The sequence below is a fragment of the Lathyrus oleraceus genome, chromosome 7 (genome assembly GCF_024323335.1).
Source record: "Lathyrus oleraceus cultivar Zhongwan6 chromosome 7, CAAS_Psat_ZW6_1.0, whole genome shotgun sequence".
Taxonomy (NCBI): Eukaryota; Viridiplantae; Streptophyta; class Magnoliopsida; order Fabales; family Fabaceae; genus Lathyrus; species Lathyrus oleraceus.
Genome location: NC_066585.1, coordinates 536,086,366 through 536,158,454, shown reverse-complemented (window position 1 = coordinate 536,158,454; position 72,089 = coordinate 536,086,366). Strand labels below are relative to the sequence as shown.

At 34.2% G+C, this 72,089-nt stretch overlaps 6 protein-coding genes across 6 annotated transcripts in view; 3 read left to right on the top strand and 3 right to left on the bottom strand.

The window, feature by feature from the left end:
* Positions 1-1,862: 1,862 nt before the first annotated feature.
* LOC127107728 (40S ribosomal protein S4) lies at positions 1,863-4,584 on the bottom strand. The gene is made up of 5 exons (XM_051045053.1): positions 4,413-4,584; positions 3,525-3,602; positions 3,241-3,421; positions 2,931-3,028; positions 1,863-2,465 (listed from the first exon to the last, which is right to left on the bottom strand). The coding sequence occupies exons 1-5, from the start codon at positions 4,413-4,415 to the stop codon at positions 2,031-2,033; spliced, it is 795 nt and encodes a 264-aa protein (XP_050901010.1). The 5' UTR covers positions 4,416-4,584; the 3' UTR covers positions 1,863-2,030.
* Positions 4,585-33,846: 29,262 nt separating this feature from the next.
* On the bottom strand, positions 33,847-39,718 carry LOC127107727 (protein TIC 56, chloroplastic). Its single transcript, XM_051045052.1, has 5 exons — positions 38,875-39,718; positions 35,902-36,099; positions 34,853-35,135; positions 34,455-34,617; positions 33,847-34,291 (listed from the first exon to the last, which is right to left on the bottom strand). The coding sequence occupies exons 1-5, from the start codon at positions 39,575-39,577 to the stop codon at positions 34,097-34,099; spliced, it is 1,542 nt and encodes a 513-aa protein (XP_050901009.1). The 5' UTR covers positions 39,578-39,718; the 3' UTR covers positions 33,847-34,096.
* Positions 39,719-50,062: 10,344 nt separating this feature from the next.
* Positions 50,063-52,174, top strand: LOC127107726 (gamma-interferon-responsive lysosomal thiol protein). Its single transcript, XM_051045051.1, has 5 exons — positions 50,063-50,496; positions 51,030-51,095; positions 51,176-51,313; positions 51,702-51,794; positions 51,910-52,174. Exons 1-5 carry the CDS (start codon positions 50,176-50,178, stop codon positions 52,099-52,101), a joined length of 810 nt encoding a protein of 269 aa, XP_050901008.1. The 5' UTR covers positions 50,063-50,175; the 3' UTR covers positions 52,102-52,174.
* Positions 52,175-58,651: 6,477 nt separating this feature from the next.
* Positions 58,652-60,048, top strand: LOC127107725 (gamma-interferon-responsive lysosomal thiol protein). Its single transcript, XM_051045050.1, has 5 exons — positions 58,652-58,999; positions 59,103-59,168; positions 59,390-59,530; positions 59,611-59,703; positions 59,819-60,048. Exons 1-5 carry the CDS (start codon positions 58,724-58,726, stop codon positions 59,894-59,896), a joined length of 654 nt encoding a protein of 217 aa, XP_050901007.1. The 5' UTR covers positions 58,652-58,723; the 3' UTR covers positions 59,897-60,048.
* A 9,323-nt stretch (positions 60,049-69,371) lies between these two features.
* On the top strand, positions 69,372-71,235 carry LOC127107724 (gamma-interferon-responsive lysosomal thiol protein). The gene is made up of 5 exons (XM_051045049.1): positions 69,372-69,697; positions 70,388-70,450; positions 70,581-70,724; positions 70,897-70,992; positions 71,081-71,235. The coding sequence occupies exons 1-5, from the start codon at positions 69,410-69,412 to the stop codon at positions 71,147-71,149; spliced, it is 660 nt and encodes a 219-aa protein (XP_050901006.1). The 5' UTR covers positions 69,372-69,409; the 3' UTR covers positions 71,150-71,235.
* A 97-nt stretch (positions 71,236-71,332) lies between these two features.
* The window catches only part of LOC127107723 (uncharacterized), a 1,634-nt gene continuing 877 nt past the window's right edge, over positions 71,333-72,089 (bottom strand). The window contains exon 1 of the mRNA XM_051045048.1: positions 71,333-72,089. This exon is cut by the window's right edge and continues 877 nt beyond it. Within this exon, the coding sequence (XP_050901005.1) occupies positions 71,599-72,089 (491 nt within the window). The 3' untranslated portion in view covers positions 71,333-71,598.

Below are 72,089 nucleotides of genomic sequence, written 5' to 3'. Positions count from 1 at the left end.
TTCGTGTCCATAAAAATCACAGTGTCAACCAAATATAGCAAGTATGCATTCATAGCATGCGCTCTGTGGAGTCCCACATGTTCGTCATCACTCGTAGCCTGATGTGCTCTTTGGAGCTCCTTTGTATATACCTTTTTCAGCTATTCAAATCTAGCATGAGCCCCTCTGGTCCTATCCAACTCCTCATTCGCCTCCCCTGGGTTTGTCCCTAGATAGTCTAGCATCATCTCGGCTGTCTCGTCTTTGGTAATCCTCTCTTGATCTAGAAGTCTACCTTTGATCGGAAGATGTAGCAAACACGAGACACCGTCAAGTGTGATAGACATCTTACCAAGTCGGAGATGAAATGACGAGGTCTCCGAGTACCATCTCCCCACGAATGCATTAAGCATCATGTGGTGGCAGTAATATAACATGTCATGCACAAGTCCTTCAGGACAGATAAGCACAAAATTGCCTGAAACCAATCTTCATTCGGTTGAAGCAAGCCAGTAACCTTTCGTTTGTTGTTAATAAAATTATGCGGATTACGCTCCTGATAAAAAATAAAAACCAATGTCAGACATTTGTCAATTAAAATTAACGTAAATAAAAAAGAATGAATCCAACTAATGCTACTTCTTTGTCCCAGGTATGTCTAACAATATGGTTTGGGTACAAAGGCAGTAATGACAAATCTACAGGACATCCTCCAAATGTCTTTGCCTCGGCATCCGCAACAGTCTCACCCTCCAGAGGTGACATTGGATCAATAACATCAACAGTAGGAGGTGGCACGGACTCAGAAGCATCTACAGTAGAAGATGGCACTCGTGAATCGGATACCTCAGGCGCCTGAATAGGGGAAACCTGACGTCTGCGGTAGGATGGAGAGAATGATGCGTTAGTAGGTGAATCTTGTGTCCTACAGAAAGAAGAAGATGGAGAAGCACGAGGATAAACATGGGTCTCAGAAATAGATGGCTTTGCATGACCAGAGGGACCAGGAGCCTATGAAACTTGTTGACTCTTCTCTTGCCATATTAATGTGTGTTATGTAACCCTCTTATATATATATGTAAGTTAAAGTAAAGTAGACAATTAGTGCATGCAAACAACCCCACAAGCAAGAGAAATATTCCGAAGATGGATCTCTGAAATTTTCTACGACCCACAACCAACGTCAATGGATCATTCTTTTCGACCAACAAACATGTAATACATTATGTCTAAACTATCATATATGCAATATCTACTCATTCCTAACTTTAATCAACAATTTCTACTCATTAACACAAAAACTTATGAAAAACTCACAAAACTTATAAATTTCAACCTTACTTCAGTTGGATGATGCTTGATGTTTTGTAGATTGAAATTCACAGCTTTATTGATTGATTTTTATACTAGTGATGAAAAAAATTGAGAAATTTTAAATTTGTTTTGAGCAAAACAAGAAATAAGGAAGAAAAAGGGTCTATCACGATTTAACTTCCAAAATATTAAGATATATCTCTTGAATATTTTAACATTAACCAATCCTTGAATGCTTCAGAAGATGCATCTCCAAAATCCAAAAACAATTATGTATTTTTGCATCATGACTAAAAAACCACATAGGATAGATTCAAAAATCCCCTATATCATTTATCTGCTAACATGAAAAATTGTAAGACCATGTAATGCATGTGCAAAGAAATAAATTTGGTGACCTCAATCCAATATGGTGATGCTCTCAACAAAAACTTCATCTTTTAAATCGGGTGGAACCAGAAACCCATTAAAACCAATAGAGATTCATTTTATCAGTCAATGACATAGTTTATGCAAGGATGAACCAAGTTAACATCACAACAACACACATTCAAAACTAAAAGAATATCTAACCATAACATTCATAAGGTAATTAAATTAAACTGAAATAACATGAAGACAGTACAGAAATTCACTAGTACAATGAAAACCAAAACTCTGCTCAGTCACTTCAACAAAAAAACCGCGCTCATTTATAAATAACTAAAATTTGCTAGCAATATAATTTAATCAAAAATTTAAGCAGCAGTTGCATTTTGGGCGGCCTGCCTCTTTCTAGCCTCTTCGATAACTGTCAACTTGATACCTTTGCCTTTGGGAAGAGACACCCAAGGCTTTGTTCCTTTGCCAATTGTGAAGACATTGCCCAACCGAGTGGCAAACTCATGACCACTTGCATCCTGGACATGGATAGTCTCAAATGTTCCTTTGTGCTTTTCCCTGTTCTTGATGACCCCAACACGGCCTCTGTTTCTTCCTCCGGTAACCATGACAACATTCCCCACATCAAACTTGATAAAATCAGTGATCTTGTTGTTTTCAAGGTCAAGTTTGATGGTGTCATTGGCCTTGATTAGTGGATCCGGATAGCGGATGGTTCGACCATCATAGGTGTTAAGATAGGGAATACCCTTCTGTCCGAATTGAACAGATCGAACCTTGCAGAGCTTAAACTGCAAAAAGAAATAATATAAGAATTCCAGAGAGAAAAAACAATTGAAACAGTTATAATAAGGGCCAGCTAGCATCTCAATAGACTTGTTGAGCAAATAATATTTCCTGCATGCATCTGCCATTATACCCTATCAACCCTAAAATCCACCCCTCATGACGTATACCCTATGAAGCACAGACACACATCAGGATAATCATTTGGGAAATACCGATGCGTGTCAATTTTCAAACACCTCTTCAACCAAAGTGTTGGTGCTACATTTTTATATCAAAACAAGTTTTTAATTTGCAGATATAATAAGTCAATAATCAGTACATTCTTATGCAGTGAGTGAGTGATTATATGCATTGGTAAGTGTGGTTGTGATATATAGTAGATAAAACACAAATTCTACTGCAAAAATAGATGGGGCAATTTCATTATAAGAGTTGAAATTAAAGAGATTATAAAGGACAAGACAAACCTTAGCTTCATCGTCCCTCACAGAGTGGAGACGGAAACGACCCTTGGTGTCATACAGAAGACGGAAATTTTCATTTGTTTTGGGAATAGAAACAACATCTGGTCATAGAAAGAGATCAGAAAAACTTAATCAGCAAGGAAAATGCAAAATCAAAAGCTGTTTTTACTGAATGGTATTATCGTATGACACTCAATCACAACTGTTGCAAGTTATAATACAGGAAAACTAACAATACTGTCCAAATGCTAAAAACAATAATGACACGGAACTTTAACAATGATGCATGAATCAAGTTTGAAAATCCACATACCCATGAAACCAGCAGGATATGTCTTGTCTGTCCTAACCTTGCCATCAACGAGAACATGGCGCTGCATCAAAATGGCAATAACTTCTCTGTATGTTAGAGCATATTTTAGTCTGTTTCGCAGAATGAGAATCAAAGGCAGGCACTCCCTTGATTTGTGGGGTCCAGATGATGGCTTTGGTGCCTGCACATAAAAGCTAATTGAGCTCAAAATTCAAATGGAACATGCAAATAAAAATCACATCAAAAAATGTAACCAACTAATGAAATGCGAATAATATACATACAAAAGCTCCACCAAGCTTGTCAAGCATCCAATGTTTTGGAGCATTGAGTCTCTTCAAGTGTTTCTTCAATCCTCTCGCCTGAAATATACCAGAAAAAGTTACAACTTAGAATATTGAAATGAGCTTATATTGAAGGTGTTCTAAATTCCTAACAATTAGACAGAACCAATGAAACATTATAACAGAACAAAATGCATGGAGATAGAGAGATCAATATAGAACATTAAAAACAAAACTGAGGATAACAAGGCATGCATGAGATTGAAATCAACCAAACTGACACAACTATGACTAAATTTATGATGGACCTAATTCTCATCAACAGCAATCAGAATTCATAAAATCGGGTGAAAAGAAGCAAAGAACAACTAAGTGACAGAGTCGCATCCCTACACTACACCCCATACATTAATTCTAATGTAACAACAGAAGCAAACCAAAGCTGAATCAAGGATATGTTCAAGAGTGACTGGAACCAATTCCATGACAAGAACAAGTAACTTTATCACATCACTTGATACATGTAGAAGACCACAACTAGTAGAATAAATAAGCTATACATTCGGAACATCAACAATTGAATTTATTTATGAATCCATTTCCATTAACAGTTGAAATATGATCCACATACATCCATATTCAGATTCATATATCATAACGTCACAAACTTAAAAACCAATTTTCTTCAAATCAATCACATCAAATATCGTTTTAACCATTCAAGCCATCATCAAAATCAAGAACACATACAAATAAACCCTATGACAATAAATCAGACACAAAACAAAATTGAAGTGCGATAACAGAGACGAGGGAAGCTAACAAAGTTGAAGAAAAACGAAGTATGAAAATGAGTGGATTGAGTTTGAATAGGAAAAGGTAGCTAACCATGTTGGATGATTCTGTAGAATGGGTTCCTCGGAGATGAAGTTCCTCCTAGGGATGAAGGTGAAGAGTGAAAATTACGTGAGGCAAAACCCTAGTCTGGTATTTTGTATATAACGGAGCTCCGTAACCGTTTCGAATCGGATCTTTTTTTTTTGGTAAATTTGGTTTGGGGTTTTTTTATGGAACGCTCTAGGATTGGCATTTTGGCCCACATTAATTTAGAGAGAAGATTTTTTTTTCTCCACAAATAAGGTAGGGTATTACTATGAGAAAAGGGGTGATGCAATGACATTATAAAATATTTGTATCCTATCAATCAATGATGATCATATATCTCGCCACATCATATTTATATTTTAAAATTCTTTTAATGACATGGCTGACTGTATTGTTGAATGAAAGTGTAAAAAATATTTTACACTGTCAGAGTATATCTATTAAACCCTTATTTTATCCATCTTATGGGGTGTCAGTTCACCACAGTGAAAAGTCACAAAAATCTATAGATTTCAGAGATAAATCTTCGTATGCATCTAAGTTACACACCCTTAATGCTTTAGTGGGTGAGTCATCCCAATTTTCCTAAAAAATGTGTCTAGATGATGTGCGTCTTCGTAATCACCCTTAATTCAAAACACTAAGTTTTACACTCAATGGGTTTTACCGAGAAGCCCCTTCGAATACAGGGGTTATAATTCATATACCTTATGCCTGAACCTTCCTTTTTCCTTCTTTATTTGTTACATTCTCACAAACCCTTCAAAAAGCTCTGAATAAAATTCAAGTGTGTCATTTTTCAAGGTTCAACACTATTTCAACTGCGTTGCAATCAATCCCATTAGATTTCATTCAATTCATTCAAGCTTTCACACAATAACTCTCAATCGGCATGTTTCATATTTTCTTTCTATTTTTGAGTTGTGGTGCATGTATTTAGTACACGGGTTCAAAGGTCTGAGGTAATAGATGAATCTAATTGCTTTCCAAAATAGGGTTCTCATCGGGTATGATCTAGGGTTTTCACAAAGGACCTCAAAGTCACGGATTCACAAGAATGTTTGACGCTTACGGAAAATGTTTGTAGGTCATCAACTACATCAAGGGAATTTATTTTGGGTGAGGTTCTCGTACCGATCCTTACAAGGTATCCACCTCGGGAGTCCGCACTATACAACCATTGAATTCGGTTCTAGACAGGATACTTAGAGTCATGGATTCACAAGACTATTTGTCGCTTACGGAAAATGCTTGTCGGGCGTCAACTCCATTAAGAGAATCTATTCTGAGTGAGATTTTCGTATTGATCCTTACAAGGTATTCACCTCGAGAATCCATATTACACAACCATCATTCCTAGTGGGCCAAAGGTTCAATGTTCTAAAAGGTCCTTAGAGTCATGGACCCCTTTGAAACATTGAAGCTTGCGAGGTATTCACCTCGGGCGACAACATTTTCAAAAGGATCTACTCTAAGTGAGGTTCTCGTACCGACCCTTATGAGGTATTCACCTCGGGAGTCTGTACTACTTAACCACCGTCTTATCTTATATTTTCACTCTAGACTTAGGTAGAGAGTGTAGCACCTCAAATTTGCACCTATCATTGTACATACATTCTCATATTAGGTCATAGCATTAACATGGTCCACTGCATAGCATTGCATTGTCCCTTTGCCTCAGGTGCAAGCCATTCAGAAGAATTAGGTCAAACTGATCAGGAGATCAGTCAACCAAGCAAGCAAGTACAATTCTCATTGAGCCAAGGCCCTAGGGTTGGTCCAACATGTTCACATGACCTGGGGGTCCATTTGAAGTGTTCAGGTCAAAGATTGGATGCCCAGAGATCATCAGTCCATGCACAATCAGTCAGAAACCCTAAAAAGTCAAACTTGGTCAACTGTGGTTGATTTTATGGTTTTGATGGATGGATTTGGTTTGAGAGGGCTTATTCATGTCCAAATAGGCCTCATATATCATGGCAAACAACATCATTGAAGAATTTGAAGCCAAATCAGAAATTTCCAAAAATAGAAACTGGACCTGTAATTTTAACTGCCAAAAATGGAAACTTCTTGAGCCTAAACTTACATCATGATACAAGCTTCAAATGAATTTTTGCCCAACATGAAAGTTGAAGATCTTGTTCTCCCATTTCCAAAAAGTCCAAGAACTCTCAATTCCCATGTATGGCTTGCAAGATATGATCAATTCATTTTCAAAAATTCTTGAACTTCAAAAGGTCATATCTCTCAAACCATTTGGCCAAATTTGGTGAGGTTTTTTCCAACAAGTCATATTTAACCTCCTCTTTCCAAAAATGTAACCTTCATGCACCAAAACCTCATGGATCAAAATGGCATTTTTTGACTTACTTGAATTATTTTTAAGTGAAGTGGAATTTTGACCTTTTGATTTAATCATTTTTAAACACTTTTGCCATTCAAAACTGATCTGAAACATCATTTGGGACTTGTGGAAGGCCCAAATTTCGTGCACTAACCAATACACCTCACCATAAGAACCAAAATGGTCATTTAGCAATTTGATTCATTAAATCAAATTGTGATTAGCATACATTAAACCAACCTTAAACAGAAGTACATAAGGACATTTTTCTGCTCATGGTGAAGCCCTAGCAGCCTCTTGAATACACAGAAAAACTCTTTGCTCTCAAAAAACCATTTTCTTCATCTTTCAAAATTCTTCAAAAATCACAAAAGAGCTTGCACACTTCTTGTTGGTATCATCACATACTTATCATTTGAAGTTGATTTCAAGCCTAAAGCACCAACTGGAAGGCCATTTCGTGGACTGTTTTTGCTAAGCTCCATCAATGGCAAAGTGTGACTGAAGCCATTTCAAGCTATCTCGAGCCAAGCCAACTTCATCATTCAACTTTGGGGAGCTGGAGGGGCATCTGTTTCACTTTAACATGGCCAAATAACAACTGTATCGACACTGCCCTTCCAATTGGTAAAATTTCGACCTCCTTGTTTTATCAAACTATTACATGCTTTAGAGAGTCCTTTGCATGCTGAGCTCCATGGTAGTCTTAGTTTTGAAAATGGTTGGATGATGTTTGAGTTGTGCTGTTTTAAAGTTTGATGTTGCATATGGTTTTTTGTTCGATTCATGATTTTTGGTGTGTTTTAATGTAAATGAGTGATGGATTCATGCTGCTGGAAGCTTGCTGATCATTTTGGTGTGCTTAATTTCATTTTCTGAAAAAAAAATTGGTCGAATCAAATTGGGGAAGATGAAGGTCGTGTACTGTTCCCAGAAACCCTAGGTTGTTCTTGCATTGCCCAGAATTTCTCCCTTTCGCGTGTGCATGGCCACTGTAGCCCATGCTGGCCAATAGGATTATTTCCTTTCCGTGTGCAAAACGGCCGCGTTTCAGTTAGTAACCCTGGGAATTACAAGTTTGCCATTCGTGGCACATGACACATTGAATTATGTTGTTTTTTTCATTTTTAATTTCATTTTTGATCACAAACTTTGAAAAATCATAACTCCACCATGCTTGATCCAATTTGAATGGGATTTTTTGCATTGTCTTCATCATGATCTCTACTTAATTGTAATATTTTTTCCAGATTTTTGTGATGAATGGATTTTATCTGGCATATTGGTTTGTAACATGTATCCACATTTTGCACATTCCACCAAACCTTTGTGAAATAGTGACACTTTATCCTATGGCTTTGAAAATTTTTGTGCACAAACTAGACACATCCCTGGTGATTTTGATGTAGAGATCATGAATTTATCTTATCTGGTTTGTGAGTTATGAATTTTTGAAGTAGGGTGTGACAATTTGTGTCACACCATTGATGTGCAACTTGTTGATTTTCATAGCCATGCCTATTGACCTCAAAATGGATTGAATTTTTGCATGATTGAGCTTGAATATGTCTAGTTTGTATGTGAATTTTTGTGGATTTGTTTATGGCATTTTCCATTTGATTGAGATTTTTGTCCCCTGTTTGGTCTTATGTTGACTTTTTGTGACACTTGTTCCCATTTAATTTGTGAAATCCTCATACTTTATTAGATGGACATGAAATTTGATATGTGATTACTAGACATCTTAAGCTATGCCATGGTTTTAGTCCCATTCATTTATCATATGCCATCCCTGATTTATGAATTTTTCAAGTTGATGCATGTTTGGTTGACTTCTTTGAGCATGTTCAAAATTGCCTTGCCTTTCTGATTTTCATTGACTGCCTTCCACTTGTCCAAATGAGATGAAATTTTACATGCTTACCATGCTGTGGGTTGTGATTGATCATGATTTATTTGGTAATTTTTGGAAATGTTTGAGATTGATTTTGATTCAAGTCTTGCTGTTGACTTCTATGAGCTTCTAAATGCCATGCTTTGACCTAACTTGTTCATGAAATGATGATGATGATTGATATGAATGTAAAACCAATTGGTATTGTTTCTTGATTGTTTGAACATGATTTTGGATACTTGACCTTTGCTGTTTTGATCTTTTCATCCCATTTTGACCCTAGGCTTGTCCTAGTGGTCCTGTTACTCACATTTGAGCTCATGTTTTCAGGTTGACCAACAATTGTCCAATGAGACCAACATAAATTAGTTTTGTTTGCTTGTTTATCATGACTAACATGTTTTGTTTTGTAGGTTGCTTGGCTCACATGCCTTGAGCTTTGTGCCTTGCACATTCACTTGCTTATGATTGACTGTTGATCTGTTTCCTTTTGCTTTAATCTTGAAGTTGTATACTAATGTCTGCTTGACTATTTCAGGTGCTTTTAGTTGCTCAGTTCCTTGTGAACTTTTGCTTTGCTTTGCTTGTATAAGCAATTTGCATTGAGGTATATTTCTAATCTTCATGTAGTCTGGAAGACCTGGCCTGTTACTTGGCCAGGCAACTGTCTGAAGTCCTCCTTAAGAGGCAATGCTTGTGTATGTTTACAATTTGTCCTTGTACATATTCAAAGACCTCCTAAGTGAAGAGGCAATTGGCAGAACCCAAGGGATATGCAATCTATCCCCTGCTATTCTGTGTGTCATCTGCTTTGCTCACACCACTGTGTTGATGCATTACAGATACAAACCCAAGATCTTGTACAATTGTACAGTTAAGTCAGTATCAAATGTGTAGAAGGGTTCCCACTTTCTGAACCCACACATTCTTGTCTTAAGCTCTCCCAGGCCAGGGGTAAGAGCTGTGAAGTCTCATCTTCACTCACCTTTCATCAGCTTCACCTTAGCCCCTCAATGGCAAGGTTAAGAGCTAACACTACCCAGTTCCAGTGGTTTGTTTGTTGAGGTTGATATGACCCCTCGACTAAAACCTAGCCTTGATATTTGAGCCCCTTGTTGGTGTGTTTATTTCATGCTGTATGTGCTTGTGTGGTGTGATTGTATCCCCTAGGTTTGCTAGACTCCGCGTAGTCTCGTTTGCATGTCAATTAAGGTAGCACGGTTCCTTCGTATAGGACTTCCTTTCTTGCTTGCGCTTTCCTAAAACACAAACAAACATTATCCCCTCTTAAGGATACGTTAACTCCTTCTACTACAGGTGAGTAAGTCTCCAAAGGTCGAGCATCAGGTAGATTGCGCAGTGACGTTGTCCACTTAAAAAACACAAACCAACGGGAATAGTTTAGCCGAACTACGGCAACTCTGATTCTCATGTCCAGATGAGATACGTAGGCACGAGATGCGATGTCTTGTCGAGTTTGACTAACAACTAACACTATTTCTTTTCTCTCGCCCTCTTTGCGATTGAGACCTCCCCTTTCTCTTGCCCTAGTTGCAATCGAGACCCTTCTTCTTCCTGTGCAAGTCACGTTTAGGATAGGCTTGCTTCCTGTGCAAGTTAGCTAGAAACCTTAACTTAGGGATGATTTTGCATGACAACATCTAGGCTCGAGTCGTAGTCTCCCTAGTGTTGTGTCTCCCTCTGTTATCTGGTTAGGCTAGTCCTTTTTCCCTGCGTAGGGGAACTACGTCGCCCTGATCCTCATACCAGATGAGGTACGTAGGCAGGAGATGAGCTGATCTCTCCGGGCGCCCTTTTCCTTTTTCGCCCTTTTTCTTTTTCGCCCTTTTTGTTTTGTTTGCGTGAGTCGTTTCTCATTTTCTGGTTGGAGTCCGACGTAAGTCCAACGATTGGCAGTTGGTTTCCTGTGTGTGTTTGTTGGTTCGGATGCTGATGTAAGTCCAGCGATTGGCATTCAGGCTCCCCGTTTGCCTTTGCCTGTGTTTGTTTGTGTGCGTGTTAGCCGAGCTACGAATGCTCTGATTCTCCTTCGTCCGAGGAGATACGTATGCATAGGATGCGACATCCTAGCGAGCATGTGTCGTTTCCCCAGTCCGAACTACTTCGACTCTGATGTCTATGCCTGATAGACTAAGTAGGCCCGGGATGCGGTATCCTGCCGAGTCAGTTCTTGTTTGTTTTCTTGTGTCTCTTTCAGCCAGTGTGTGTGTGTGTGTGAGCAGTGTTTAGCAACCATTTCCCTTCCTATTGTGCGTGGATCCCGTCGAGTACGACGGATGCGTAGGGGTGCTAATACCTTCCCTTCGCATAACCGACTCCCGATCCCATTCTCTTTGGTCGCGAGACCACGTCTTTTCCTAGGTTTACTCTGAGCGTTTCCTTTCCCTCTTTTGGGATAAATAACGCACGGTGGCGGCTCTGTTGTTCTCGTTTCCCGCCGGTTTTTCGCGTAATGCGACAGAGAGTATTTCTAACAAGATTTGCAATCAGAGTATCCAAGTACCAACAACATAATAGAACCAATACAACATATAATATCAATATAACAATAAAGATAACAAAAGCAATAAAGAAAAGCCACACAAGTAAACAAACAAAGGCACATAGATGACCTAACTAGGCTTGACTCACTTAGGGAACCAGATTCCCCAGCAGAGTCGCCATCTGTCGCACCTCGAAAAAATGAGAACACGACTTAGCGAAGCGCAATCGCAGGCTTACATGATGGATTTAACAGAGTCGTCACCGAACTTTATTTATTCTTAAAAAGGAAAGGGGAAATATAGATAAAACCCAAGAAATAATGACAATGATATTGGTCATCGCAACCAAACTAGGGTACGGGAGTCGATTACACAAGGGAAAGGTAATAACACCTCTCACGTTTGTTGTACTCAACGAGAACCATTAGGTTAGTTGTGCGCGTTAGTGTTAGCTTTGAAATGTTAGGCTTCTCGAGTTATTAAGAGGCAAAGAAGAATAGGATCAAAAGAAAAGAGAAAATGTTTTTAGGATTTTTACAATGAAGGGGACTAAACCTACGTTTTTTATTAATGGATCTGACAAGATTTACAAATCTTGCTCCTACGTATCTCCGGGTGCAATAGAGAACTCAAGGCTTGCGTAGTTCTAGATATAAAATATTTGTTTGTTGGTCGATTTTAGTGAAAGATACTTTGTGTCAATTGATGAAAACATTGTTGGCAATCCAAAATAAGTGGAAAAGGGAAATTTTGCATCACGACCAAATGGATTTATAAATCAACATTCGTGGGCAACGTTGTAAGCTTACTCACATGTTCAAGTGGACGAAACATTGTTTTTGCGTCGTCTCAAGATAAAGTACCTTTCGTTTGAGAAAGGGGTTTGAGAATCAATCGCACGGCGGTGATAAGAGAGTTTGATTGGTTTGATGTGTTTTGAGTAATGGTGAGAACTTGGATATGCGAGATATCCATCTCGAATCCTAGCCTCTGGAGTGTGTGGTATACACTGTATTCTGTTTCCATCTTATTTGCAAAAAAAGGTTTGATATTTTTAGGTGTTTTGAAGTTTGATTGAGAAAAGGTTTGAAGAACCGCATTAACAATTTTGAATGATGGCAAGAGCTAGGATGGGCGGGATATCCATCTTGAATCTTAGTCTCAGGAGCTCGTGGTATCCATCCCGTTCTGTTTCCATATTTATTGAAAAGTGTTTGATGGATATTAAGTATTTTTTTTTAGTTTTATTGTGAAAATGGCTTGACATTGGATCAAGCATTTGATGAGCGATTGAAAAAGAATTTGAGTGTAATGGTTTGAAAGAATTGGAATGGATTCAAAGATGCATATAATGGTTTGAAATGGTTGAATTGGTTATTGAGAAAATACTCGACGTTGGATCGAGTTTTTATTTTTGTTCTTTTTGAAAAGATTTTGATTTTATTCTTGTATTAGAACTAGCTAAATAAGCAAGCAAACAAAGAAATAAAGCGGTAAAAATTATTACACGTCATGGGAATGGGGGTACATCTTATCGAATGAGGATACGAGATAATGAAATAATTAAATCAACCCTAATCAACAAACATAAGTAAATGAGTGTAAGTGGACAAGAGAATGTTCTTATTATAAGAAGACCCAAGAGTAAGACATGTGAAGGAAGATAATCACACACAAGTTATATGTATAATACGCATTCATAATAATTAAATTGAAAGAAGTAAAATTGAAATATGCACAGATTAAAACTGTGATGCGAGGATGTGAATGGATGTCACATAACGCAAGGACGTGCAAGGCAAAATGGAATTGAGAAGCGCAAGCAAAACCCTAAGTAATATGCTCAAAGTTGGTTTATGCATATTTACAACAAAGGTAACGTCGTATCCAAATGGTCAAAATACAGCGAAATACAATCAATGTATCGATAAAATAATCATGGTATAATGACATGGGAAATGTCGAATCCACATATTAAAATCGGATGTTTAGCCATGAAAAGATTTAAAGGAAAGTGGAACAAAAATCCACGATGATCACATTGTATTAATCAATAACATGGCGTATTTATAATGAACGTAATCGAAATAAAATAAAATGAAAAAAATAGATACCAAAATAAAATTGAAAATGTAATGTCAAAAAAAATAAAGGCAAGCTAAAAAATTAAAAAGAAAAACAATTTGGATGGTTAAAAAATGCAAAAAGAAAATAAAAACAAAGGTTGAAAAATGGAAGAAAAAAACAAGCAAAGAAGTGAGAAAAATGCCAGTAAGGTGTTGAACCTAGGACATGAGGGTTGAGATGTGTGAGCCTCCATCACACCCCCATGGTCCTTTATCTACTAAGTAAATGCAATCATAAATATATATAAAATAAAACCTTGAAGAATGGAAAAGAAAGAATAAATTACGAAAATAGCAAACACGGGGCCTCACAAGGAATGAACCTATGTCTCAACCACTCCTCCATGACCATATTTTTGTCATTGCATGGCATTACATTAGACATAAGGGAAGGAAACAAAAATAAATGGGAAACAAATAAAATGAAAACAAACTCAGACCAATCATATGTTAATTCTATAATCCAAGTATACTTCTCTTTCATTCAATTAACACATTAACTCGTCCTTAAAACCACATCAAAATGAAATAAAAGAGGGAAAAATACTACCTTCTAGTAGGAGATCATTATGACATACTCTCGATAGAGTTTAGCAAGCACAATGCTACCTTAATGTTGATAGTTCCAGCAGGCACTGTTCCTATTAACTGAACAAAAACCATTGACCCTGGACGAATTTTCATGTAGATATGCAAGTCTTGTTGCAGATTCATCGTTGGTTATCAATTTCCATGTAAATGGAATTCCAACGTATGAGTAAAATCATAAACAAATGGCCTTTGAAACCCGATGTTGCAATATCCAACAAAAGAAACAAAACATTTATGATGAACACACACGGCTAGCAATTTCTGCTTCAGCTTGAAATTCATGTTCTCCTTATTCACTTCCAGCTTTTAGTCGCATTACAACAACTTTTTACCACTAGGGAGAATCCCTCCATGAACATATCCAAATCCACATTATCCAAGGAGGTTAACATCAGAGAAGTTATATGTTGCGTGTCGACTTCACATATGTAAACGTGCTCTTCACAATTCTAAAAGTAAGGTCTGGATAAAAAGGTGGAAGTAGTCCACTGGTGTCGATTGAGGTCACGATTAGTGGAAGTTTGTTATGGTGGTTGAAGGAACTCAAGTGCGGAGTTTTTTTAAGGTGAGGTGCGGTTGTTCGTGGTTACAATGCTTATGAGATTGGTTTATGACGCAAAAATGGAAGGGAGGAAGAAAATGAATTGGTGGTGAGTGGAAGATTATCGTCGGCGATGGTATGAGTGAGGGAGAGTTGTTTTGTGGTGTTAGAGGCTTGTACGATGAGGTAAGTTTGGTTGTCGGAAATAGTGATGGTAGGGTTGTTACGCGGAGGTGTTTGGGTGTGAAACAAAGGTAGACTCGCGACTGGTGAGAGTGGTTTTGGTGATTGTAGCAGTGCATTTGTATGTGTTTGACAGTGAGTATGAAGAACAAGTAGGGAGGGTGATTAATAGTGTGTGAGTGTTATTTATGCAATGTCGGAAAGTTGAAGAGGGGTAACTCGTGATGGAGGTGGTATTGAAATGGGATTGAGGGAAAATGAGTTTTTCTCCAAAATGAGAGTGAGTTTTGTACTGAGTCTCAGTCTTCTCCTATATTTTGCAGGAAAAAAGTCTTTTAACATGAGGGAGAGGTCTCTTTGATGCTCAGTAAAGGGTGTGTTGTCATCATATTAATGGAAAGCTTTTTTTCTTTTCTCTTTCCCCCAAAAACCAATCAGCGTGAGAGAGAAAATGATTCATGAGTTGTCCGCATGATGGCGCGTATGGATCATGGTCTTTTAGCCAAGACTGTTTTTACCCCCCCCCCCCCTCCCTCTAGTGGGACACGTGTCAACTTCTTATTGGAGAAAGGGGCATATTTCTTATTGGTGAGTGGTCCATTAGTGAGTGGTCCATTAGTGAGTGGAAACATTTAACCAATGTTAGCTTTTTGTTTTTATCTCCACCGAGAAAAGTTCGCTCATGAAATGGGAGAGAAATTTTGAATGGTTTCTTGTAAGGACACAAGGCACAAAGTTATTGGAAGGAGAAAGATATTTTCCTATTTTCTTGATTTTCTTCTTTACAAATTTTAATTACTAAGCAAAATTTCAAAAATAAATTAAAAATAAATGACATAACCAAAATTCAAACTAAAAACATGATTAATTCTAAATAATCATCCCGATTATTTTAACTAGAAAACGGAAATAAAAGGACAAAAAATGAATAAAAATCGGGCTAAAAATACTCGAAAAAATAAAATGAATGCACCACAATTATCAATGCGAAATAAACTTCTCGAAAACATATAGGTTTTTGTCGAATTTTAAAATAAAAAAATACTCGGTTAAAATGCTCAGGCGAATCAAAATGTGACCGAAGAAGTAGTCAAAAAAACAAATCGAGCACACCAAATTAAACTTTACAAAATATAGATTAATAAAACTGATGTCTAAGAGCTCGATTTTGAATTTTTTTCGTCCGCTAATTTAACACACATTGAAAATTAATTCTACCGATTTGCCTGTAGATCCGAAAATTTATTTTGACTGATATTTTAGGTATTATGTGGTATGAAATGCATGTTATGTTATGCAGAGATGCAACAACTATGATGAATATGTTGAATCGATAATTCATGGTCAAAATTGGGGTGTGACAACGTAAGCGTCTTTGCCTCATATAGATGGAGTCAAACCATAAAGCCCTTTCGAGTGTTTATTGATTGCACTGTAGTAGATGACATATGTTTCTATGTGTACACAGTCACTATCATATGTGTCCCTTAAACAACATAACCTTATACTCTGAATGGTTGGCTTGTGGGTCGTGCCTGATTTATCCATGTATTCTTGAGCGGGTCATGCACCAATTTGAGTTTATTTAGATTAATCCAATACTGCCCTCTATGTTTGCTCCTCCGATAGTTCTTTACAAAGATCTTGATGCCATACTCGATGATTTCTGCAATCATCTGGTGCCATCTGATGCATGGAGTGTGCCATCTCCTGATCCATGGTCTTATGCACAGGGCTACATCCAATGGTTTTATTGAGTGTGACATCCTTACATGACATTGGATGTCGCAGAAGCACTACCTAGACCAGCTATTCAAGATATACTGAATAGTAGCAGGCTTGGGATGACCACACTACGAACCTGTTGCAAGTTTGTCAGTATATTGTGATGATTGCGAGAGATGCCATAGAGAGAGGAGACATTGTGGAAGACAATCATGGTATGGCCATCTTAGATACCATTTTAATCTATGCACATAACGCCTTGGGGTACAAGCGTAAAAGGAGGAGTAAGTGTATTAGAGATACACAATATGCCATTTTTATTTTTATTTTGGTATTTTTGAACAAATTATGTGTGGACTCGTGGTAACATTTTGGATTTGAATTTATATATGACATGTTTGAATTACATTAGTATAATTATCATGGTGTTAGTATATCCTTGGTGTAAATGGCCTAAAAAATATCAGTTTGGGACACTTGCTACTAAATGTTAATAACTCTCAAATGCTTTTAGAAGTTATTCCAGAAATGCATCTATGGAATCACCCCTGAAAATTTATGGAGATGCATCTCCTGTCCATTTTTTGATAAATTTGGGGTGGATGCTGGTTCACTTGTGAAGCACAATGTGCTTTCAATGGTTAATTCAGAGATGTATATCTGTAATTTTTATGGGGTGATTTTGTAGATGCGTCTCTAGATAATTTTTTTTTATAAATATGGTATGAGTGTCTCACTTATGAATTGTTGTGTGTATTTTAGGTGTGTTCGGAGATGCATTTCTAAAATATGAAAGGAAAATTTCAGATTTCCAGTTTTATCACCCTCACCCTATGGGGTGGATAAAGTAATGCACATATTTTTTCAAAAAAATATTTTTTTAAAAAAATTGTTGATTTATATGCATTACTAGTTGATAAAGACAAATGTAGTGTTTGCTATTAATGGATAAAATAAAATAGAATGGAGGAAATAACTATTCCTTCTATTCTCTAAGGGTATGTTTGCGAGTTGGCTTTTGAAGGGTAAGGCTTTGGAGGGCTACGCCTATATTTTGATGAGTTTGATATTTAAAAATAAAATTAAATAAAAAATAACATGATTTTATAGGCTAATATATTATATTATTTTTTAAACTTTTTAAAAATATCAAAGGCATTTCAAAGTATAGATGCAACCCTCTAAAGTTCTCATCTTCAAAACTATCCAAAAACCAACTCCCAAACAGACCCTAAGAGTCAAGCTCACTCTCAAAGAGAGATCACTTCTCTGTACTAACTAAGAGTTTATTTTTCTGTCGGGCATCTCCCCCACTAACTTGTCATATGAGTGTGTTTGATTTTTAAAATGTTTAAGTACTGGAAAAAACAATACAGTACAAACCTTTGAAGTATTGGACAATCTTTTTTTTGTACGATGTTTGATGGATAATGGATTGGACAAATAAAATAAAGTAAAATTTGCTAGAATATCCTTTATAAATATAAATATTAATAGAGTGGAGAGAGAGAGGGTATTTTAATAGAAAATAAAAGATATTTTTGTATTTTAAATAGCTTGTATTATGGGTAAAAAGGTATTTTTGCAATTTAAATAGCTTGTACAATTGGTAAAGGGGTATTTTTCATATTTTCATATCATATATATATATATATATATATATATATATATATATATATATATAGAGAGAGAGAGAGAGAGAGAGAGAGAGAGAGAGAGAGAGAGAGAGAGAGAGAGAGAGAGAGAGAGAGAGAGAGAGAGAGAGAGAGAGAGAGAGAGAGAGAGAGAGAGAGAGAGAGAGAGAGAGAGAGAGAGAGAGAGAGAGAGAGAGTTTGGTAAAGGGGTATTTTTCATATTTTCATATCATATCATATTATATATATATATATATATATATATATATATATATATATATATATATATATATATATATATATATATATATATATATATATATATATATATATATATATATATATATATATATATATAGAGAGAGAGAGAGAGAGAGAGAGAGAGAGAGAGAGAGAGAGAGAGAGAGAGAGAGAGAATATATATATTTAATAGAAAATAAAATGGTATTTTAGTATTTTAAATAACTTGTACTAGGGACAAAAACTTGTCTCATAGTTTAGTGAGGGACACAAATTTCAGTGTTTCGTCCCTAATCCTGAATTTTGTCTTATCCAATGAATATTTTTTAAATCATACACATGATAATTAGACACACCCTATATAACATATAAGATTCTGCATAATTGACTCACCACTAAACAATTTCATATAACATATTGGACTTTGCATAATTGTCTCCCCACTAACATGTCTCATATAACATATATGACTTTTGGTAACTTCCACGTAAACTACTCACGTCGCCCCTCCCTTATATGCCATATCATATTTCTCTTTATTCCTATTTTTCTAACATACATTATTCATGTCTTAGGATCACCTTATGGACTACTAGCCACATCATCCTTTGTCATATTTTCCTCACTAACTTCATCATTACTGCCCACTTAAGACATATACTTTTCCTTATGTGTGCAAAATCCTCTTCACATGTTGTTTCCTTAATAGATATACCTTTCCCATGAATTATCCATTAATTGACATCAATTATGTCTTTCTTAATGGTGCAAACAACCAACACTGATGTAGGTTCCCAATGTTTAGTAACATCACAATTCAAACCTTGAGGCAAATCAACTTCAACTTGATAGTCTCCAATAGCCTTTTTTTTAGTAATGAGACATGTATTACATGATGAATTATGACTGTAACAGGAAGATGGAGATGATATGCTATTATTCGTATCCTTTCCATAATCTTTAAGGTTTAGTACAAACAACAAGGAGCAAGCTTCCGATTGATTCGTGCTTCAACCAAACTTTGCACATGTCAATTCAATTTAACGAACACTTATTCCCTTACAAAGAAACTCATATATTTTCTCTTTTTATCTGCTTGATTCTTCATACGTGTGCAACCTCTATCAAGGTGATACTTAAATTATCAAAGATATTCATCATGATCCAATAGATCCCATTGTACTGCCTCTACCTTGGTTTATCCATACAAAAATCAAGTGATATTTGGGGTTATTGCCCATAAACCAATGCTAACGAAGTGAAATTAGTGTACACATGATATGTGGTGTTATACCAATATTCTTCCTAAGGTAGCCATAACACTTTGGTATATCTGTTGTGAACTAGCGCATGAATTTCTTAAGGCACCCATTAATAACCTCAATTTATGGATGGTAAGTCGTGCTCATTTTTAATTAAGTTCCCTACAGCTTGAAGAGCTCACACTATAAATTACTAATAAAAATTGGATCGCAATCACTCACAATAATGGAAGGAATGCCATAGAGCCTTGCAACTTCTTATGTGAAAACCTCTGCTAGCTAATAAGCATTAAAATGGCACTTCGTTGGGATAAAATAATTTTATTTAGACACTCTATCAACCACCATAAAGATCACTTCAAATCCATTAGATTTTGGAAGTCTAGTGATAAAATCCGTTGGTAAATCCTCCCAAAACTTCTCTAGAAGTAAAAGGGATTGGAGTAAACCCATTGGGGCAGCAACAGTGTACTTTTGGCGTTGGAAAATGTTGTATTTCTGCACAAATTTTTGGAGAGATTTCTTCATGTCAATCCAATATACATTCAAAGCCATGTGTCTAAAAGTATGATGGAACCTCGAGTGTCCATGTTGGGGTGTTGAATGAATTTTTTTCTATAATTTCGGAACCCGTGACAATGTAGCATAAATTACCAATCGTCTTTCAAATAATAGCACACCTTTCAAATAGTTAAAACCAAGTTGGACTAATTTTTCTTCTATTAAATACCTCTCAAATATCACACCTTCAATTAAACACCATTTTATTAAAAAAATACCTTGAGACATGACTTTGAAACCATCTCCCAATTTGACTTTCAAAAGAAATGTTTCTTCTATTGGTCATCCAATAGCCTTCACCAAATTCATGTATAAGAAATTGTGAGTAACTCTATTATCTATTAACACTAACAAAGGAACTTCATACACCTGGCTTATTAGCTTTCTTGTGCATACATCTCTTGTTTTTGTTTGAGCAAGTTGATCGAATTGGGAGAGACTCATCACACTTAATTCCACTTCTTCTTCACCCTATCATTCGCTTTGGCATTAATAATTATGGTATCGTCGTTGTTCACTTCATCGTGCTCCACCACTATTACACGGAGTTTATAATTTGGGAATTTATGGTGTGGGTGGTAAGCCTTATAACACTTGAAGCAAAGGTTTTTTTTCCAACGTACAATAGTTTCCTGAACAGAGAAGTGATAAATCCCACGATCTCGCGAATTGGAATGGTGCATAACTGATTTCCCATCTCCCTTTATGTTTGACAGATTGTGCCATTCTAAATTATCATTGGCTCCTTTTGTTAGTGTAAGCTCTAGAGGCTAATACTTTTGGTACTTGTATCGAATTATTTATTAATAACAAAAGGCTTTTTTTCTTTATTATATTTGTTTAATAAAGTCCCTAAAATAGATAGTTCGTTTAATGCATCAAGTGTGACTTAATCATGAGATCCCATTAAACATAAGGACATTATTCTTAAAGTATCCGTAGTCGAGCTTTGTTGTGAAGTGGGATAACATTAAAGCATTAAGACTATTATGTATATAAACTGACGATCACATCTCATGGATCATGGATAAGGAGTTATCAAGTCTTAAACATGTGTATGATAATTAGGAGTAATATTTATACTGGATTGACCCGCTATGAGAATACCATATAGAATGTTATGCAAAGTGTCATAAGTTATTCTCATGGTGATAGTGGTGTATACCACCATTCGACCTGAAACCACTATGGACCCTAGATGTAGAGTCGAGTGCTTTATTACTGATGAAACATTGTCTGTAACTGGATGACCATAAAGACATTTGATGGGTACTCCACGAAACATGTTGAGGGACATGAGCGACCTAGATGGAATTTGCCCATCCTGCGTAACAGGATAAATGTCTACGGGCCCAATATTGAACTAGACAAGGGTTGTGCTGCCAAAGAGTTATGCGATTACGGTTGTGATTGTGCAAGAGTTGTGCTTTAAAGTATCAAGTTTTGATGCGAAAATCGACGTCGATTTCAAATGAATTGTGACAACGGAACCCCCGACTAACTCTGCGTAGTGTGATCGGTCGCCGAAATTTAATTTGGTTTATTTAATTAACAGAATTTAAATTAATAATAATAATGTGTTTATTATTATTGTCTTGTGGTGATCGATTATGGCCTTAGTTTTCCTTTATTTTGTTTTGGGATTTTAAAATACGACCTGCGTGTCGTGCCTCTCTTTTAATCTCTTAATGTAACTTATTTTCTCATCTCACTCCCTCGTATGTAAAACGAGTTTCTTTTATGTAATATGATATTATGAAGAAAGAGAAGAATACAATATCAAAGGAGGACAACCTTGAAGATCTTGCTTGGAGAAGCTTAGATCGTTATTAAGTTAGCTTAGGTTCTCTCATTGGCTTGGGAGAATAATTGTGCTAGGGGCCATAACTGTTTCATTTTGTATGTATGTTGATGCATGTGAATGTATGTTGATGCATGTGATAGACGATTTATATGATAAATAAGCCGGTGAGATCAGAATAATTGCAAATTCCCTCAAATTAAATATTAAGTTTATGCTTTCCAAGTTTTAGCACTCATCAAGACTAGTAACGAATAATGTAGGTTTTGCCTACGCGAGGTGCATATTCAATATTAGTAAGGTGCGATGGGATAATTGTAATATCCAATTGCTAAAATAATGGGTCAAACTTAACTAAACAAATTATAATAAGATTATATATGTTTAGAAGCAAGAGTTGGAAATGATCCATGTGATGGATTAGAATAGGGAGTTATTCACCCAACTAAAATATTTGAGAGTTGTATTAGATACAATTGGAAGGAGTTCCTACCTAAATAACCTAGTTTTGTGTAATCCGTCTACGCAGACTTAAAACAAAGTGAAATGTGGATCTCGACCCACTAGAAAATCTTCCAACGGGATTTTCCGAATCAAATGGTGAGGGTCAGTTTTTTTAGTAAAATAGTGGGAGCATATTTAATTAAAGGTTTAATTAAATATGTTATTGATACTTATATTTTCATTATTTTCATGTAGATTACCATGACAACAAACACCTCTAACAACATTTTACGGTCAATCCCTGATAAAGAAAAAATTGTCTGGGACAAATTTTCTGGATTGACTCTGAAATCTGAGGATTGACCTCAAACATGATAGAAAGTTGTATGTCTTAGAGAAACATGTTCTTGAAGAGGAATCTCTTATTTCTGCACCTAAGGCAGAAATAGATGCTTATAAGAAGCATGTTGATGATGCCAATGAAACTGATTGCCTCATGCTAGCTACCATGAACTCAGAGTTGCAAAAGCAACATGAAAACATGGCAGCGTTCGATATGATCGAACACCTGAAGATGCTCTATTAAGAGCAGGCAAGGCATGAAAGGTTTGAAGTTTAAAAAGCCCTTTTTCAAGGTAAGTTAGCTCAGGGAGCCCATGTAGGTCCCCACGTGCTCAAGATGATTGGGTATGTGGAGAACCTTGAGAGGTTGGGTTTTCCCCTCGGAAAGGAACTTGCGACTGATTCGATCTTGCAATTGTTGCCAGATAGATTCAGTCAATTTGCCCTTAATTTCAATATGAATGATATGGACAAATCTCTTCCTGAACTGCTAGCCATGTTAAGAACTGCTGAGCAGAATCTGAAGTCAAAAGGGAAGTCCATTTTGATAATCGGAAATGGAAAGAGACAGAACAAAAGACCCACCAAGCAGGGTGATAAAGGGAAAGGCAGGGAAGTTGCCAAACCCAAACCCACTGCTCCTTCTTTGAAGCCTAGTGGAGGCATAACAAAGGAAGGCACCTGCTTCCATTTCGGTAAGATCGGACACTGGAAGAGAAACTACCCAAAGTACCTGGAAGATAAGAAGAATGGAGTAGAGACTTCAACTTGAGGTATTTTTGTTATTGAAATTAATTTATCTACTTGTGCACCACGAGTATTAGATATTGGATGCGGTTCTCACATTTGTATCAATGAGCAGGGGCTAGAAAGGAGTACAGATTTGGCAAAAGATGAAGTTGACCTACGAGTTGGCAATGGAGTAAAGGTTGTTGCTTTAGCCGTAGGAACTTATGTATTGACTTTACCTAGTGGTTTAATAATTCAGTTAGAGAACTGTTATTATGTACCTGCAATTAGTAGGAATATTATTTCCGTTTCTTGTTTGGATAAGTTTGGTTTTTCATTTATAATAAAGAACAATTGTTGCTCCATTTATTTGAATGATATATTCTATGCTACTGCACAAATGAACAATGGACTACATGTCCTTGATCTTGAAATGCCCATTTATAACATTAATACTAAAAGAATGAAACTTAATGAGTTAAATCCAACTTACCTTTGGCATTGTCGATTAGGCCACATAAATGAGAAACGCATTTCCAAACTCCATAAAGATTGACTCTTGGACTCTTTTGATTATGAATCATATGAGACATGCATATCTTGTTTAATTGGAAAGATGACAAAGTCTCCATTCACATGAAAAGGTGAAAGAGCTAATGATCTTTTGGGCCTCATACATACTGATGTATGTGGACCACTGAACATACCAATCAGAGGAGGTTTTCAGTACTTCATCACATTTACTGATGATTTCAATAGATATGGTTATGTGTATTTAATGAAACACAAATCAGAGTCCTTTGAAAAGTTCAAGGAATTCAAGAATGAAGTACAAAAACCAACTAGGTAAGAATATTAAAACTCTTCGATCAGATCGAGGTGGTGAGTATTTAAGCCTAGAGTTTGATGACCATCTGAAAGAGTGTGGGGTCTTATCCCAACTTACTCCTCCTGGAACACCCCAATGGAAAGATGTATCTAAGAGAAGAAATCGAACCTTGTTAGACATGGTCCGATCCATAATGAGTCACACTGATCTTCCAAACTCCTTTTGGGGACATGCACTGTTGACAACAACTTACACACTTAACCGTGTTCCATCCAAAAAGGTTGAGCAGACACCATATGAGACATGGAGTGGTAAGAAACCCCATATGTCTTACATGAAGATTTGGGGTTGTGAAGTTTATGTGAAACAATAAATTTCAACTAAGCTTGAGCCCAAATCTGACAAATTCTTATTTGTGGGATATCCTAAAGAAACAAGAGGGCATTACTTCTACAATCCTTCTGAGGGCAAAATGTTTGTCGCTCGAACTGGAGTTTTCCTAGAAAAGGATTTTATTTCCAAAGAAAACAGTGGAAGGAAAGTAGAGCTTGAAGAAATTCAAGAATCACAAAGAATTGATACACCTATAGAAGAATTAGAGCAGGAAACACAAGTAGTTGTGGAAGAGCAACCTGCTCAAGTAGAACAAGACCAGCGTAGGTCAAGCAGGATATGTCACCTACCTGAGAGATATGGATATCTCATAACTGATCAAGGTGATGTATTATCCATGGATCAAGATGAGCCTGTGACCTACCAAGAGGCCATAACTGGTCCCGAGTTTGAGAAGTGGCTAGAAGCCATGAAATCTGAAATGGATTCCATGTACACAAACCAGGTTTGGACCTTGGTAGAGCCTCTTGTAAGAGTTAACCCTATAGGATGCAAGTGGGTCTTCCAAAAGAAGCCTGACATGGATGGTAAGATACATACCTATAAGGCAAGACTGGTTGCAAAAGGATATAAACAAATTCATGGGGTTGACTATGATGAATCCTTTTCACCAGTTGCAATGCTTAAATCTGTTCGGATTTTACTTGCTATTGTTGTATATCATGATTATGAAATATGGCAGATGGATGTTAAAACTTCTTTCCTCAATGGAAATCTTCTTGAGGATGTGTACATGATACAACTTGAAGGATTTAACATACCAGAAGAAGCCCAAAAGATATGTAAGTTACAAAGATCAATCTATGGATTGAAGCAAGCTTCCAGAAGCTGGAATATTCGTTTTGATGAAACAGTAAAACAATACTGATGCATCAAGAATGAAGATGAGCCTTGTGTCTACAAGAAGGTTAGTGGGAGCATGATCGTCTTCCTGGTATTATATGTAGATGACATATTATTCATTGGAAACGATGTCCCTACCCTACAACAAGTAAAGTCTTTGTTGGGGAAATGCTTTTCTATGAAGGACCTGGGTGAAACAACCTATATGTTAGGAATCAGGATCTATAGAGATAGATCACAAAAACTGCTTGGCCTAAGTCAGAGTACGTACATAGACAAAGTGCTGAGACGCTTTAATATGCATGATTCCAAGAAAGGATTCATACCTATACAACATGGCATATGCCTATCAAAAACATAATACCCTTCAACTAAGGAAGAAAGGGATCCCATGAATAAGATTACATATGCATCTACAATAGGATCTATCATGTATGTCATGTTATGTACTCGACCAAATGTCTCGTATGCTTTAAGTGCAACGAGTAGGTACCAATCTGATCCCGGTGATGCTCATTGGGTAGCTGACAAGAATATCCTTAAGTATTTAAGAAGGACTAAGGACTCATTCTTGATATATGGAGGTTCGAAAGAGCTTGCTATAATTGGATATATCGATGCTAGCTTCCAGACAGATAAGGATGACTTTAGATCGCAATCTGGTTATGTGTTTTGCTTAAATGGTGGTGCTGTGAGCTGGAAAAGTTCAAAGCAAGATACAGTTGTTGATTCTACAATCGAGGCCGAGTATATTGTTGCCTCAGGTGCAACAAAGGAAGCTATTTGGATCAAAAAGTTCATTAGTGAACTTGGCATAGTTCTTAGCATTGTGGATCCCATTGGTCTCTATTGTGATAACAATGGTGCTATCGCACAAGCTAAGTAGCCTAGATCCCACCAACGATCCAAACACATACTTAGGCGTTATCACCTCATTCGAGAGATAATAGATAGAGGATATGTGAAAATATGCAGAGTACCTACACTTGACAATATTGTTGACCCACTAACAAAGCCTCTTGCACAGCATAAGCATGATGACCATACTATATCTATGGGCATTAGGGGTATGCCTGATTGGCTCTAGTGTTAATGGGAGATTGTTGGTGTAAGACCTATAAACCAATACTTTTGGTCTTGTATCGAATTATTTATTAATAATAAAAGGCTTTTTCTTTATTATGTTTGTTTAATAAAGTCTCTAGAATAGATAGTCCGTTTAATGCATCAAGTGTGACTTAATCATGAGATCCCATTAAACATAAGGATATTATTCTTAAAGTATCTGTATTCGAGCTTTGTTATGAAGTGGGATAACATTAAAGCATTAAGACTATTATGTATATAGACTGATGATCACATCTCATGGATCATGAATAAGGAGTTATCAAGTCTTAAACATAGGTATGAATATTAGGAGTAATATTTATACTAGATTGACCCACTATGAGAATTCCATATAGAATGTTATGCAAAGTGTCATAAGTTATTCTCATGGTGATAGTGGTGTATACCACCCTTCGACCTGAAACCACTATGGACCATAGATGTAGAGTCGAGTGCTTTATTGTTGATCAAACATTGTCCGTAACTGGATGACCATAAAGATAGTTGATGGGTACTCCACAAAGCATGCTGAGGGACATGAGTGACCTAGATAGAATTTTCCCATCCTGCGTAACAGAATAAATGTCTACGGGCCCAATATTGAACTGGACAAGGATGACACGGTCTATGCCTTATGTTCAATATAAACATAGGGGCAAAATGGTAATTATATACATAAGTATTATCACAAAAGGATTTGTCAGATCACATGACATTTTCGTGTCTTGGGTAGCAATGATGTGTTGCCAGATACCACTCACTATTTATTATGTTAAATATGTGATTTAATATAATTGATAATGTCGCGAAAACCTACAGGGTCACACACAAAAGGATGGATTGATGAGAGATAGAGTAAATAAGGAACACCGTAAGGTACAATGCACTTAAGTGAATTGTAAAACATTGTAAGGTATGATGTACTTAAGTAGAATACAAAATATGGTAAGGTACCACGCGCTTAAGTGATTTTGGCATATCATAAGATATGGGCCACATACACTTAAGTGGGCTTTTTAGCTTGCAGCCCACACAAGTGGTTCTATAAATAGAACCCTTGTGCAAAAGCATTTGTACAATTGAAATTCAGTTTCTCTCTCTCTCTCTCTCTCTCTCTCTCTCTCACACACACACACACACACACACACACACACACACACACACACACACACTCACTCAAAGCCTTCATTCGTAGCAGCTAACACTGAGATTGAAGGAATCTGTTTGTGTGGACTGAGTAGAGGCGTTGTCACCATTCAACATTCGTGATCACTCCTTAGACCTGCATCAAAGGTTTCAATCACCACAAGAGGTAACTTTTCTATCACTGATCATGCTCATTCATAAGGATCACTAAAGGAGAAATTTTTTAATTCCCGCTGCATTTTGGATCGCTATTCTCCTTCACCTTTGACTATGAGCCAATCATTACTTCAAATCTGACCCGATTGATTTGATCAGACCCCCCCCCCCCCCACCAATATGTGATTGAGTGGAAAAACTCTACCAATTTCCTTAGGTTCGTAATCACGAGGCCCAAACCAATATATTTTTCTCTTTTGCGTTCTGAACCTCCAATGCACCGTGAGATTCCATCACGGTAATCATGAATGAAATACTTTATGTATTGTGCTCCTGAAATTTTTTAAGATAAACAAGTATCTCTTCGTCTAATATGGCATGTGCTTGTGATTTTTTCAGAATGAATGGCCTCACCATTCTCTTTGTGCTTCCCTAATTTGCTTCATTATTTACTTTGACTTATAAGATAAACAAGTATCTATCGGTCTAATATGACATGTGCTTGCATTTTGGCAATGTAAAGCTCCAAAACTAACATCATTGTCTCTAGAGCGGCTACTTTGGCATCCATGTGTTTCATCTTTTGGGGCATTAGCGAACAACAATGCATTAGTGTTAACATATCTGATTGGTCTGACCAAATTGATAGGTTATAATTGTTGCAGAGGGAAATAATATGCAAATACAAATGATAATAACATTTTCAAGTAACATATACTACAACAAAAAAGACATTTAATCTCGGTCGCAAAAGGGATTTAACATCGGTTATAGAGGCGAGGTAACGAAGGGCGTCATAAAAACTTGTCATATTATCCCCTCGGTTTTCAAATAACTAAGTGGTAAAATATTCTTCTCATTGGTCTGATCCCTAACTTCTGCATTTTATTATTTTTATAACTAAATGGCGCGCCCCACACTCCTCTCGGTTAATTAAAAAACAGAGTTAATAGAGAATAATTATTACCTTAGTTTATAATAATAACCTAGGGGCAAACATTGTTATTTAATTTTTTATATATATTTTGGCCATATTTTGAACATGTATTACAAAATCATATTTTGGACATTTCTAAAACAGAAACATTGTACCTTTAGCACATTTCTCAAATATACACATTGTCACAAAAATATGTATTATTTACACCATTTGCAAAGCCAAAATAACACATGTACACCTTATGGTTTTACAATAAATTAAAACTAAAACAAATGATTAACAAACACAAGTAATAATCAAAATGCAAAGTCTTGTAGGTCAATCAAAATTCTCTTCTAGGATTTGTCACCAGTCGTTAAACACCTATAATTTGAACCACAATTGAAACCAATTAAGATCATCAATAATAACAATATTACATCTTTAGCAAAAAAGAATATAAAAAGATAAATGAGTAAATATATATTACTAAGTGATATAAAATATTTAGTTACTAGTTTTCCCATGTCCCCTCTTGATGATCACGACAAATATCTTACACATCATCATCAAAATCATTTTCTTCATATGAGAGACATACACATGTTGCGAAAGAGGGGGTATCAAAATTAAATCTTGATTTTCATCACTATCATGAATATATTTTTCTCGTAGAATAATTGACCAATCTTGTGTTAAAAGGATTAGTGACATAAAAAACTTGTTTTACTTGGGATACCATGATGAATAGTTCATTCGTGTAAGTCGCCTTTCGAAGACTTGAGTATTTATAAGTGAGAGAATCCACCCACCTATCACCTTAAGATCTTAGGTGAATATGTGGTGTGTCTCTCACAAAGGTGTTGCTCCAAAAAGAAGAAGTCTCACAATGTTCAATACTCCATAGTGTTGAGAATGTATCAAGTGTGAGTAATCTGGAAACTTGAGAATTTATAAGTGAGAGAACTCACTCACCTAATGTATCAAGTGTGAGTAATCTGGGAACTTGAGAATTTATAAGTGAGAGAACTCATTCACCTATCACTTTAATATTTTAGGTGAATATGTGATGTGTCTCTCACAAAGGTCTTGCTCCAAAAAGAAGAAGTCACATAATGTTCAATGCTCCATAATAAAAAACTCCCCCAATGTTAGTACAATATATGAAAGTTTTGTTATGCTCTATCAAAAATATTTTTTCACTCACCCAAAAGAATTTTTCCTCGATAAGACTTTTATGAATGTTCAAGTAAGGTTGAACTCCATTAGTGTTATTCAATATATACAAATGTGCTTGAAAAACTACATCTCGGTCAAATATCTTGACATTTAAACCTTGAACACCTCTACTATCATATCTTCCATCAGAACGAGACTCAGGAATTCCTATAGAGTCCGTTTCTAAAAAATAGTTTGTACGAAACTCAATAGTTTCTTCAGTGACGTACAATTCAATGATCGAAGCTTCTGGATGGTGATGATTTCATTGTAACATTTACTTTTAAATTTTTTTTAACGAAAATTGAAGGGTGTTTCTGTTTTGTGGCGTGTTAAGAATTTTGTAATTTTTAGGTATTCATAACTCATTAATCCTTCTAATTAGTGAAATTTAATTCTACTGTGTCTTAGGACGTTATTTTATCTATATGGCCTGAAAACAATTCATTTTTTATTTTTAATTTCAAATATATACTTAGATTTATTGGTTTATGAGTATGTGGAGAATGCTAGTTTAGGTGATGTTGTTTATTTGGTCGAATAGATTTGGAATTTCTCTTGGTGTTACTCAAGGCTTGGCTTATTTACACTATAATTGTGATCTTGATATTGTTCATATTGGTTGATCATGATTTTGTCTTATTTTGCTATTTTTTACTTGCAATTGACCATTGATTGTAATCGTGTGTGTGCTAGCTTTGATAGTTTCCTCTTTCATCACTTTCATACAACACTCACTGAATAATTGACCTGACATTAACATTACACTCCATCTTTCGCCTCTGGTTACGAAGGTCGATGCCAACCTAAAATAGGTTGTTCTCACCAATGCGGTTATTGGTATATTTCTAATGCATTTGAAGACGTCATTCATGCATTCCACAAGGTTTGTTGTCATGTGGCCTCATCGACATCCTCTGTCAAATGCCTTTGTCCATTTCTCTAATGGTATGTTATCTACCCACCTTCATGCATCTGCATTTATCCAATTTCGTCACGGTAATGTTGAAACGACGACTGAGTTAGAGCATACCCTGCATGCACACCGATCATAAGGTTCACCAATATGGAGATGCACCATAGTGATTGTGTTAAATTGCAGTTCAGTATGCTTTAACACATCCCAGATCCCTCGACAAACCTCAGAGAATGACATCTACGAAAAGTTAACGACCAATGGAACTTTAACCCTTGTCAAAGCTTTGCTAGATCTGAGTGTCTAAATTGGAAGCATCGACAATACCATGTCTTAACTGACGCTGTGATGTCAATCGAAGAAAAACCAACTCGTAATTATATGGCTTAGTACAAATCAGTTGGATTTGAGTTCCTCGTCGAGGATATGTTCCTATACGATCCAGCCAGATAACTTACACACAAGAAGGTTCAACATCTAATCCCCCACAATATTGCCAGACCGGTTACTCACAACCCCTTACCCATGAAAATTATCGGCCCATAAATAAACAAAACTATGACCTTAACATGCCAAACACTCAACCATAACACCAAGAGCATACCTCGTACCACCACCAACAAGAAGATCATCATCAAGAAACCCAACATCGTTATGCACCCAACACATCACCCTACCATAGTTGCCTTAGCCAAAACACTCAACGATCATTTAACACCAACCTTCCCTCCTCCTAATATAGCCAAGAAGCTCAAACATCATAAAACTAAAACATGCAACAACCATATGACTACCAAACACCACAACAACCATTTCAACCTTTCCTCGACGCATCATTCACATTAATGTCGTCCTTCAATTGTCCCGGTCGCCCTCTGGCATGGTCACGAACTCAGCTATGGCAGTAGCGCTTCATTCCATACACAAGACTACGCGGATTTGTCTGAATATCTTAGGGAATCTTCTGCAGGTGGTGGTGATGTTCCTGCGCCCTCAAATCCTCAAACACTTGGGGTGAATCATATCAACGTGGGTTAGGACCACGTATTTGGGTAGCTAGGGGATGTGGTACCGGAGGTCGGTTAGGTCATCCTGGTCAACGACATTAGTCTTTTTGATATTCGTATGTAAATGTATATTAATATTAATACTAATTGATCCGATTTCAACTTTTATATAAAATGTACATTGTTTTTCAAAAAAATTATACAACACACATATGTGCCAGACCAATTGGTGCCTCATATTAAATCTAACACATATGCGCCAATTGAATTGACAACACTAGGTGCATAAGCCAATCAATTTGGCGCCACCTTTTTAACTTAAAGAGCAGACATCAATTCATCTGACATCAGTTCTTCAAAGTGGGTTATTTTGAAAAATTATCTGAAATATGGATTATTTTGAGATTTTTTTTTTGAAAAACTGGATTATTTGAGTAAAAAAATCACTTAAATGTCCATAGTTTTTAAGGAATCGCATGATTAAAAAATAATTATTGAAAATCACACTGTTTGATACAATTAAATACAAGCATGTTTGTTTTAACTTTAAAATAATAAATATTTTGTTTCTATTTTTATAAATAATTTATATAATTTTTTTTTCAAAATATTAAAAAAAAGAAGTTATTTTTTATAAATTAAAAAACTAATATTAACATCTTATAACATAAACAGGCATTATTGAAGATGAAAACATAGTCGAAATTATAATTTATTTTTATGACAAATTATTTGAAATAACTTAAGAATTAAGTGATTTTGGTAAATTTTGATATCTAAAAAATGTTATAATAAAAGGATAAAAGAATAATTATCCAAACCAATTTTTAATTCAATTTTTTTAAACAAAAAGTTATAAACTATAATTTTTTTTTTTTGAAACAATATGCTCTATATATAACAATTTTAAAATTATAATTTTCAATTAAAAAATAAACAAACATCTAAGCATCGGTTGAACTCTAGTAGTGGTAACAAAAATAATGCTAAACATAAGATAAATTAAGATTTAAATAAAGTACTCTTAAAATAAATAAATAAATAAAATTTACATAAGAGATATTTGAACTAAAGATACACTTGTTGACAATGATAATGGTGACACTGAAAATTCAACATCAAAGGATGGACAATAGAGATCTGATAAAGGCTCTACTAGAAAACAACCGTTTTTTAGAGATTTGATAAGGACTCTATTACTTGTTTCAATTCAATTTGAATTAAAAAATTAAAGGATTTGATTTATGTTACTTGCTTAGTTTTTTATAATGAGAATTTTTCTTTCCACTCTAAGAATTGCTCAGTAAAAAACTAAAACTACTTTTGAAATACAGAAATATATTTATGAACATACCACAATCACTGAAATATATTTATGGACATACCACATTCACTCAGATTTTAATTCTATATAAAAAAATAAAAATGTATCTCCGTATATACAAAAATGTATTTACAAATGAATTTTTAATAAAATACACAACAGACTCTTTTCCTTATTCTTCTATCTCATTTTCAACATACTTTCTCAACTTTTAAACTCTCTCGGCTTACTTTCAAATTTCTACTCTCCGTATCCAATCAATCAAAATATTTAACATCAAACTCACATTTAATAAATTTTTGATTTTTCTATGCATTAGATTTATATATGTGCATTTGTAAAAATTGAATATTAGATTATATAATAAATAATTTAGTTAGCTCATGTAATTGAACAATGTGTTTGATAGATAGTATAATAAACAATACTTTTGAGAAAGTTAAATTTCCATGCATTTCCGCCATTATCTTTTTTTAGTGGTAGGTTATACGGAAATACACTTCTGTATTTATTCAAAACTTGAATTTCAATAAATACAAAAGTGTATTTCCGTATTATGTCTATAAGCATTGTTTGACTTGATTTTCTGTGTTTCATCTGAGTTTGATTTTTCTATAATATAATAATATTGTGGTTTAATTATAGACAACATAGCTAATAACCAAGATCGAACGAGACTCAATAGAGTATCGTAGCATCGGTTCGTAGGAAAAGAACCTGACCCTCACAACTGTCCGTTCTAGTTTGTTTACATTTTCATCGTTTTAGCCCAATAAATAGGCAAATACATTGTCTTTGGAAATTATTTTACATTGGTCAGTTCAAAGTGAATAAATTTAAAAAAGCTGAACTACTAAGCACAATGAAGTTGCATAAATTGCATAAGAAATGGCACTATGGGAATTCTAATATTTAGGCCATTCCTCCTTAACCAACTTCCTTTTAAGGCGGGCCTCTCTCTTCATCTTCTTCTTCATTTCCACAATTCTTGTTTCAAAATCCTGCATCATTTTTTTGCTAATTTTCTCAAAGCCAGGAAAGTCCGCCATCAATGCTTCATACGCTAGACTGCTGATGCCTTTAGCCGCTGCATAATACCTCTGCAAATAATCAAAGCAGATCAAATTTGTATTTTCCCTTTACCAAGATATGAAACATAAGAGCTGAAATTGGTAAAGCATGCCATAATACAAAAGAAAAAGCTAGAGAAAACAAAAAACTCAATGAACGATTCCAAATTCTTTGATGGAAAAACATGCTTACCATCACGTCCTCATTCCATCGTCTGAGGAATGGCGGACCAGTGTTGTACGAACCAAGTGGTACACGGTGCCATTTACCATTGAACGCTATGCGATCCATTGCTTGTTCTATGCTCAGAACTTCCCATGGTCTCAATCCTGGAATCATTTTTGCCAACTGTTGCCTAGGGAGCAGATAAGAAGGCAAGAGTTAGTAACAATAATTAAGACAACATAGCAATCACAATTTACTCAAATAGTTATTTGACAAACTTTTGTACTATGCTATAGCGCTATTAGCCCGTTAATTAACAACACTGCATTTTATTAAAACTTCCTACTTATTTTGGAGAAAACCTTGTGAAAATGGAAGTAAAAGCAGATAGAAAGTATATTCATATTACATACTGGCGGACATACCTTAGATCTTTAGGAATGGACTTGTTGGGCATGTGATCCTGTTCTAAAGTAGGGGTCAGTTCAGGGCCACTAGCCCAAAGAAACAGGGCATGACTTGGAATTCTAACTCCAGGCCAAATGCCGTCATTAGCTTCCATCACTGCTAAATCACGCCTCTTGCTTTCTATCGCCTCTTCTTGAAGCTGCTTATAAGACTTCTTTTCAAATCCCTTAAGAGGAACCCATGGTGGTATACCATTTTGTAGTTTGTGAAAGAAAGCTGTTGCTGAAGCTGTAAGTCGAGCTAAAAAATTGCCAAAAGAAAAGAATTAGATTTGTCGGATATGAAAGTTCAACGCTTGGCAGATTAGTTTAATATGCTGTATTTCTTTAACATCGAATGATTCATTGACATACTTTTGCACTACTTCAATTTGATGGGTAATTATGGTAATATGCCAAGTAAATGTTCCTTATTAGTTACTCTCTCCGTCCCACAATGAGTGATTCATTTGGAATAAAATAATGTTCCAAAATGAATGGTCCATTTCAATTTCCAATACATTTTTTCCAATCCTACCCTCTAATTAGTATCACTTTTATCATTTTCAATACTTGACAAGGGCACTTTAGTAAAAATATCATTTTCTCTATTCCATTTATTCATTTTTCTTAATCTATGTGAAATGGTCAACTGGATCACTCATTGTGGGACGGAGGGAGTATAACACACCGATGAGTATCCAAATCATTTGAAATTTGACATGCATGATCACAAATATAATATCACATAAATAATGGTGTCACTTTCTCGACATAGCTAAAAATGGTTGTCAGGCAAACAAAATCCGACGTTTATAATTTTCCATAAATAAAAGACTGTTTATATGAAGTCAATAGATTATCAGAACAAAATATATTAACAACAACAACAGTCAGGCCTTATCCCACTAAGCGGGGTCGGCTACATGGATCAAATTCTGTCATAATGTGCTATCATCATGTTTCTATTTAATTCGTATCACAGCAAAATATATTCAATAAAGTAAATAAGATGGAACTCAACATACCATCCCAAGTTGCGATTGCACGCTCCATTCCATAAATCATATGGATGGGCGCCCATTCATCCATATCCTCACCCCAAATGAAAGTGTTTTTATCAATAACCCCGCCACCCCAAGCAGTTCTAAGTGTTTGCAATGCCAACGGCCCTCGTGTCCGACCCAGCCGATCCTTATAGAACCATACACCACTCCTCATGATAACTAAATCAAATAGAAAATAGAAAATAGAAACAATGTTATACACAATGAAACAAAGCAAAAACACTGAGAAGATACATGAACTAATGTGATAGTTATATTCATCCAGAGTTTAATATTTTACCACATAACCTTCAACAAAGATGATATGGATTGGATATCATACATTTGATTCATGTGTCGTAATAATTAATTAGTTATAGAACTACATAGCCTGCACAACTATCCTTTCTAAATTATCCTAAACAAACTTTCATTTTTTTCAAAAGAAAAACAAAAGAAGCGGCAGATAGGTTGTTCCACAACCAATGTGGGGTGCGTTTGAGTTAGTGGCTATCTATCAATGAAAGATTGCCAACAGAAATGAACCCAAAATAAATGATTGGTGAGTCTGTGATAATAAAGTAAACCGCGACACCAACATTAACCGCAACACTCAAAGATTAGTCTCGCAATCATGCACATGGACACCCAAAGAAAGACAGAAAAGTTGATTGACGCAACTATACATACGGGCAACCAAAGAAAGATACAGAAAAAATAATCTTAATTGAAAAACATCCCAAGTTACCAAGCATGCTTTCCAAAAATAAAAAATAAGATAGCATTTAGTATATAGGTATATAGGTTAGAACAGGGCATATCTAAAACAGAACTATAAGAACTTAACATAGAAAAACAGGAACAGTTTCATTTCATCCAAAAAAATGCCAAAGAAAACAGAAAAGAAAGACAGTTCTATTTAGATCTTTCCTTTGCGGCTGTGCCATATCTATACGCTTGGCATTCAAACAGCAGCGAGAGACGGCTGTTCTGTTTGTTTGTCTTTAGTTACACTCAAACAATGGAATAAAAAATGTATCGCTTTTCTTGTGTTTCTACTTTCAATAAGTATTGACAAATAGTGTAACAGAAGAACAAATTGCTATTGTCCCTCAATATGTGATTTAGTTCATCGGGCCATCAAATAGTGGTGAGCTATAACGCTGTAACATGGCAGAATTTCAACAAACCTCTAGTTTTTGCAATTCACAATTGACAATACTACTTTGAAGTTTGAATGTAGACCAAACATAAAACAAAACTCACTTGTTCTAATTTGTTTCAACCTGTCTGCAAAGCTAAGAAGTAAAAAGCTGATACATAGAGCTACTATTTAGCACAGAAGATATTTGTAAACAAAGTGACATCAATTCCAGTATTAGGGTTTTAACTGTTTGAATCATATAACAGCCACTTTCGGGTAACCTATTGAGTGAATTAAGTAATCTTAGCAATTGATTTTACTCACTAATACTATGTGCTCATGAATAACAAATCAGAGTGTGTTGGAATAACACGAGTTGATTTTCTAACAAATGATTGAAATGTCTAACTTTACTTTCTAAAGTTCACTTAGGAGTAATCAAATCCAGTTAAATTACCTACATATCACATCTCGGTCTGTCGCGGTGAGACTTGGATTCCATACAGTTAGAGAAAGCACACAATATAGTGAAGGCATTCCAATTGTTAGATGCAGATTGAAAATCTCATATTTTAACTTCACCATTTCAAATCTAAAATATATCTCGAAGTATTAGTCACCCTTTATTCATCTAACAACCAAAATCACCGTGTGGCTACCGAGAATCCAATTTTGTAATGAGGTTTAGAAATTAGTCTCGTGTCTATGTTTACCAACACTAGATCAAAGAATCTAAACAAAACTAAATAATTGAACATTTCAATAGACACATATTCAAGCACATAATTGCAAATTGGTTCTGACTTCTCTAAGGTGAGAATTATGGATCATTGAATAGAAAATCAAATTTAGATATTGCAATATATCATAACAAATCATGCATTTGTTGAAATAAAAATCATTTATTTTCTCACTATAGAGGAGACAATTTCTTGCAAATTTGAATTCCATGTGCACGCACAATTGAATAATCTCCAATTTAAACCATCGAATCAACATTGGATGGCTCCAAATTCAACTTTGTATTATAGACTCGGTTAATTGTAGACTTGATAAATGGATCAAAAGGTCAAACTCTTATGACTCAATGTTTTAATAATCAAACCGAACAGTTGAACTGAATCATAAACCAACATTGTCTGTAGTTTGATTATTTGAACGGTTAGACCGCAGTTTTGTCCCCGTTCGAACAATGTAAAGCATTAAACCATAACCCAAAGGTTTCACTCATTCGAACAATTTAAAGCATTTAAACTTTTGGTTCCGTTTTTAAAACATTATTAAATGCGCGAATTGTAGCTACACAAAATCTACAACTACAATCCAAATGCAAATTCAAAATTAAGTCAATTTGGAAAAACTTCCAATCATACGCAAAATGAAGTCAATTTGAATTACATACGCAGACACAATCAAATAATCTCCAATTTAAACCATAGAATCAACATTGGATGACTCACAATCCAACTTTGTATTGTAGACTCGGTTAATCAATCCAACGGTCAAAATGTTATGACTCAATGTTTTAATAATCGAACTCAACAGTTGAACTGAATCATAAACCAACACTATCTCTAGTTTGACTATTTGAGCGGATAGACCGTAGTTTTGTCCTGGTTCGAACAATGTAAAGTATTTAAACCATAACCACCCAAAGGTTTCACTCGTTTGAACTTTTGGTTCCGTTTTTATAGCATTAATAGGAATGTGTCAAATGCGTGATTTTTAGCTACACAAAATTTACAACTACAAGCCAAATGCCAAATGCCAAATGCAAATTCAAAATGAACTCAATTTGAAAAAAAACTTACAATCATAGTATCGTCTCTCAAGCTTCTTATATCCAATAGCTTGAGCAGCATCAATAGGTTTCCCAGAAGGATAAGGCCTTTGCCAAAACCCCCAAATCCCAAGATAAAACTGTCTAGCAAAATCCCAAAACTTAGCCTTCGCCGTGAACCTCGTCTGAGATTTCCTCGGCATCGGCCTTCCATCAAGCCCAATAACATTCGGCACCTTCTTCCAAACATCTCTATCTTCTCTCTTAAACGGTTTCTCATTCTTCTTCAACTCAATCTCATGCATCTTATCCGCCACAAACTCAGCTCTCATCAGAAACTCTATAACCGGATTGTTCCTCATTGTTTCCATAAACTCTTCATTCTCGTTCATTTCTTGTTCAGTCGCGTTAGGGTTTGATTCAAACTCTTGGTTTTCGTTGAGGACTTTTTCTACCTGTGGTGTGTGCCTGTGGTCGGGGAGATTCTCGCATTCCCAGAAATATTGTTGAACAATTTTGGTGAATGGAAAGGGCTCGTAGTCTTCATCGGTGACGGCGGTGGTTGTGGTGGTGTTGGTGTTGGTGTTGGTGGTAGAGAGAGATGTGGAAGCGAAATTGGAGGGAGATTGGGAGAGATTGAAGAGGGCGTTGAGAGGAGGAAGAGGGAGAGGGTTTGGTGGTTTTGAGAATGGGAACCAGTTTCCACTGAAAGGGTTGAAGTTAATGGAAGACATTGAAGAAGACGAAGAAGAAGAATGAAAGGGTTTAGTTGAGGTGTAAGGATAATAGAGTGAGAGAGAGTGAAAACATTTGAAAATGAGGAAGAAAAAGTGAAAACTGTTATTATCATTACAGACAAATGCATTAACAAATTCAACTAAGGATCCATCACAATTGGATGGATACTAACTACACTAACAAAAGGACTACACTGTAATTAACAAATTTCTTACAAAATTCATGAGCAATTTTCAACTAACTATCCATCACAATGGGATGAATAATAACTCCCTTATTTGCCACGTGTTCTATTTTTTCTCCAATCCATTCTTCTTTCATTCATATTTTCTTCTACATATCATGCATTCTTCTTCTTTCATGACAATATTTAATGATTTCTTCTAGATTTCATTCTTCCTTCTACTTTTCATAATCATTTTCGTTTTGGGTAAACAATTGTTTATGACTTTCTAGTTTTATCATATTACATGATTTTGGATTTGGAATTTGTTTTATATTTTTTCAGTTTCAGTATTCCTTTGATGATTCTTGGTGTTTTTAGTTTTTATTTTTTAATGTCTGTTTATGTCAAGCTTCTTGATTTTATATTTATCAATGTCTGATTTTCGATAAAACCATAAAATTTCCAAGCTTTCTCATTTTAAGCATGATATGTATTTGGATTTGTGATTAAAATTTACATGTCATAGACTTTGCATTTGACTCTCTCTGTTTCTATTGATGACGCCTCTTTTAAAAAGAAGCATGTATCTATTTACCTGTCATAGACTTTTCATTTGACTCTCTATGTTTCTATCGATGACGTATGCCTCTTTTAAAAAGAAACATGCATCTATTTACATGTTATAGACTTTGCATTTCACCTCTCTGTTTCTATTGTTGACGCCTCTTTTAAAAAGAAACATGCATCTGACTTTGAATCTGCTCGTAAAAGAATGTATCTGGTGATGCCCTCTCTGAGACACATGTTATTGCTAAGTTTATTGGTTAGAAGACACATGCTTCTGGTCCATCTAAGGTTGTTCATCAGAAAATCTGCATTCATAAGATTTCTAAAGATCGTTGGTGAGAAGACCTCTCATACTTCTGGTACATCTAAGGTTGCTAAAGTTGTCGGTGAGAAGAACGGTGTTCTTATAAGAACCCTAATGCTATCGAGCCTTATGCTTATGGTACATCTACCGCGCCGTTATTATTAGTAAATAATGACTAAAATGAGAAATGATATGAAGCTCCTCCGTGATTCCGGATACTGTAGTGAAAATTGTAACTATCTGAATTTGAAATTAATTATTTAATTGAATTCTAATTTGCTTTATTTTTTAGTGTAGTTGAATTTATATGATTTATTTAACCATTATGTCATTTTTGAGTATTTAAATAGTGAGGTATGAGGTAGAATTTTAATAAAAATGATGGAGTAAAGAGGAAGAGCCCAAGAGTTGTGGGAGAATTGTGAATTAACAAAAAAATACTATTAGGTATTTTATATTGAAAAGTGAAGGGAGTGGAGTTTTTTTAGTTTGATAAGTGAAAAGTTAAAAGGGAGAAAGAGGCCAGGAATTCTAAGGAGAACTCTAGGAAGGAGAAATCATAATCAAAGCTTAGAATTCTTTGTTGAAATTAAGGTAGGGGGAAATTACTCTTATATGGGTGTCAAATACATGAAGAGTAGAGAGATCCTCACCCTCCTCTAGGTTTTTCTCACGTTTTTTTTTTCATTGTTGATGTTTTATGAGTTTTGAATGATGTTGTGTAAAATCTGTGATAATTGTTATGAAATTCGTGTTCTATTTTATTGATGAATTTCATGTATGATATGTATGTGCAAATCTAAGTTTGAATGTTTATGTTCACGAGGGTTTTGGTTTGATAAACATGTTCTTAGATTTAGAATATATTGACGATTTTGTGATAAATCAACGTTAATATGTCAAATATGTGTGGTAATTGATGTGTTATATGAGTATGTTTGATTACTCATGTTCAAATTGAAGTTGGGATAGGTCTAGGTCGGAGAAATTTGGCTTAAAAGTGGATTTCTCGTTAAAATTTAGCAAAAAATGTTGCAGACCGATTTGATTTGAATCATGGGGCTACACTGTAAATTTTGATTCGAATCATAGCCTCTTGGTGGCCTCTGCCTGATTTGATTCGAATCACAAATTACACCTGATTCGAATCATGAAGACATATTTTGTTTAAGCTTTTATCATAACTTGAGTTTCGTGACTCCGTTTGAAGCGCGGTTTGAAGCGTTAGGAAGCTAATGCGTAAGACTACAATATGGTAAGGTCTTGGGAGGTTAAACATGTACAGGGGAACCTAAATGTAATATTTCATTATGGTGTTTATAATATGAGTGAATTGTTTAGTCATCTGACATGATTCAAAGTCGAGTTGGTGAGTACTGTTGAGTAAGGAGATGATTATATATTAGTGATTTTTGATGAATAATTGTGTTATATATATATATATATATATATATATATATATATATATATATATATATATATATATATATATATATATATATATGCTCAATTATGGTGAGATATGTGATTCAGAGAGAAACTGTTGGTGATGATTTATTGCATTTATATTATTTGAAATTTCACGCATCATGTATGTTAGAGATATGTGTGCGGACTCGGGTCCAATTGGTGGCGATTGATGATGAGACTAAATCAATAACATAACTCAGATGTCTAAATATTGGTGATGAGACTAAATCAGTAATAACTCAGATGTCCAACTATTGGTGATGAGATTGTTCAGTAACATAACTATAGCATCTAATTGGTGAGTAGGATGGTACCACATGCATTTGATGATGAGGAGATGAGTATATTGCATATACATTTGCACTTGTAATTGGTGATGAATATAATTACAATTGGTGACGTATGTGATTGTATTTAGCGACGATTGTACTCGAGTTATGAACAAGTTGACTATTGGTGAAAAGGGTGAATAATATGAATATGTTGATATGTTAATGATTGGTGATAATTGTGATTGTTTTATAAAATGTTGATTATTTGTTATGATTGAGATTGTTTTATAAATATGTTGATGATTGGTGATGATTATGATTATTTTATAAATATGTTGATAATTATTGAGAGTTGTGAATGACATGATTGAGTTGATGTTTGGTGTGTACTACCCTTTATTACTTTTGCACCGTTAACATATTTTAAATGTATCCTCACCCCTGCTTACTTTTTTTGTGGTGTTATGTACTTTTTTATGGTTTGTGGTGTTATGTACTCCTTTGGGGTACATATAATTATGTACTCCTTTGGACCAATGTGTAGTGGAAATGGGCAATTAGGCCAAAGTATGTCGAACAAATGGTACAATTGAGTTGCATCTTCTCCCTATTAATTAATTAGTTTGAATGTGAGATACATTAGTTTGAATTTATTCTACATCTTAACATTCCAAAGCATCGTTAGGGGAGAATAACATCGTTGAATGGGTTATTAATATATCCAATAATATACAAATTTCCTCAATAGAAATACATTAGTGATGTAGACAGAAACCAAATTCATAAACTGCAAAATAATAAAGAATTTCCATCCCACCTAGTTCCGTCTTAAATATGACATAACTAAAACAAACAGTTAGTGTAATATACAAAGTCCTCGACCAAAGCATTGAGACAAGGTTCATTCTGAGTTGTGTATGGAGTAGTCTGGAGGAGTAGTATGTGTTGAGTGTAGTGGTGGTTGACAAAGTGTAGTTTAATTTGAAGTTGGTTCAGTCAAGAACAGGAAAATCTTTTAAATGATTGCTAACAATGTAATTTTCATATAAGGTGCACAGTAAGAATGAACCCTTTATATAGCAATATAAAGCTGTGAGTATTGTAAAGCTATGAGTATTATGATGGTTATGAATCATTTTTTAGGCATAGAAAAACCTGAAGCTATTTTATTGCACATGCAATTTTATTAAAGCTAATGCAATTTTCCTTTTAGGCAAGTCCCACATTGATTTTGTTTCAAATATTGGAAGAGTTTATAAAGCTTCAACATACATAAGTTATTGCTTAAGTGAAATAGAATGATAATGTGTCGGTTGGACAATTGGTGTATCTAATGAGCTTTAATTTTAAAAGTTTTAACTAATTAATTAGTTTAGAAATATACTAATTCAATTTATTAAATATTAATTCATTTAAAAACATATTAATTAATAATTATCCTAGTCACCCTTGCTACCTAATTAATTTTTTTTCATCCCAATCATCAATGACACGTCTGTAAAAGTGGAGAAGGACCACAAAAATCCAAATATCATCAAAATTAAGGGATCAAAATCACAGGTTTTGTAATAGGGGTACCAATTGTTTAAAATGCCCTAACTAGGGGGACAAAAAGTGCATTTAAGCCTAAAAAGAAATATAATAAGCATATAAGGATATTGTAGCATCACACTGACATATCACAACCAACAACACAAGGATTACATCACCTCTGCATTTGATTCACCATACAAGTTCGTACAAGAATATTGATGCCCACATTGAGACCCGATAAAAGATAACTCATTTTTCATAGATCCATTGTCATGGAGGTGGCCATAATCCAAACTCCCCCCAAAATGCTCACAAGTCGAATCCACTCGTCTAAACCACCAATCATAAAATAGAAACTGTAGACCCAATAAATCACCATCCTAGAGGCGTGTAGATGGAGAGAAAAGTCTCACCTTTCTATGTTCTCGATTATTGAGAAATAATGAGGTAGATGTTGGTGCAAAGGTAGAATAAATGATGAATGGAAATATTCTATTAAGAGAATGACGGCTACAAAACATGATACAAGTTACAATGATTGTCACCCTATTTATAAGCTAAAACTAGGGTTACTATAATAGGATAAAATACTAAAATACCCTCTAACAAACTTAGGGGCTAAGAAAATAGTACAACTAATAAATATGAATTACTTCTAATACCATCCCTTAATTCATATTCCATCAAAACTTGTAACACCAATTCCATCCCTTAATCTGAGAAATTGGTCAGTCTTGATAGCTTTCGTCAGAACATCTGCCAACTGTTTCTGAGTGCTGCAGTGTACAACTTCTAACACTCCCCTCTGAACTTGATGTCTCAGAAAATGATACTTGGTCTCAATGTGCTTGCTTCTCCCATGCAACACTGGGTTTCTGGCAAGATTGATTGCAGACTTGTTGTCAATCATCAGCTTCAGAGGTTTGTTTACTTTAATCTTCAGATCCTGCAATAGATTCAGAATCCACACAGCTTGGCATGCAGTAACAACACCTGCAATGTATTCAGCTTCACAAGTTGACAACGCAACAACAGGTTGTTTCTTGGAACACCAAGAAATGGGACCTCCCAGAAATTTGAATAAGTACCCAGACGTACTTCTTCTGTCAACTCTGTCTCCACACCAATCAGAATCTGAATAACTCAGAAGTTCTGACTCATCCTTTCTTCCAGAAGGAAATAATACTCCATACTTCAGAGTTCCCTTGATATACCTCAGAATCCTGACTGCAGCTTGGTAATGGGACCACTTAGGTTTACTCATGAACCTACTAACCATCCCAACTGAATAGCAAATATCAGGTCTGGTATTGCACAAATACCTCAGAGAACCAACCAACTGTTTGAAGGTTGTAGCGTCCACATCCTTTCCATCAAAGTCAGAATCCAGTTTCTGATTTGTATCAGAAGGTGTGACAGCAATCTTACAATTCTTCAGTTCAAATCTCTTCAGAAGTTCTAATTCATACTTGAGCTGATGCAAAATAATACCTTTCTCAGAGTATCTGAACTCCATCCCTAGAAAGTATGTCATTTTGCCTAGATCAGTCATTTCGAATTCATTCATCAGAACTTTCTTGAACTTGGCTATCTCCTGTTCAGAACTTCCAGTTAGCAGTATATCATCAACATATAAACATACCAGAGTCATATTTCCTTCAGAAGTATGCTGAACATAGACACCGTATTCCATCTCACATTTCTGAAAGCCTTGCTTCTTGAAAAATGAATCAATCTTCTGATTCCAAGCTCTGGGCGCTTGTTTCAATCCATATAGAGCTTTGTATAATCTGTACACCATCCCTTCCTGATTCTTTTTCACAAATCCAGGAGGTTGTGACACGTAAACTTCTTCTTCTAATGGACCGTTCAGAAATGCAGATTTTACATCTAAATGCATCAGAGGCCAATTCCTGTTAGCAGCTATTGCAATCACCATTCTGATTGTTTCATGTCTTGCTACAGGTGCAAACACTTCAGAGTAATCCAGCCCAGGTTTCTGTAGAAATCCTCTGGCTACCAACCTTGCTTTATGTTTGCCAATTGAACCATCTGGCTTTAACTTCTGCTTGAAAACCCATCTGACGCTGATGGCTATCTTGTCTTTTGGAAGTTCTGTCAGCTTCCAAGTCTTGTTTCTCTCTATAGCATCAAGTTCTTCTTTCATGGCCTTCAGCCAGAGCTTCTGCTTAAGAGCCTCTTCTGTACTTATGGGTTCAGAGTCTACTAACATGGCACACTGAATAACTTCTCCTTCAGAGTCTACTTCAATGTCTTGCAGCATGTCAAATTCTGCATATCTTCTGGGGATGTTTCTGATTCTTTGTGGTCTCTGAACTTGTTCAGAGTCTTGAGCTTCAGAGTTTCTAGCTTCAGATGGTTGACTTCCTCCAGAGCTTTGATCATCTTCAGGGTCTGACATATTTCCAGAGTCTGAATTGCCACCAGAATCTGGATTACCATCAGAGTCTGGGTCATCAGAGTCTGGATCATCAGAGTCACCTTCATCTTCTGAGTCTTCTCCAGAGTCAGACTCACTATCAGAATCAGAATCAACGTCAGAGTTTACTCCAACTTCAGAAATTCTTAACTCTGACCTTTCTTCAGAAGTTCTAACATCAGAATCAGATTGAGACTTATCCCAATTCCAAACTTCTGATTCCTTCACAATCACATCTCTGCTGAATTCAATTTTATTGGTTTCTGGACAATAGAGCTTGTATGCACCTGTACTGTGGTACCCTATCAGAATCATCACTTTGCTTCTATCATCCAGCTTCTGTCTTCTAGCTTCTGGAACATGTTTATAGCAAACAGAACCAAACACCTTCAGATGACTAACACTTTGCTTATCTCCAGTCCACTTCTGTATTGGAACTATTTCCTTCAACTTCTTCGTAGGACATCGGTTGAGTACATACGTTGCAGTGGCAACAGCTTCTCCCCAGAGCTTCTGAGGAAGCTTCTTCTCCTTTAGCATGCTTCTCACCATATCAAGCAAAGTGCGGTTTCTTCTTTCAGCAAGACCATTGTGTTGAGGGGTATAAGGAGCAGTAACCTCATGCTCAATTCCATTCTCCTCACAGAACTTCTGGAACTCTTTGGAGTTATACTCACCTCCACCGTCAGTTCTAAGAATCTTCAACTTCTGACCACTCTGATTCTCAGCCTTCATTCTGAACTTCTTGAATTCATCAAACACCTCGTGTTTAAACTTAATAAGGGATGCCCATGTCATTCTTGTGAATTCATCAACAAATATCACAAAGTATTTATTCCCTCCAATCGATGCTACTGGAAATGGACCACACACATCAGAGTGTACAACTCCCAAGGCATGTTTTGCTCTTGGAGCAGTTTCTGACGCAAATGGCAATCGTGGTTGTTTTCCTTCCATGCAAACTTTGCATGACTTTTCAGGCTTCTTAATTGCAGGAATTCCATGTACCAACTTCTTTGAATTCAGATGTTTTAAGCTTCTGAAATTCAAATGACCAAATCTTCTATGCCACAGCTCACTCTCCTTCTCAGCACTTGTTGCACTAAGACATTCTGAGTCTGCAGTTCTGACATTCACCTTGAATGTTCTATTCCTTCCCTGTTCTGACTCCATAATCAACTTCTGATTGCAGTCATACAACTTCAGAAGATTGTCCTTCATGATAACTGAAAAACCTTTCTCAATTAATTGTCCCACACTCATCAGATTGCTTCTGATGCCAGGTACATACCACACGTTCTGAATCAATGCTGTTTTCCCATTGTTCAGAATCACTCTAACATTTCCCATACCTTCTGCATTAAGATATTTGTCATCAGCACATCTGATCTTTGTTCTTTTTTCAGAGTCAAAGTCAACCAGCCATTTCTTGTTTCCAGTAAGATGATTTGAACAGCCAGTGTCCATATACCACCAGTCTATCAGATCCATATTATCAGATTCAGAGGCCATCAATAGCACAGATTCATCATCAGAACTTCTGGCTATATTTGCTTCTTCTGATTTTCTCTCCTTGTTTGACCAACAGTCTCTAGCAAAGTGACCAAACTTCTTACAACAGTAACATTGGATCTTCTTCTTGTCATACTTCTCTTTTCCCTTCTGAGCATTCTTTTGTCTATCAGAGGTTGAGCTTTCTGACTTCTGACCACCATCAGATCTTCTCCTGGCTTCTGACTGCTTCTGATATCTCCTATCAGAAGTTGCTTTCAGAGCCTGCTGCTCTACTTCTCTTTCAGAAGTTCTCTCAGTCAAACGCAACTCTTGCGCTTCTAGACTGCTCTGCAGCTCTTCAATTCTCATGGTGCTCAGATCTTTGGAATGTTCTATTGCTACCACAATGTAATCAAATTGAGAGGTAAGGGATCTCAATACCTTCTCCATGATTGTTTCTTCAGAAAGAGTTTCTCCACACGCTTTCATCTCATTAGTGATCAGAATCACTCTGGAGATGTATTCAGAAACTTTCTCATTATTCTTCATGTTGAGATTCTCATATTGCTTTCTCAAGGACTGAAGCTTCACCTTCTTCACTGATGCGTCACCCCCATAACATCTAACCAGTGTGTCCCACGCAGCCTTTGCTGTCGTTGAATCTGCAATCTTCTCAAACACATTTACATCAACATATTGATGAATGAAGAACAATGCTTTCTGATCCTTCTTCCTTACTTCCTTCTGCGCCTTTTTCTGTTCATCCGTCGCATCTGCTGCTACCGGAGCATAACCATCAGTGACAAGATCTAGAACATCTTGAGCACCGAACAGTACACGCATTTAGATCATCCAACGATTCCAGTTTTTACCGTCAAATACTGGAAGTTTGGTGTTCATGTTGCCGTTTCCGTTCATCTTTCTACCTTACACAGTACACTCAGATTTCTCACACAGTGTTTCCCAACCCACAGAATTAAAATTCTGATCAGATTTTGTTCAAGATTCAACACGAATCTAAGAATCAAAATCAAACACACAAGACCTCACGTTCACTCGTGTTTCCCGTGTTTCCCAATGAATCCGAACCGGAGCTCTGATACCAATTGTTGGTGCAAAGGTAGAATAAATGATGAATGGAAATATTCTATTAAGAGAATGACGGCTACAAAACATGATACAAGTTACAATGATTGTCACCCTATTTATAAGCTAAAACTAGGGTTACTATAATAGGATAAAATACTAAAATACCCTCTAACAAACTTAGGGGCTAAGAAAATAGTACAACTAATAAATATGAATTACTTCTAATAGTAGAATGGTCTAATAGATGTGCCACATTGTAACCCAAACATAATGAATTAGACGAACAAACACTAGAGAACACCATAGGTTTGATGAAAGTCTATATCAAGTGGCTCAAGAAAAAAGTTGAACTAATCAAGAAAAACTAAAAGCATCATAATGAATTACATTAGGAGAATGACATACATGACAATGCTACCAACCAGAGTTAGAGAGTGATGCATAAATTGACCTTTTTTTTGTTGCTATTCATAGACTATCTTTTAACTTCTTCATATACCCTTTCGACAGTGAGACATCATATTCTGAAAACCTCAACCTGAATGCGACGTTACACACACTAGTAGCAAGTCTAAAACCAAACCTGTTTTTTGTTTCACTAGCACGCGAACCATCTAAAATCTTAGATGAGCTAAAAAAAAGATATGAGGAGGATTCATAGTTGTGGAAAAGATTGTCACAATAAAATAAGGGGCTAGGGGCTTAACGATGAAAGAAATGACAAAAGAAAAGATATAGTATAAATTATAGTAATATAAAAGAAAAAGAAACTAATCATTTTACTAAAATATTTCTACCACGTAGAGTGTATTCATTCTTAACATTAATAAAAAGTTTTACCAAAAAGAAATACAAAATAAAATATACTTGATTGATAGTGATTCATAAGAGTGTTAATTAAATTATACAATTAAAAAGGTTAATTAAAACTTTATTAAAAATTGAAATGATTAATAATTTTGAGATTATTATTTTATTATCATTATAATTATTATCAATTGGTCACATATACTTTTTTATATATTTGTTTGACATAAGTTAGTTGGATTATTCATTGTCATATACTACATACTAGTAGATGTGAGTATTAAATGGTTTCCACTACACCAAATTAAATTGACACATTTTGTAGCACATGATTGGGGCAATGAAAGAGATATATACCTTCCTTGCACAACTTATGAACCACACATATATAGTAACCCAACCCATTTCATCTCATTCTTCTTTCTTCTTCCATTTTCCACACCCGAAAGAAAATGAAAATGCCATCTTTTCTAGATTCTTTACCTCAACGTTCATTCTTCTTTTGTTTCCTCCTTCTTCCACTTTTGCTTTTACTCTTGCTCTTAGTCCCACCTTCATCTTCTTCTTCTTCAACTTTATCTTCATCCTCTTCAAGTTCCTCTAATAAAGTAACCATGTCAATCTACTATGAAAGTTTGTGTCCTTATTGTGCTGATTTCATAGTGAATCATCTTGTGAAACTCTTCCAAACAAATCTCATCTCCATTGTTAACCTTAGATTGATCCCTTGGGGGAATGCTTGGATTGCACCTGATGGCACTTTTGATTGTCAGGTATATATATCTTTCCATTTTTCATATTCTTCACATCATTTTCAATTTTATATATTCATTCATGAATCTATCATAGTTTTAAAAAACCATCTATTATCGCAATAACAACTTGGGGTTAATTCAAACTGCGACGACTGTTCGATCGGAATATACACCTAAAAATTGTTTTTTTTATAGATACTTGTATAAAACTTTTTCTGAGGCAGATGTTGAAGTAGTAATAGTTATGTGTCATTATTATGGATCAGAGAAATATAGTGAAAATAAATTATTGCATCTATGTTGAATGTTGACCAGTTGATTTATTATCTGCCCAACTGTATTTTTCATCGACCCAACAAAAATATTTAGCTGAGTTTTAAGATAAAAAGTTGTGATAGGTTGGTTACTTTATTGGTGTGGTTTGTTTCGAGAAATTGAATTCAGGCACATTTAATAATGTTTTCTAATTACCACTTTCTTTTATTTTTGTGTAATATAATTGTTTTCACTCTAATTTTTTGTTTTCATGTTTTTTTTATAAACAATTGCAGCATGGAAATGATGAATGCTTTCTAAACACGATCGAGGCCTGCACCATTAAAATATATCCTGATGCGGTACAGTTCCTATTAATCAATTATTATTATTATTTATTATAAAAAAATAAAATGTTTAATAGAAGAAATATATGATGCAGGGACAGCATTTCAGATTTATACACTGTTTGGAGCGTCTGACTTTAGAGAATCGTCATAAGGAATGGTTTAATTGCTTCCAAATGACAGGCTTGACCACAATGCCTATTGATTGCTACAAAAATGGCAATGGAAAATCTGTTAGTCTTTTCTTAATTAAATATTGAATTGCTTATTTCGAGTTTGAATTTTGAATCGAGCTATTAAAGATGAAAATCGAGTCGTCCAATCTTTGTTCAATAGTAATATATAAGGGTGGTAAAATAGGACCAGTCTGCTGGACATGCCAGTTTTGCTCTCACTTTAGTACGGGGCGGGTCAAGGATTTAGACCCTCATCCTCTAATGTGTCTGTCCCGCCCGTCCCGTTTTTTTCGCGGGTTTTTGCGGACACGTGTATTTACATAAATTTTTGCATTTTTAGACTTAAAGAGTACAATGCATTTTTAGACACGTGTATTTACTTTAGGACAGACATGCCCGACTGCAACCCCTAGTAATATACTAATATTTATGTCTAATAAAACAGATTGAACAAAAGTTTGCTAAGGAAACAGCTGACCTCAATCCTCCTCATAATTTTGTTCCATGGGTGGTTATCAACAACCAAGCACTCAAAGAGGTTTGTTACTATTAAACATCTAAAAGTTCATCATTAAAATTATAATATTCTATCAATCTAATTGTTCCCAATTAGTTCCTTAATTAACCTCTTATACCTTTTGTTTTGTTTATAGGACTACTTAAATTTTGTGGCATATATTTGCAAGGCATACAAGGGAAATTTGAAACCAGATGCTTGTGGATCAGTTTCAACAAAAACTTATTATGATTCAGATGCAAAAATCAACTCTTCTCATCATGTTTGTTATATAGATGAAGCCAAAAATCTCACCTTACTAGGTACTAGTCACCAAATTAAGGTGTAAATTCCTATGACAAATGAAGTTGGAATGCATTTTTGATAATTTTCATGTGGAAATGCAAATGATTATGATAGAACTTGTTGATTTGTTTTTTCATTTAACTCAAGTTTAAATAATACGAAGGGTTTTTTTTAATAAACTGGAAGGTCTTCAACTATTTTAAAATAGATTCTTAAATTTAAAAAAATTATAATTGAATTTTTAAATTTATAGAATAATATTTAGTCAACTTTCTGAACTAAAAAGATTTTAATTGAATCTACAAAATTTTAAATAATTTAAAATTAATTCGAGGGATTGATCTCAAGTTCAAATCTCGGATGTGTCAATAATTTTACTATTTTAAGCTCTATGCTAATAAACAATAAGATTGGTCTTTAGATTAAAAGATTAATTGGTCATGTGACTGAATATTGATTAATTTGTAATCAAATACCTGAACTAAGTTTTTAAAAATAATTTGTAATTAATCTAAGGGATTGATTTCAAGTTCAAATCTCATAGGTGTCGATAGTTTCTCTATTAAGGCCGTGTATATAAAATTTTATTTTCCTTTTTTTTATAAAAAGAACGTAATGACATGTGTATGTATAGAAAGCTCCATAATACTTATATTAGAATACACTAGTTTATGAGATATAGCCACTTTGTGTATATGCACTATAGTATTCATAGTCCAAATGTACATAAAATATTCGGTTAGAGTTTTAGCCTAACGAATTTCTTCTTCTACTATTTGGTTGTCTTCTTCAACGAAGATCCCTTGTATATTCTTCAATGTTAACATGGTAATAGAGTTTCACAAGCTCTAGTAGTCATTGTTCTTATATTCATCGATCTCTTTAATCGAATTTTCTTTCTTTCTTTTTCTAGCTTTCTAGGTCAATGACTTTAAGTTTCATTGATTACTCTATAAATTCTAAAATTTGTATTATATTCATCAGAATGAGAATCCAACACTAGTTCTTGTTTCTCCATTTCTTGATGATAGGAACTATCACATATGGGATCGATCGATGCACATAACATTGATTTTCAAGAACAAAGAAAAAATCATAGATGAAACCCTGACCAAACCTTTAATCTCTTATCCCCTTTATGCTTCATGGATTCAGTGTAATACTACAGTTCTGGCTTGGATTCATCGTTTAATTTCTGAATCCATCGCAAAATCGATTCTATAGATTGATAGCGCTACTTCCGTTTGGAAAATTTTGCAGATTTGTTTCTCTCACAGTGATATCTTATGCATATTCGATATTCAAGAGGATCTTTACAAACTCCGCTAAGGTGCTTTGGATGTTTCTAATTACTTCACTCAATTGAAAGTTTTGTGGGAAAAATTGGAAAGTTATCGTCCTCTTATTGCTTGTTCTTGTGCAATCCCTTGATCTTGTCGTGCGATTTATTATGTTCAAAAATATCATGAGCAGGGCTATGTAATTCATTTTCTCAAGGGATTGAATGAGCAGTTTACACACTCCAAATTTCAGATTATGATGATGAGTCCCCTACCGGATATTGACAAAGCTTTCTCTCTTATGATTCAACAAGAACGTGAAATGAACAACTCTGTAGTTGTTGTGAATCCATCTACTGAGGATACTGTTGCATTCCAAGTACAAACTCAATCAGGAAATTAATGGTAAATTTGGAAGCAATTCCTTTAGAGGAAAGACTCAAGGTTCTAATGTGCAAGAGGTCACAATCGAGTATGTACTCATTATGGTAGAACAAACCACACTATTGAAACCTGTTTTCTCAAACATGGTTTCTCTTCAGGCTTCAAGGGCAAAAGCAAGGTTCAAAATGCTTCAGTTCAACCTTCATCCAATGCTTCAGTTAATGCGGCTCTGACTTTATTTTTCATGGTTCAAATACATCTCCAACTGGATTTACTCAAGAGCAGTATAACAACCTCTTAACACTGCTCCAACAATCGAAACTTAACCTTCAAGCCAACTCCATTTCCTCTTCACCTTTTTTTCATGCATTCCCACTCTTCTAGTCCTAATGGTAAGAACCTTCACCTTTGTACTTTAGATACCGGTGCAATTGAAGATATTTCTTTTTACAAACCATCTTTTATTTCTTATAAATCTATGATCATGTCAATTTGTCTAATGGTTGTCAAATTACTACTTCTATGTATGGTAGTGTGCATATTTTGCCATCTTTAACTCTTCATAATGTCCTTCACATCCCAAGTTTTCATGTTAATTTGATCTCTATTGTTAAACTGGTTAGCACCAACAATTGCTTTATTCATTTCAATGCTGATACATGTAACATTATGCAGAATCATTCCAAGGAAATGATTGGTACAACTAACTTGCAAAGAGGGTTGTATGTTCTTGATTCTATATAACACTCTTCTATTTACAATTCTACTGTCAATAATTCTCGTAATATTTGGCATTCAAGACTAGGGCATATCTCTAGTATAGACATGTAAACTATTTCAAAATTGTTTCCTTTCATTCCATATATGAATAATGACGTACCTTGTGATTCTTGTCATTTTGGTAAACAAAGAAACCTACCATTTCCTCGTAGCATTACTCAATCTTGTGCTTCTTTTGACATATTACATGCTGACTTACGAGGCCCTTTCTCCACTATATCCATGTTAGGACACAAATACTTTTTAACCTTACTTGATGATTATAGTCGATATACTTGGGTTATATTTCTTAAAACAAAGGATCAAACCAAAAACAACATTATCCAATTTGTAGCCTATATAAAAAACCAATTTAATACATCTCTTAAATGGCTTAGGATAGATAGTGGCACATAGTTTATTGCTTTATCTGATTCCTTAGGTCTAAAAGTGTTATCCATCAAAGATCTTGTGTTAAGACACCCCAACAAAATGGGGTGGTTGGGAGGAAACATCAGCGCATCCTTAATGTTGCTAAAATCTTGTACTTTCACTCTAACATACCTAAACATGTGGAACTTTTGTGTCCAACATGCCATCCATCTCATCAATAGGTTGCCCGCTCCACTGTTAAAGTCCAAATCCCCTTATGAGCTACTTTTCAAACAACCACCATCTTTAATCCACTTGAACGTGTTTGGTTGTCTAAGCTTTGACACATCTTTACATGCTCATAGGACAAAATTTGATCCTATATCCCGCAATTCTATATTCATTGGTTACCAAGATAGCCCAGAAGGATATATATTGTATGATTTATATATGTTTCTATATGGACGATATTGTTTTCACAGATGATTCTATGGCTGAAATTCATTTTGTCAAACACCTTATGCATCAACAATTCAAGATTAAAGATCTTGGGAAGTTAAGGTTCTTTTTGGGTTTCGAAATAGCTCACTCCAAATCAGGTATTTTCTTAAACCAGAGAAATTATACCCTTGAGCTCTTAGAAGATAATGGTTTTCTTGCATCCAAATCTTCATCTGTTTCATTTGATCCAAATATTAAGCTTTTAGTTCATGAAGGTTAACCCTTAGATGATCCATCTAGTTATCGAAGATTAATTGTCAGGTTAATTTACTTGACAAATTTTCAACCAAATATATCATATGTTGTACAACACTTTAATCAACATGTCTCTCACCCTATTCTACCTCACTATCAAGTTGCATCACAAATCCTTAGATTTCTCAAATCTGCTCATGCAAAGGTTTAATATTTTCAGCTTCTAGTGCCTTGAAAATATATGTTTTTGCTGATTATGATTAAGCAAGGTGTCCTGATACTATAATGTATGTTACTGGTTTTTGTGTTATTCTTGCTTCCTCTCTTCTTTATTGGAAATCTAAGAAACAACACATTGTGTCTAGATCATCGACTAAAACCGAGTATCGTGCCTTATCATCACTTACATGTGAACTGTAGTGGCTATAATACCTGTTTCGTGAATTTATGGTTAACTTCTCCCAGCCTGCCTTTGTTTTCTACGACAACAAATCAATTATCTATCTTGCTCATAACCCCACCTTTTACGAAGAAAAAAAATATTGAACTAGATTGTCATGTCATCTATGAGAAACTTCAATGTAAACTCATTCATTTACTTCTTGTTTCTACTCATGTGCAATTGACTTACTTGTTTAGCAAGCCACCTCATTCTGCTGCTTTATATATACTCAATAATGTAATGACATGTGTATGAATAGGAAGTTCCATAATACTTATACTAGGATACATTAGTTTATGAGATATAGCCACTTTATATATACTCAATAATGTAATGACATGTGTATGTATAGGAAGCTCCATAATACTTATACTATGATACATTAGTTTATGAGATATAGCCATATTATATATATATATATATATATATATATATATATATATATATATATATATATATATATATATATATATATATTTCAATGTAATAGAAAATATTCAATTAGAATTTCTGCATAACAAACTTCTTCTTCTACTATGTGCACTGTTAATCTTCTTCAAATGAAGATCTCTCTTATATTCTTCAATGTTAATATAAAGTTCAAAAAGAAAAGATTACATAAAAATCATTTTATATGTAGAGACTTCAATACAATCCACTTATAAAAGAAAAAAATAATTATATTCTGACTTTAATTGAGTCATCACTTGTAAACTAATAACAATCCCTAGATCAATCAATCATATGATTGAATAACAATTTTTTAAAAGAAAATTAATTTAAAAATACAATTATAAACTATTTAAAGACATGTAACATTTTTTATTTATTTTTTACATCTTAGGAGCAAATTTAAATCGGCAATACTTATATTTCTATTGTCAAATACTTTAATTACCAAAAATAAATATGAATCGTACTAACACTTCTATCAACATGTGAGTTATGATATTAAACTTTGAAACAAAAATAAATAATAATTAAATAAAATTACCAAAAATAAAAGAGAATCATATTATTCAACCATTGCAATAAATTTAACTACCGAAAAAATACAATCTTATATATAATTCCACTTGTAAATGAGAATTATAGACAAAAAGAAATAGTGAAGAAAAGAAGGAAAGTAGAAATAAAAAATGATAAATGACAAAAATAATATGAACACAAACCATGTGGTTAGTGAAATAAGACAAGAAGAGAAAAGGGAGAAACATGTGACATGATGAAGATAAAAAAAAAAGTATATAAAAACAAGAATTGCCATGAATATAATGTAAATTAAAACTTATAGTAAGTCTTAATTTACACGGCAATACCAAAAAAGAGAGCTCATAAGAATGAATAATAATATTGATAATGACTGAAATTGTTATATTATTATTAATGCATTTTTTCCCCACATACTCTCATTTTTATTTTAAAGTAAAAAACAAAAATAGAGTATATTTGGTAATTAGTATTATTAATTGCCAACTGCAAGGCAAACTAACACAAAACTATCCTACCTCAACTAATAATAAACAAATATTTTCTTCACGTTGTAATTTACTTTATTATTATAAGCAAAAATTCATTTATTCATTTCTTAAATGTTAAATATTAATGATCTCCATATATTAATAAGATTTAATAATTTTTTTTAAAAAATTAATTTGAAAATCAATTTTTTTAATAATATTTTAATAACATGAAAAAAAGATATTAAGATTTAATACATCTATACATGATCATATTGGTCCCTGATTGACAAAGAATCGTGTCTGTTCAATAAAAGTCCATGATAAAATAAGATGGAACAGATATAGGATATAGGATCGAGGCCTAAAATTTTATAATCTATCATCTCTTATGAAAAATTGAGAATGAGACGAGTATGTAAAGTCTAAAAATTATAAAAATAATGGTTAATATTTGTGTCTACAAAATTTCACATAAAAATAAGACGGATAATTATATTATAGAGTTTAGATACGTCAAAAAAACACGTGCAAAACGGATATGTCGTACGGATCTGATTCATTTTTCCATGTTATCTAACTTATCAATTATTTATTCAATTTAATATATCTCTTAAGAATCCCATATCGGACAATATATGATCTGAACATGTGTTTATAATTAGGGACAATACTCACTCTATTAACTGATTTTGTAGGATTGAGTTAGATCCAATCACATTTCTTAACATGGTATCAGAGTCTCGTTTAAAATCCAGTGGACCAGTCCTGGACGTTATTTTATAGGTTAAGCCTCAAATTTGATTATATTTTAAAATTTAAATATTAACGGACTATATTTTTAAATTTTAAAAATAAAATAACTAATATAGTAAACCAGAAAAAAAAAAGAGTTTTTTAATTCATACTTATATGTTTAATTCTTTTAATACAAATGGAAAAAAAAAACAGAAAATTATCTAATTTTTTTTTGCCAAAATGCAATATCAAAATACATTTTATAGACTTGATTGAGAAATTTCCGAAAATAGGATACGTGTGTTCCTCTCATCTCACACCTTCTCAAGTTTTTATTTTCTTTTTCTTGTTCAAAATGATTTACTTTTATTTTATATATATATATATATATATATATATATATATATATATATATATATATATATATATATATATATATATATATATATAAAGTTTCAAAAAGATATTCACATTTCACATCCTTACCACTAGTGACAATAAAAAGTCTCTCTACTTTTACAAGATTGAAAAAAAATGGTGTCTCCAAAACTATCAATAATATTAGTTCTTTTATTTTTCACCTATGAATCTCATTCTTCTTCTTCTTCTAGTTCACACATTCAACAATTTGATGATCACAAAGTTAATTTAACAATATACTATGAAAGTCTAAGCCAACCTAGTGCAACTTTCATTGTGAAGAATCTTGAAGAAATATTCAACAATGATCTCATTGACATGGTTAATCTCCAATTAATCCCTTGGGCTGATTCTCATGTTAATCCACTCAACAATTCTATATCATGCCAGGTTTAAATATCTCATTTCACTTTCCTTTTTTTAAAATAATTTCCAAAGTTTCAATTAATATAATAATTTTTTTATTTGTCTCTTCACATACATAATTTTGCAGAATGGGCCAGATGAATGTGAGCTCAATTCTTTAGAATCATGTGCCATTAATATTTGGCCTAATGTGGTAAGTATAAATATGCATTTTCTTATATGATAATAGTTATTTATAATTTTTTAGCAGATTATAGATTTGATGAATTAATGTAATAATTAATTTTTTTTTTAAAAGCACAAAAAATAAAATAAAAAGTGCTTATATTTTTTCCTAGTTCTATTCAATCTTAGATAAAAAGTGCTTATTTAAAAGTGCTTAATTATGTAAAAAGTGCTTATTTAATGATGCAGAATAAGCATTATGGTTTGATTTACTGCTTTGAATTTCTGGCAATTGAGGGAAAGAGCAAGACGTGGCAAAACTGTTTCCATGAATTGGGTTTGCCTTTGAAGCTTATTATGAATTGCTTTGATGGAGGAAATGGAACTGAGGTTTTACTTTTTATATTTATTTATTTTTATGGTTAATTTTTATGTGTAGAAATTAATATATAATTTAAATTTCTATGCAGCTTGGACAAAACTATATTAAGGAAACAGCAAAACTAAATCCACCTCTTTCTTTTGTGCCATGGGTGGTAGTGGATGATCAACCTATAGGAAAAGTTTGTCTTTTCTTCTCTATTATTATTTTTTAATTCAGACTCATATAATTAATTTAATTAACTTCTAGATTATTGACAAGATACTAATTAAGATTAATGTTTGTGTTAATTTCAGGATTATGCAAATTTTACATTCTATATTTGCAAGGCTTATAAAGGTGTTAATATTCCAGCAGTTTGCAATGTTAATTGAAAGAGAGTGAAATATAAATTAAAGTATTTTTTTTAGTCAAGAAAACAGTTACATTCACAATATATAGTAAAATAAGAGACAAAGCACCTATGTGTATGATTCCTATTGGAATACAAATACCAATCAATGCAAGTTATCAAATAATTATTCTATTTTTTCTTTTTATTCTATAGACCTGAAGAAATACAATATGGTATTAGGAAAAAATAATTATTTTACTATTTTGTTTTTGTAAATTTTTTCAAAGAAATGAGTTTAAAATTAGTGCACCGAAAGTTTGAAACAATATTACAAATACAATAAATCAAAATCTTTATATTTGTCATGTCATATCGATACTTTAAAAATAAAAACGTGATTTAGTAAAATATAATCGTCACAAGGTTGGACACATAAAAATGAATTATAGGTTTCTCAAAAGAGAATATTCAAGGGAAAGAGACAATAGTTGCACATGACGATGATGTCTACATTATTTATGATGATAATTTCATAAGCCTTGCATATAAAGATTCAACTTGGATTATCAATTCAGATGCCTCATACCAAGTTACTCCTAAGCACGATTTCTTCTCATTTTATACTGTTGGTGGTTTTTGAATAATTAAAATGGAAAATGAGAGAGTTTGTGATATTGTTGGTATTGGAGATATTTGGGTTGAAACTTATGTTGGATGCAAGTTTAAATTGAAGAATGTGAGGCATGTTCTTGATATTCGTCTCAAATTGATTTCGTTCAAAGCCTTGTAAATTCAAGGTTATCACATTTACTTTGATAATTGTGGCATATGTAAGTCACCAAAGGGTCACTAGTGGTAGTAAAAAAGTAAAGTCACACAACTCTTTACATGGTTCATGTAAAGCTATGCAAGGATGAAGTAAATGTTGTTGAAGACGCATAAAGTGATTTATGGCGTACATGCATTAGACACTTGAGTGAGAAATTGCTCAACATTCTTGCAAAGAAATTTTTTTTCCAGGTGAAAAGTACCTCTCTAAAACATGCACTCATTTTTTTTCAAGTAAGCAACATAGGGTTTTCTTTTATAATAATGATTCTCATAAAATACAAAATATTCTAGATTTAGTTCACACTAATGTTTGTATGATGAATGGTAAATTTTTAAATGGTGCATAATTTTTTTTTTTACTTTTATTAGTGACCACTCTAAAAAGTATGGACTTTTGTATTGAAATCTAAAGACAAGATACTCGGTATTTTCAAGCATTTTCATGCAAGTGTTGAAAGAAAAAAAGGAAGGAAACTGAATTGTATCAGAGCAGATAATGGTGATGAATATAGATGTCCATTTGAAGATTATTTCAAAGAGCATGGGATCAAGCTTGAGAAGATTTTTTTGATTGAGCTTGAGCTGAGAAGATCTACTAGAGATCGTCAAGTTTCTTAGAGATATCCTCCACATGAGTATCTGATGATCACTGATATTAAAGAGACATAATGCTCTATCAGAGGCTACTTCAAATGATGATAAATAATTTTTCTTAAGGCCATGCAAGAAGAAATTAAGTATATGCATGAGAATCACACATTTAAGTTGGTGAAATTGGCTAAAGGTAGAAGAACACTCAAGAATCAATGGATATACAAGATAAAGTATGAAAAGAATAAATCTCAACCAAGATACAAAGGAAGATTTATTGTGAATGGTTTTAATTAGAGAAAAGATATTTATTTTGAAGAAATTTTCTCACTTGTGGTGAAAATGACATTTATTCGAGTTATGTTATGTTAGGATTAGTAGCTAGCTTGAATATAGAGGCTGAACAACTTGATGTGAAGACTTCTTTCCTTCATAGTGATTTGGAGGAATATATATATATATATATATATATAAAAGGAGAAACCCGGGGGCTTCAAGTCAAAGGTAAAGAATAACTAGTTTGTAAATTGAAGAAAAACGTGTACGGTCTCAAGTATGCTCTACGACAATGGTACAATTTTTTTTATTCTTTCATGGAAAGAAATGATTATGGTAAAACTACTATTGATCATTGTGTGTTTTTGAAGAAATTATTCGATGGTGATTTTATTATTCTATTTTTATACGTTGATGGCATGTTTATTATTGACCATGACACTAAAAAAATTTAAAGTTTAAAAAAATACTTAAGAAAGTCCTTTTCAATGAAGGACTTGTGTCCCGCATAAAAAATTCTTGGCATGAGAATTTCATGTGAAAGAAAAAAAGGTAAATTATGGTTTTCTTAACACAATTAACTTGTGGTTTTCTCTATGTTCTGCAGGAACGATAAGGTGTCAGCCAGGCGTTGAGCCATAAGACAAGGATCTTGCATGCCTTTGTAGTAAGCAAATCACCAATCCTCAAATTCTTTAGTACAATGGAAAGAAAGCAAAAATTTGAGAGGGTTGAGAAATACAACCTTTTCTTGAAGAAGGTGGCACATTTCCCAAGCCACTCTTTATTTGGTTCCTCGATAGAAATTGAGATAGAATCAAATTTTGGAATAAGGGATTTGGGTAGGAATTGACTGAGACCAAATTGCCTAGCCACCAAGTTTGGTTGATAGATAGTCGCCCTTATACCTGATTTAGAAGAACAGAGTTTGGTCAACAAATGAGCAAGTTGGAAATACTCTAGCAAGATGTTGTGAATCTTTCTCTTTTTATTAGGTGAAGAATTTGGGAGTTGTTTATGAACCAAGCAGGTCCACAATTTCAACGGGAAAATGGCTCCATAGTCGAAACAAATGTTTTACAACTATATAACAGATAAAAATAGGTCTCAAAGGCTTTATAAAGGTCGCACAAGATCAATTTATCAAGGTAAATGTTCCTTTTTTTTGTTAAGTTGAATGGCGAAAGGCATAATTTTTTCGGCCACTTTAAGGGATTTAGAGCAAAAATATATATAGAGAGAGTCAATAGGTGAGGAAAGCTATGTATTCATGGTCTCCTACATTTTCAGTTAAAGCATAATGTTCTTCTAAGTATGTGTTATAAGCAAGGTTATTAAAAACGAACGCGGGTTTAGTCTTGGTGGTCCTAGAGGGATCAAAGAGTTCTCTAATTGGTCAAAGACCAACAATAGTTGCTATGTTGAAATGTGTTAGGATGATCATGCCGCATGGTAAGTGAATGATATTGGTGGTGGATTCCTAGAAGCACATAGCAGCCATGAGCATGTGAGATTTGTACCTAAGGTCAAATCTTGAGAGTTGTATCAGGTCCAAAATACCTTGATCTTTACATACACGTTTCTTCTTTGGTTGAATCCTATCTAGCCATTTGATATATGAAGTGTGGTTATCAGTTGAGAGAGATGAGTAAAACACACAGTTCTTCATAAATTTAAAATCAAAGGGTTCATGTAGGAATACTAAGGGTTTGCACAAATGGTGGCTTGGGAAGAAATGTGTAAAGACTTGGGGTTTCCTGATGTGCCTAGGAAGAGGACCCATAAAAGTTCAAGTGGTACCTGAAATGGAATAGGGAATCAGAACATGAGAATACCATAACTTCCTCTTCTCTTCGTCCATGGAAGGTTCTAGAACATAGGTACCATTATCTATGAAGATAATGTCAGGTATGTCACCAGAAAAATGGATATGTGGAGGAAGCTTGAAAACACAACTAGAAGCCATCTTTAGGTCTTGAAATCTTTTTTAGAAAAGGAGCGATTGAGAAACAAAAATAGGAAGTGCAAAGTTTTTCAAAGGGATGTCTAGGGTTTCCGAGAAGAAAATGGTGAAAGAAAGGGTAAGAGGATAAATAAGCCTATAAATAGTTTCTATACCCCAAAATTTGCCTTGTCTTTTACATTTTCGTCTGACTTTTAACCTTATTTCATCTGCATATTCATGACATACTCATTCATGTACAATTGCATTTCTTAGATAAATATCATTAATTCAGAGGTTGATGTTCATGGCACAATTGTTAGATAAGTTTCTCTTGATGGTGTTCTTAAGAATCAAGCCTATCGTATTTTGGTGCTACACTTAATCGTGGCATTAGATCTAATTATGAACTGCAAATGTGATTGACTAATCTTTTGTGGACTTGGTCATTTGGTACGGATTCAAGACGATGCTTTGCAATTTAGAGTCAAGTCAGAGAAATTAAGGTTCATTCCTTCAAATTCAAGTTTATCCAAGTATAAGTTCAAGTACTCAAACCAAGATCAGGAGGGATTTCTCTTAAAACACAGGACATTGCAAGAGGGCCTTTTCATTATAATTTTTTTTAACATTCCATTACAAAACGTTCAAGACCAAAATACATTATTTTACATCATTTAACCCACAGTTGACTCTTGGTCAACTATTGACTTTTTAGTCAAATGGTTGACCAAAGTCATTTGACCATCCTAAACACTACTTGTCTCATCCCTTCATGAGTCCTCCGTGTTTGAGCTTCCATGCCACGCCAAAGTGTTATTCATCCTACCACGTGCCAGACCTGCAAAAACATACCAAATCACATACACAATGAACCACAAAGGTCAAGACATTGCACATGAGCCAATACATCATACCATAGCAAAAAAACCAAATTCTCATGTTGGTAACCGATTATGCAAAATTGGGTAACCAGTTACACCTGCCTTTTCATCACTTCCAGTAGTCCAGAAACACATATTTTTGAGTGTGTAACTGGTTACGCAAAATCAGGTAACCGGTTGCACCTGCAATTTAGCAACTTCCAGTAGCCCAAAAACACACATTTTCGAGTGTGTAACCAATTACGCAAACTAGGTAACCGGTTACACCTGCTTTGAACAGCCAAAAAATCAGTCCATAACACATGTTTTTGTGTTGGTAACCTGTTACGCCATATCTGGTAACCGGTTTCACCTGCACCAGTAGCAGAAAATAAGTCAATTTCTAGCACTGCAGTGTCATTCAAACATGCCAAACCAGTTCCAATTCACATAACACATAGCAACAATGACATTATACTGCAACTAAAAACAACATTTATGCATTGAACTAAGCATTTCTAACACACTAACACTCATCAAAACTTGAGTTACACTAACCTCACCAACTTGTCATAACAATCCCTAAACACCACTTCGCTAACAATTCCAGCTGTCAAATTCAATCTAACCGCTCACTAAAATTGTTAACTTCATAACCAACTCTTTCATGAGAACAGTTAACACTAGCTGATGTCCAAACTTCTAACCACTGCTGCCTGAAAATTCTGACCCAAATAGTTGGGAAATTCATCTATATAAACTCATCACTCTAATCAATCAAGGGAGGTTGATTTATAAACCATAAACCAATCATTTTGTGCAGAAAACCACTCATTGCAAATTCAGTCTCATTCTCTTAATTTGTCTTTTCCAATTCCTCTCCCCACACTAAAGCTCTATCATCATTGGAGCAAGCTTCACCTTGAAGTTTGTCACCAATTGAGTTGAATCTCCTACATTATACACTACTCTTGCACTCACATAATCAACATCAACAATAATAATTCAGTTCATAATTTTTCAAAGCTAATTCTTGAAGAGAAGAGGTTCATAGAAGAAGTAGAAGATTAAAGGTTCAAAGAAGCATACCTCTGGTTTTCTTCATCTTCTTCATCTTCAGATTTCATCAAATTCCAAGACAATCCTTTGTCTTGCAAGTCGGTGAATTTTTATTCCTTCTTGTTTGCTAAATTTTTTATAGCACAATGTAGCTTTTGCATTACAGAATCAAAGCCCTAAGATATGGCGACTTGATTCTTCTCCTCTTCTATTTAATTTTTGTTTTAGAGGTTTGGGTTCATCACTTTATTAGTTTAATTTAAAGAATTGGTAAATCTTTGGAAAGAATTGATGAGAGATTAAGATAGAGGAAGTTGAGAGGAGTAGATTAGTGGTTCTATTTCTTGATTCCGACCAACTTCGCCGCCTCCGACGCGGTGGAGCAAAGATCATGTGGTGGTTCTTTTGACATTAACATGAACATGATGTGTAGAGGATATGAATTCTTGATGCTGAATTTTCTACTCCCCCTTAGCCAAATTCGGTTGGGCCTAGTGCACTAAGCCCATTATTTTGCTTTTTACACCCCTGTTTTGCTTTGGCTACCATTTGCTGAATCCAACAACAACACTTTGTGTTTGGGCCTTATCTGTTAGTCATGAACATGCACATTTTAATTCATGTAAGTTCATAGTAAATTCATGTATCATGGTTAATTAGAATATATTCTCTTTTAGAATTTATTTGAATTTAATTGTAGGGTTTTTCTTTAATTCTCCATTAAAATTCATTAGAAGTTAGGTTCCGAAATGCTTAATTTCAATGACATGTTAATTTATAAAAAATACACATTAAAAATGGTTAGTTTAATTAGGATATATTTCTACTTTAGATTTTAATTTAATTTAATTTAGAGTTTAGATCTTTATTCTTCAATTAGAACTCATTAGAAATTAAATCCTTTACTCTTGATTGCATGCATGAATTATGGTTGTGATTTTGCCACTATGGATGATTCTTATGTGCTTATGGTTTAATTTTTTAAGGTGTATGATTATCCCCTATTTGGGAGAAATGTACCCCACTACCATGAATATGTAATAATTTTATTGCTTTTCATTTTATCGCTCTCCTCACTCATTCACTAATGTATAAATAACTAAAAGCGATCTAAAAAAACTTTTCCAACGTCAAGTGTTTTTCCAAATCAAATTCAATTGAATGCAACGCGAGTGCTTGATCCAACGTCAAGTACCTATTTCATTTAATTCACACATTTTGTTCCATTCAATCTTAAACAGTTAATCCAACGTGAAGTCATTTTCAAAATATTTTTGTAATAAACCGGATGAAAAAGGATGGGGTGTATGTACTTGTACACACCATTTCTCAAGTAGTTGGATTGTCGGTTGTGCCTAACTTGTTGCCCAATACTTGTCTTCCATTAAAAAACACTTTAAATAAACGAGTTTAATTTGGTCCTCATATGGCGAAAAAGAGAGGTCAAGATGCAATTGTCCTTTCAGTTCCCAATTATTCTGATTGTCGGTCGTACTTAGCATGTGCTTAGATGCTTGTCTCCCTCTAAGTAGCAACGATTAAACTCGCCTAAAAAATTTCATAAACAAAAACTTTCAGGATGAAAAACAGAGGTCAGAATGCAATTGTCCTTTCAGCTCCCAAGTATTTTGATTGCTAACCGTACTTAGCTTGTGGTCTGATACTTGTCTCCCACTCTAAAATATACCACCACCCATCAAATTCATTTTCCTCCTTAAGGCATTCAAACCTTAAAGGACATACTATTTGTGTTCTAGTGCAATACAAACAACGCTTAAGTCTTCCATGCACAAGCATACAAGCTACGTTTAACTGCTAGAATGTGATTCAAGTGCATCAATTCTATCGCAAACAAACAAATGCTTAAGTCTCTAATGCGCGAGCATACAAGCAATGTTTAACTGCTAAAACGTGAATGTTAAAATCGTTCAATAAAAGCAATCAATAGATCTGTATTTTCTACCACGAACTTTGGAGCTCTGATTTTCTGATTGCACTATGAGAATATGTAGGCACGAGGGTCCGAATGCTTGGCGAGCACACTAATTAATAAACTTACTACTCTTTCTTTCAACCAATCGCAAATAACCTTCAGATAGCAAGACTTAGACGCACATAGAATAATGAAAACGGTTTCCGTTGAATACAACGGATGTGAGGGATGCTAATACATTCCCCTTGCATAATCGACTCCCGAATTCACTCTTGGTTGCGACAACCATTTTCTTTCTTTTAAGAGTTTTATCAATATTTTCCTTTTCCTTTGGAGTAAATAAAGTTCGGTGGCGACTCTATATTTTTCGCAACGCGAAAATAGCCACCAAGAAGAATAAACTTTTGAGTTTCCCTATAGAAAATTGGGACAAGTGGCATATCCAAATCGACATGTGGCATTTAAATATGTTGGAAAAATAAAATAAAATGAATTATTTTAAATTCACTTAATTTAGTGTCTATTTAATATCCTGGGAAATCGGAGCAATGATGGTTAATTGCACGCATGTCTATGGCATGACAGTTTGGTGGGAAGTAGTCATGATGACTAAAAACTTCTAGTTGATGTGACGTGTGGAACTAATCTAAGCAATGTTGAGCAGTTGCAAAAAGTGTCACCTTTCTTTCATCTGACACATATGATCGAAAGTGGTATTTTTGGGGGCATCTGTTAGCTTGAAATTTTTAGCTAGGTGAAAAGTCAACAAATTGATGGTCAAGCTATGTTGATATTACTAAGTGTCTAAAAGCTTTAGTCAAAAGCTTCGACATATTGATTATATTGACTTATTGGTTTGACTAAGTTGTAACTAGAGTCGAGGGTAAGATTGGTTTGGAGAAGTCTCAAAAGCAGATCTACAAGATTAAGATCACTCTATCTTTTAAACATGTTCAGAATCTTGAAATATCACATAACAACCTTTCGACACGAAGTCGAAGTCGGCACTTTTAAGTGTTAAGGACTTAGAATATTTTCAAGTCCTAAAACTAAGTGATTTTGAGATACATTCACCTTCGACAGAGGCAAGTAACGCTCTCAGAGACGGTTATCGCCATGTTTTGTTAGTTTTTAGCAATTTCTAAGTAGTGAGATACATGTCAGATTTACAGGATTTAATCGTGGTCGACAATTTTCTTTATAATAGTATATAATGCAAGCTTATGCATTGTAGCCATGGTCGCAAATTCTCACCGATTATCTATAGAACCAAAGTACCCAAATCATATAGTGAAACAGTTTATGAGACGCGTGAGTCTGCGTCCATCATTTAAACTTTCTACAAGTCTTTTTGTATTCAAAGCATTTACATTAAATGTTATTTACTTCATTTTTCGTTTATTGCCTTTATTCAAAGTCCAGCTTCTGCATTTAATTTGTCACTATCCAAACATTTAAATTCAAGTCACACACATTTTTTACCATAATTTATCTTTGCACAAATTTTCTTTAAAAAATTTCAAATTAATATCTTAAATTGACTAAACTTTGATTGTTTACCAAAAACATCGATAAACACATCTCAACTCAACAATAATTTTATTATGTTTTGATTTTTTTAAAACTATAAATCAACATATTCATTTTGATGGTTTCTCAGAATTGTTGAAAGATATATTTTTTTAAAATAAAGTACACTTATTTTTTTTTGTCAAGAAACAAAATACACATTTTTTGTCAAGAAATAAAATACACATTTATTGACACATTTAATGAAAAATTACTTTTGTTTTGTAGTAGTTCTTTTAAACTCGGTCAATGACATCTTAATTACATATAAAGTTAAATATAATAATATTTCTCTGATCATATTTATAATAAAGAAATTGACTTTTTATATACATTGAATAATTAATATATTTAATTTATTAAATAATTAAGATACATTAATTATTCAATAAATTTAAAAGATAAATTTTCTCTTATGCATAATATAAGAGGTAAAACTATATAACCCCTTTAGACTCATGTAGAGAAACCACTGACATATCAAAGTATATGCACATAGAAATGGCCTCACCAACTTCATTTTGTTTCCTCTCTTTGATTCTTTTCCTTTTGATGATCATCAATCCATCTCAATCTCATTCTTCTGAGTTAAAAAATGGTGCAAATGATTTTGTCCATGTTTCTTTGTATTATGAATCTTTGTGTCCATATAGCAAAGATTTCATTTTGAAAAGTCTTCAGAATTTCATTAAACTAGATGTCATGTCTGTTGTTAGCCTCCGTTTGGTTCCTTATGGCAATGCCGCTACAAGTCAAAATGGAACCGTTTCTTGCCAGGTCCCAAATTTTCTTACTTATAGCATTATCTTCTATTCATATTTTCAATAGTTTTTTTTACATAAATTTTGCCATCAAACACATATAAATATAATGCTCTCATTTATTTATTTTAATTAAATATGAATTTTATGAATTAGGCATGGAAAAAAAATTCAAATCTAACCTGATCTTGGATCTGATCACCCTCGTCCCAAATCTAACATAAATTAATCAATTTAATTGTGTGTGGGTGCGAAAAAAATTGTGATTTTTAATTACGGAATTTCACCATGTTTATTGGATGAATAAAGTTTAAGGAGTTTTTTATTTTATTTTTAATAAGATGGTTGCTCTCGAATAGAAACCAAACTATAATAAAAAAATATAAAATATATATATTTTTTAATTTTTTTTTTCGGGTGTGTACACGACCAACCATAGAAATCTTTTTTCCGTTGAGATAGAGATGGATGGTCAATGGCTAACGTGGAGATGGAGATAGAACATGTAATGGATAAGATCAATAATATTTAAACCGATCGCTCCATCCTGACTCGTTGTCCGATATATGTAATTAATATTTTTGTCCAAATAAAAGCTCTATATTTTTAATTAATCTTTTAATTAATTAACCGTATATTGAGTTATAAATAATTATTTTTACTAGTTATATACATTTTTTACTTTTTGTTTTGTTTATATTTGTAGCATGGTCCTGATGAATGCTACTATAACATCATAGAAGCATGTGCCATTGAAGCTTGGTCAATGGTAAGGATTTTCCTTAGTAAACTGTTTTTTTTTGGTATAATTAGAAAAAATTTACTATGATGTAAATAAATTTTCTTCTATGTTTAACAAAATTTTCGTTGCTCTTGTTCTATGTGTAAATTTGAGGAAGAAACTTAGCTTGCCATTCATCTTTTGTGTTGAGAATGGTTTATTTACAAGTAAAACCCCAAATTTATGGCAATCATGCTCCAACCTTCTCAGATTGGATCCAAAAACCATTCAGAATTGTTATTCAAGTGGACATGGAAATGAGGTAAGTTTCGGATTCGAACCCTCAGCATTTACGATGTCTCTAAACAGTTATTAACTGGATTTATTTGATCTGATGTCTCTGAACAGTTATTAATTAGACTTATTTGTCGGGACTTGTTCAAATTTGTTTAATTATATAAATATTTATAGAAATTCTCTTTGACATTTTGCAGCTACATATTAGCAATGGAAAAGAAACAAATGGATTAAATCCACCTCTTACTCACACACCTTGGCTTGTTGTCAATGGCCAAAATGTAGTTGCTAATGTTAGTAACATTTTTCTTATTAAATTATTTAATTGTTTAAATACTTATTTTTTTTCTCTTTTATTAACATTCTTATTCTTTTCTACAGGATGATCTTGCAATTTATGTGTGCAATGCCTACAAGGGTCCTATAAAATTCAAAGCTTGTCAAAGATGATGATCTCATAATATTGAGAATTGACCATCAAATTTGTAAACTTTGTTCTTTTAATTAAATAAAACAAATTACTCCAGCATTTTTCATATTATAACAAATGCATTAAATTTAATTAAATATAATATTTATACATATAAAAATTATTTATATAAAGATAAAATAAGCGAATAAAAGAACTCGTTCAATTGTGTTTGAGTCTTATTCGTTGAATTGCGTTTGAGTTTTATGAACAAAAAATATAAAGAACTTCGCATCTTCGAATTCCACATGGTTTAACTCAAAATATACGGAGGGTTTAGACCAAAAAGAAAAGGAAACTAGAACGACTCGACTCGACACGATTCATCAGACATCTTTCTTCACATTTGTGCAAGGAATGTACGCTGACGACCGATGTTTTTAGACCAAAAAGAAAAGGAAACTAGAACGACTCGACTCGACACGACTCATCAGACATCTTTCTTCACATTTGTGCAAGGAATGTACGCTGACGACCGATGTTTCTTCTGTCTCGACTCACGCTGAGTTCTTGGCAGATTCGTAGTCGTGGAGCATGGCAGGACAGGGCTCTCTACAGCGCAAAACTTGTGCTTCATAGTTCTCCAAGGGAAGAGAGCTTCAAGACCACAACCCTTTGGAGATGAAGAAGAAGAACCAGAAGCATAAGCATATGAATGTGAATGTCTACCCGACTCCGATAAATAGCATTCTGGATAACTACAAGAATCACAAACCTTCTCCGCAAAATCGCTATGAAATTGTAGAGCAGACGATGATGCAGCCAAAGCGGTTGCGTCGGGAAGAAAACGGTTGATCAAGTAAGTAGGAGATTGGTAGCCATTACACTCTGCAAGCTTTAGTTTCAATCCTTCATTGATATCACTATGAGCTTTCTCTGATTTTCTTTGAACAATATCCAATGCTTCTGATAAAGAAAACA

Excerpts from the sequence above, each read along its gene's own strand:
- LOC127107725 (XM_051045050.1), top strand. The coding sequence starts at position 58,724 with ATGGTGTCTCCAAAACTATCAATAATATTAGTTCTTTTATTTTTCACC. Across the intron at positions 59,000-59,102 it reads ACAATTCTATATCATGCCAG|AATGGGCCAGATGAATGTGA; the intron begins GTTTAAATATCT and ends ATAATTTTGCAG. Across the intron at positions 59,704-59,818 it reads ATGATCAACCTATAGGAAAA|GATTATGCAAATTTTACATT; the intron begins GTTTGTCTTTTC and ends TGTTAATTTCAG.
- LOC127107724 (XM_051045049.1), top strand. The coding sequence starts at position 69,410 with ATGCACATAGAAATGGCCTCACCAACTTCATTTTGTTTCCTCTCTTTG. Across the intron at positions 69,698-70,387 it reads ATGGAACCGTTTCTTGCCAG|CATGGTCCTGATGAATGCTA; the intron begins GTCCCAAATTTT and ends TTATATTTGTAG. Across the intron at positions 70,725-70,896 it reads CAAGTGGACATGGAAATGAG|CTACATATTAGCAATGGAAA; the intron begins GTAAGTTTCGGA and ends GACATTTTGCAG.
- LOC127107727 (XM_051045052.1), bottom strand. The coding sequence starts at position 39,577 with ATGTCTTCCATTAACTTCAACCCTTTCAGTGGAAACTGGTTCCCATTC. Across the intron at positions 35,136-35,901 it reads TGCAATCGCAACTTGGGATG|CTCGACTTACAGCTTCAGCA; the intron begins GTATGTTGAGTT and ends GCAATTTTTTAG. Across the intron at positions 34,292-34,454 it reads GATGGAATGAGGACGTGATG|AGGTATTATGCAGCGGCTAA; the intron begins GTAAGCATGTTT and ends GATTATTTGCAG.
- LOC127107726 (XM_051045051.1), top strand. The coding sequence starts at position 50,176 with ATGAAAATGCCATCTTTTCTAGATTCTTTACCTCAACGTTCATTCTTC. Across the intron at positions 51,096-51,175 it reads TTAAAATATATCCTGATGCG|GGACAGCATTTCAGATTTAT; the intron begins GTACAGTTCCTA and ends TATATGATGCAG. Across the intron at positions 51,795-51,909 it reads ACAACCAAGCACTCAAAGAG|GACTACTTAAATTTTGTGGC; the intron begins GTTTGTTACTAT and ends TTTTGTTTATAG.
- LOC127107728 (XM_051045053.1), bottom strand. Across the intron at positions 3,422-3,524 it reads ACAAGCTTGGTGGAGCTTTT|GCACCAAAGCCATCATCTGG; the intron begins GTATGTATATTA and ends TTTTATGTGCAG. Across the intron at positions 3,029-3,240 it reads ATATCCTGCTGGTTTCATGG|ATGTTGTTTCTATTCCCAAA; the intron begins GTATGTGGATTT and ends TTCTATGACCAG.